Source organism: Microcaecilia unicolor, chromosome 3, assembly GCF_901765095.1.
Source record: "Microcaecilia unicolor chromosome 3, aMicUni1.1, whole genome shotgun sequence".
NCBI classification, from domain to species: domain Eukaryota; kingdom Metazoa; phylum Chordata; class Amphibia; order Gymnophiona; family Siphonopidae; genus Microcaecilia; species Microcaecilia unicolor.
In genome coordinates this window covers 250,079,341-250,151,429 of record NC_044033.1, presented here as the reverse complement: position 1 = coordinate 250,151,429, position 72,089 = coordinate 250,079,341, and the positions used below count along the sequence as shown (strand labels likewise).

Below are 72,089 nucleotides of genomic sequence, written 5' to 3'. Positions count from 1 at the left end.
CCTCTTTCCATTCCTCTTCACCTTCCTCCTCTCCCACACCTCTTTCCATCCCCCTTCACCTTCCTCCTCTCATACCTCTTTCCATCCCCATTCACCTTCCTCCTCACACTCATCCTTCCTCACCCTCCTCCTTTTCTCGTCCCCTCTCCTGTTGGCATTACCTCTCTGGCGATGTGTCACCAGTGTCACCTTTCCATATTTGCCTTTGCCAAGCTCCTTGATGACTCGGTAATGGTCCGTCACCTCCATGCGGGTCAAGTTCTGGGCTGTCAGCACCATCATATCCTGCAGCACCTCCACCACCTCAGGGCTAGAGTTCTGGTTCATCATCCAGCTGTTCCCTAGTGGGAGAGGGGATAGAGGTTGAGCAAACCATTATGTATGGGCTGGGGGGGTATCAGGTCTCTACAGCTAAGAACTCAATGGGCTTGTGAAATGGCCTTAGAATTATACCCCAGTGCGTTTGGGACTCAACCAGGTACTTGTGACCTGGACTTGCCACTGCTGGAAACAAGATACTGGGCTAGATGGAACCTTGGTCTGACCCAGTAGGACAAGTCCCATGTTCTTACAGAACTGTCTTCATGAGCCACTACCCCTCAACTTTGTAGAAGGTGTTGGTTGCGCAGAGCTAGAAATATGATGATCTAAAGGACCTACAATAGTATCAACATTGTACATGGTCATTGCTCTGTACAATGTTCATACTATGGTGTCCCTGCTCCTCACAGAGCATCATATATATTATGGTGTGGGCCAACAGGTCACTCAAGGTCACACAATGATTGGTGTTAGAAGTGGGATATATCTAATTTCTGACTTGGGTTTCTATCCTATATGGGCTCAGCCTGGGGGTGCTCTGTCCAGCTGGAGGAGGAAGTAGGTCCTCATTGAGCATTTTCCTACGATGACCTCCACTGCTTGTCTTATGGTGAGGGGAAGAATATACTAATAAGGTTATGATTAGAAGAAGAGGGATTAAAATGGAAGAGTAACCTCAGAAAGGAGAGTTTATAGGCTGTTTCTGAATAAGGCCAGAGAGAGAGATGCACCAGCCCATTCCGAGCATACGATGCAGCAAAGTGGAAAGCGCAGAGTCCAGAATTGGAGATGGACGGGAAGGCCAGACATTAAGAGCGACTTAGGCATGGAGAGATGCGAGAGGAGAGGTAAGGTGGAGTGGCACAATGATTGCAGGTTGTAGCAGAGTAAAGAGTATCCTGTGAATGGAGGGGAGTCAGAGGTGGGAATGACTCTGGGGGAAGGTAAGTCCTAACTGAATCTGGAATACGTTATAATGGAGAGCGAGGGGTTCAGTGGGAAGATCAGGATGAGTTTCAGTGTACCCTACAGGGAATATCTGTAGATGTGTGTGTGGTGTAGCTAGGTGGGGTCATGGAGGCTTGCCCCCCCCCCCCCCCCCACCAATTTGCTCTGGGCCTCTGGTTGGCTGGCGGGGGTCCACAACCCCTGCCAGATTACTTTGGCCAGTGCTGGTCTCCAGCGCTGTTGCATTGCCTGCCCAGCTCTCTCTTCCCCTCACGCCAGGCACACTCCATTTAGTGAAATTGAGCATGCTCGTTTTCACTAAAAGGACCATGCCAGATATGAGGGGACGAGAGAGCTGGGCAGGCAATGCGGCTGCGCCAGAGACCAGTGCTGGAGGAAGTCTTCAGCTGGCAGGGATTGGGGACCCCTGCCAGCCAAGGTATTTGAGGCAGCGGAAGGGAGCGGTGGCGGGGTGGCGACCAAAATGTGACCCCCCCCCCACCTTAGGCTCTGGCCCCCTCCCACCTTGAGGTCTGGCTACGCCCCTGGTATCTATCTCTCTGTCTGTCCTGACCTCTCTCTCCCCCTCCTGAATCAGTGATCCTCATGGGGGATATCTATGTCCATCTGTCTGTCTGTCCCTACCTTCCCATCTTGAGTTACTGATCCCTATGGGGGTGTGTGTGTCTGTGTGCCCCGACTGTCCCCTTCTCCCCATCCTGAATGAAACCTGCTCCTCTTCACTGGTTAAAGTTATCTGTCGAATGATGGGGTTGCCCCAGGGATCCTTTCTTTCTCTTTAGTTTGTATCTGCAGCCATTGGATCAGCTGCTGCATCATTTAGGCTTTACGGGGTTAATTTCTGTTGTCAAAGTCTAGATCTGCTTTTGGTTTATCAAAGGCACTAAAAAGTCTGTTGTAATTTTCAAGACTGTTTTAATCCTAGTTCCTCTTTAGTTTGTTATCCGCGATGAGCTGAATACATGTACACAAGATAAGATTTCCGCAGATGATGCATAATTTTTGTTTTCTTTAGCAGAGGTTCCGTTCTCTTGATTCTAATAGACTCCATCACCAAAAATCGCACGATATGAAACTACTCGTCATTCTGCTTGTTTTTTTCTTGGCCCCTTCTCTTTGGAATAATTTATCTCTTCATCACTGTATGGAAATCTCTTTTGTTAAATTTAAAGCACTCCCGAAAGTTTTATAAAATGATGAGGGAAGAAGTGGTGCCACCTTTGACAGAAATGTTTAATGTTCTAGCACGGGAGCAACAAATGCGGCATCACTACGCCTGGCGCAGATCATAGTACTACCAAAGCCGGGAAGAGATGTAATGAAACCAGAATCATATAGACCGATTTCGTTGCTCAATTATGAAGCTAAGCTATATGCCAAGGTTTTAGCGAATCGACTCTCTAGGATACTGCCAGATATAATAGAGGAATCTCAGGTAGGATTTGAACAGGGTAGAAATATTACGAAAAATGTACGAAGGATACTTACAACATTAGAGGCAGTGTCAAATCAAGACATCCCATCGGTGCTAGTCAGTTTTGATGCCGAGAAGGCTTTTGATAGAGTGGTCTGGGACTTTTTGTTTGGGACACTAGAAGCCTATGGGATAAGTGGGTTCTTTCAAGAGGCGATTCGGGCGCTTTACTATCAACCACTAGCACAGATATGGGCCAATGGTATACTATCTCCCTCCCCCCTTATCTATATTTCGTGGCATCAGGCAAGGATGCCCACTTTCGCCTTTATTATTCATTTTAACATTAGACCCCCTGATTAGAGATATTCAGCGGACACCAGACATACAGGGGGTAAAAATAGGCGATAATATTTTCAAAATTGCAGCTTTTGCCGATGACTTGCTAGTTCATGTGACCCAACCCAACACCTCACTGCCTGCTCTTTTGGAATGTATGGAAGAGTATGGAGATTTTTCTGGCTTCAAATTAAATTTAGAAAAGTCTGAAGCATTACAAAGACAGGAGTGGCAAGAGGGGAATTGGCTAGAAAGGGTGCCTTTAAAATGGGCAGGTGAGTCTTTTCGTTATTTAGGAGTGAGACTGTCCATGGATGTAGATAAATTATACCAACTAAATATAGAGAACTTGTTACGGGATACAGGATCCTCCTTGGAGCAATGGAACCATCTGCCTTTGTCATTGATGGGCAGAATCAACTTATTTAAAATGATATTATTCCCAAGATGGCTTTACATTTTACAAGTTATGCCAATACACTTATTACGAAGAGATGTCCGGAAATTGAATAGCATATGTAGGAAATTCTTATGGGGGGGGGGGGGGGGGGGGGGGGGGGGAAATCAAAGATGCGATTAGAATATTTATATGATAACTGGGAGCAGGGAGGATTGGGTCTCCCAAATCTTCGACGGTACAATCAAGCATGTCTACTGAGGCACCTTCGGGATTGGATACTTAATACAGAGCAATTTACTCCAGTCAGTTGGGAACAGGCACAATATCGCCCTTGGCATGTAAACTTTCTAATACAGGCCCAATCACAAAGTTTACCGCCAACATGCAAGAAAAGTATTCTGTTACTACCTTTAAGACAGGTCTGGCGCTTTCTTATGACAGTTTGGAATCAAAACCCAAATATTAGCGATCAGCATCCGCTCCGGGGGAATGGAGATTTTCCACCTGGACTGGAGGCTAGGTTAATTAAGACATGGGCAGACATGGGAATCAGCCTAATGGAACACATAGTAAATGAGGAAGGAGGTTTGTATACATTTCAAGACCTAAGGCAGAGACTTTCTCTAACTAACAAAGATCACTTTACATACAGACAATTACATCACTATTGGTACAGCTTAGATCAAGAGGCATTGGGCACAAAATTAGGACAAAAACTCAGAGAATTCTTAAAAGGGGATGCACATGGTCACGTATCCATATCTAGTTTGCACCGGGCCCTGCTGTCGCTCTGTCCGCCCCGAAACTATGGAGCACTCATAGAGGCTTGGAGCAAAGACCTGGGATATGAATTGAAGGGAGTAAATTTTGCAAAATTGATAAAAGATATCCCCAGGCAAGTTAGCGGGGCAGAGCTACAGGACAGCCAGTATAGGATATTACATAGGGGATACATGGCACAAACACAGGCAGCAAGAGCTGGCTGTGCACTGGATGCTCAGTGTGTAAAATGTAGACGAGGGAGAAATACACTTCTGCATGCATTTTGGAGTTGTATCAAAGTGAAAATATTCTGGAAAAGGATCCATAATTACCTTGAGACTCTCATAGGCCACAGACTAATTCCCTCGTGGAGAGGGGTGTTATTAAACAAAAGGGGGGCCTATGAGCTATCAGACAAGAACATGGATCTATTACTGGGTAAGGCATACGCAGTTGGGGAAAAAAGTATACTGAGGCATTGGATGCAAGTGAAACCACCCACCATCTGGTTTTGGAGGAATAAATTTCATGAGTTGATGTTATGGGAGGCTAGAGTGGCACGCGGCACCCCAAAGAAAAGAAAAGCCTTTATTTCAATTTGGAACAGATATTTACACAGTATCTCACATAAAAACATAAAGCGACAAGCGCAGTGCTCAATAATCTGCCCCTATTATAAGAGGAGCACAGTGCCAAAAGAAGCAAGACCAATATTTTACACTCTGGTAGTAATAGCATGTGCAGAGGTAGAGGTAACTAACCATGATGTGTAGAGAACATTTTATGTGAGTAGAGGGGGAGGGAGGTTGGGGGGAGGGGGGTATAGGAGTGGGAAGGGTAATGTTCAATGCATAATAGAGGGACATGTGTATTATTAGATAGGAGAACAATCCTTTGAAGGAGCACATCAAGAGTACCCACCAGTAAATACTGTTGGGATAATACACTGAGTAAAACACGAGTTATAAATATTGGAGTTTCATATAAAAGTTTATTGTTAATAGTTATGCAACTGCACAGTAATTATACATGTACACATTATAGATATAGGAGTAGACAAGAAGGAAGGGATAGGGGAGAAAAGTTTGGAAAACATTGATGATGGACATTTCAGGTTTAGTAATATGTACTAGACTTTGCTGTTATACGATTTATATTGACTGAGATGGAATTGTATACCATGTGACCTCATCAATAAAAAATTGTTGAAACATAAAGGCCTGTCCTGGGGGGCTGTCAGCCAATCAGGTTTTCAGGATATCCCTAATGAATATGCACCCCTGCTGCCTTCCTTGTATGCAAATTAGGTTTTCAGGATATTTGCATGCGGTGGAGGTAGCGGGGATGCTGATCTCTCTCATGGCTGGTGGCTCCCCGGGACAGGTTTGAAAGCCAATGCTCTACAGTACCCAAAAAAAAAAAAAGCACCCCCGAAAGCTCATTTTTTTTGAGCTGGCATTTGGCTCTAATATACTTGAATCCAGTTGAGCTGCCAACCACCCGCTATGTGGAATGAGTTTAAACCTTTATTGTTTCTAATCTTGATTTTATTTTATACTTTTTATTTATGTATTTATTTATTGCATTTGTATCCCACATTTTCCCACCTATTGGTAGGTTCGATCTGGCTTACATGGTTCCGGAGAGAAGGTTCCAGATTCCGGAGTAATTGAATACAGAGCGCACAGTATAATTGATTAGAGATTACGCAGTCCGCATTTACAGTTTGCATGGGGCGGATTGGACGGTAAAAGGTTTGCATTGTTGTTGGCCGTTTTTAGAAACATGACGGCAGACAAAGGTCATATGACCCATCCAGTCTGCCCATCCTCTGTAACCCCCAATTCTACCTGTTCCTAAGCGATCCCACATGCTTATCCCATGCCTTTTAAAATTCTGGAACAGTTTTAGACTCCACCACCTCCACCGGGAGGCCATTCCACGCCTCCACCACCCTTTCTGTGAAACAATACTTTCTTAGGTTACTCCCTATTAACTTTGTCATATGCCCCCTCATTCCAGAGCTCTCCTTCATTTGAAAAAGTCTCTCTTCCTGTACATAAATGCCCCTGAGATATTTAAACATTTCTATCATGTCTCCTCTCTCCCTCCTCTCTTCCAGCGTATACATGTTGAGGTTCATAAGTCTGTCCCTATAATTTTTGCATTCAAGACCGTTTACTAGTTTCGTAGCCGCCCTCTGGACCGACTCCATCCTGTTTATATCTTTCCGTAGGTGCGGTCTCCAGAACTGCACGCAGTACTCCAAATGGGGCCTCACCAGAGACTTATACAATGGCACTATCACCTCCTTTTTCCTGCTGGTCATGCCTCTCTTTATGCACCCAAGCATCCTTCTGGCTTTGGCCGTCGCTTTTTCTACCTGTTTGAAAGCTTTAAGGTCATCAGACACAATCACCCCCAAGTCCCGCTCTTCCTTCGCATACTGAAGCACTTCACCCTCTATACTGTACCATTCCCTCAGATTTTTGCGACCCAAGTGCATGACCCTGCATTTTTTGGGATTAAACATTAGTTGTGTATCAGTAGTCTGGACGTTTACGTTGGTTTTGTGGGAGCAGGGCCGTGCCTAGGGTCTCCGGCGCCCCCCTGCAGTTGGCCCGGCCCGGCCCCCCTCCCCCCGAAAACGATCGCTACATTACCCGCCCTCTTCTCCCCAGATCCTTTTCCTTTTTTTTTTTGTTTAAATTTACCTCTGCCGGCGGCAGCGTAGCATTAGTGAGAAGGAGGCGGCGCTCCCCCACCCCAACGTGTCAGTCTTCCCTTCGCTCAGTGGCCCGCCTTCTTCTGACGTCATTTCTGATGTCAGAAGAAGGTGGAACTGAACAAAGGGAAGACTGACACGTCGGGGCGGGGAGCGCCGCCTCCTCACTAATGCTACGCTGCCGCCGGACAGAGGTAAATTTAAACAAAAAAAAAAGGAAAAGGATCTGGGGAGAAGAGGGCGAGGTAAGCATGGTGCGGCGGGGCGCCCCCCAGAGGATGGCACCCTCCTGCCATGCTTACCTCGCTTACCGTGTTGGCACGGCCCTGTGTGGGAGGACGTGAAGGTTAGGTACAATCTTGCCGATTTATTTGTATTTCTAAGTACATAAGTATTGCCATACTGGGACAGACCAAAGGTCCATTAAGTACAGCATCCTGTTTCCAACAGTGGCCAATCCAGGTCACAAATACCTGGCAAGATCCAAAAAAAGTACAAAACATTTTATGCTGCTTATCCCAGAAATAGTGGATTTTCCCCAAGTCCAATTTAATAATGGTCTGTGGACTTTTCCTTTAGGAAGCTGTCCAAACCTTTTTTAAACCCTGCTAAGCTAACCGCCTTTACCACATTTTCTGGCAACGAATTCCAGAGTTGAATTACACATTGAATGAAGAAAGATTTTCTCTGATTCGTATTAAATTTACTACTTTGCAGCTTCATCATATGCTCCCTAGTCCTAGTATTTTTGGAAAGCGTAAACAGATGCTTCACGTCTACCCATTCCACTACACTCATTATTTTATAGCCCTCTATCATATCTCCCCTCAGCCATCTCTTCTCCAAGCTGAAGAGCCCTAGATGCTTCAGGCCTTACATAAGTACATGAGTATTGCCATACTGGGACAGACCAAAGGACCATCAAGCCCAGCATCCTGTTTCCAACAGCAGCCAATCCAGGTCACAAATACCTGGCAAGATCCTAACAAAGTACAAAACATTTTATGCTGGTTATCCCAGAAATAGTGGATTTTCCCCAAGTCCAATTTAATAATAGTCTATGGACTTTTCCTTTAGGAAGCCATCCAAACCTTTTTTAGTTTGATTGATTTGCAATTGCCTTGATAGTGGCGTACTTTTCATGTACTGTATTTTGATTTGGGGAGTTTAAATCATCAAGACTCAATCTCTTTGGAATTTGGTTATCGAATATTCAATAAACATAAATATTTTTGGTCCTGTCTATAAGCTGTGCTGTAAGCACGCAAACCTTTTAGCGCACGCTAAAAATTACAGCACACTGATAGGGACACCCATAGGGATATAACGGGTGTTTATCATTAGCACGTGCTAAAAAGTTTGCGCACCTACAGTGTAGCTTTAGTAAACTGGGTCCTTTATTTTTCAACAGGCTGGCACTCCAGCGCATTGATGGGCAGATGATCGAAAGGCCCATGCTGTTCGAAACAGTGTTCTAAAAAGAGCGCTGGAACAGCGTGAGGCTTTACCGCCCCTATGATTGGAGATAATAGCATGCAGATTTAAGCATGCAATTCTCTCTGATCATAGGGTAAAGTGCGGGAGGATTCCTCCCGCACTTGTTTGACAGGTCTGGGCTGTCAAGAGCCCAGACCTGTCAAACACAGGGGCCGGAGGTCCATGGAACCACCAGACCCCAAACAGCATGACCCTGGTGGCCTAGTACCCCCGACCCAAGTTCATGAGGGGCTGAAGATCCGGTGGGTCTCCAGCCCCCTAATCCCCCTTAGCATCCCCCAAATAGAGCCCTGGTGAGCCTGTGTCTGGGGGTGGGGTCGATTGGGGTTACTGCTCCTGTAGGGGGGGGGCTGCTGCATTGGGAGGAATGGGGGGCCTACTAGCATGGAAATGCATGCTGGACAGGGCTCATCATTCCTCCCCAATGGTCTGCAAACCTTAATGCCAGCTCCGAGCTGGCGTAGGCTTTGCCACGGACAGCACACCAGTGTTTGGCCCGATGCTCGCTGATTATTGGGTTTGAATACATTTAGCATGCATTTGCATGCTACCTATGCTAAGAGCCCTGTTTTGCATGCATTTGCATGCCAGTTGTGTTCAGAGCCTGCAAGTGTGTTGTTTCACGCGCTCGGGGGCTCTGATCATGGGGCGGTAGCAAACACAGGCGCTAGTATGGTGCTAACAGCCTCTAGCGCCTGCGTTTGCTTCTGATCATCGGCCCATGAGCTCGTAAAACTGTTGAGCTCTTAATGAATGAAACCCCAGAATTAAATTCTTTCTGGGAAGTGGGAGCACGGCGGTGTCCAGTGATGAGATCACAGTCTGTGTATGAATGTGTATATATTTTGTTTACTCCTTTGGTTGATTTTCTCTTTCCTACCGTATTATGGAGTTCTGCTTTTAATTTCTGTTCATTTTAATGTAAACCGCTTTCATTTGACTCCCCAAAAAGGCAGTATATTAAATCTATTAAATGATAATGAACGAATGTTGATAAGCTCAAGTGGCGTCCAAGACTTCGTGAATATGTCACGGTTGAAGGAGGACACTTTGAACACAAATTATAAATTAACTAAGAAAAAAACCTATTATACTATTGTGTTTTCAAAGATCATACGAAATGTGTAAACAATTGCAAAGTATTTTGAAGCTATGCAAATGTTGTAAAACATTGCCGAAAGTCTCTTTTGCTGTGAATTCAGGTCCCTGATGCAGCTATTTGCCAAAATATGGCTGCTTTGGCCAATTTTCATATCCAGTGACCGTTTTCATCGTCAGTAAAGGGATTATCACCAAACTGCTGCTTCTTGTGATTTTCTGTTCTCTCATGCGTTATTGTCAAACTCCAATTTAATAATGGTCTATGGGCTTTTCCTTTAGGAAGCCGTCTAAACCTTTTTTAGACTCTGCTAAGCTAACTGCCTTTACAGAAGAGCTGTGTGAGTTTGTTTTCCTGTGTTTGCTATATTTGCATAGCTTTTATGGTACTTTCAGATAACCAAAAGGCTGGCCTGTGTGCTCTCTCTCATGCTATGAGTTACCAGAGGAACATAGCCTGAGCTTCTGATGCCATTTTCTTTCTGCAGTAACCTGGAAAATAAGCAATTTGGACCATCTAACCTGGCAGGTAAAACAGCCAGGCCAGTACTCCCAGGATACTGTGATCACAAAGCCATGATATGTGGCTCTCCTCCCTCCTCCTCTGGGTCTAAAAATGAGAGAGAGATAAAAAGTTCACTCCGCTCAAAACTGGAGGGAGTGACTTTCCTATTTATGAAAATGGCAGTTTGGAACCTGCCACAGACCCTTTCACTTTGGAAATTACTGCTGGGACAGAGTAGCCACAGCCACTGGCGCCTGCAAGGGAAAACACCACAGGTAGATCTGAAAATGCAATCTAAATGTGTCATAGCTCTCTCTGACCTAAAAACATCCTCCTTCTAATGGCACTAAAAGTCGGTGTGCTGCGAAACAATGAGTCCAAGTCAGGTCATGGGTCCATAACACTCAGACTTCTTTTACCAGGGTAAATGGCTTTTGAATACTAGTTTCTACTTCTTAGAATATTGCTCTTGCTCGGGTAAAGTGTGAGAAGAGCACAGAGGATCCTCAGTGGTGAGGGAGTGAGGGGTAAAGTCTGGGAGGGGCACAGAGGATCCTCAGTGGTGGGGGAGTGAGGGGTAAAGCCTGGGAGGGGCACAGAGGATCCTCAGTGGTGGGGGAGTGAGGGGTAAAGCCTGGGAGGGGCACAGAGGATCCTCTGTGGTGGGGGAGTGAGGGGTAAAGCCTGGGAGGGGCACAGAGGATCCTCAGTGGTGGGGGAGTGAGGGATAAAGCCTGGGAGGGGCACAGAGGATCCTCAGTGGTGGGGGAGTGAGGGGTAAAGCCTGGGAGGGGCACAGAGGATCCTCAGTGGTGGGGGAGTGAGAGAGTAAAGCCTGGGAGAGGCACAGATGATCCTCAGTGGTGGGCATTGATGGGTAAAGCTTGGGACAGAAACATCCTCCTCTCATTGTATTGGGTCCGATTTGCAGGACAAACTGATATTTAAAAAAAGCATATCCAATTTTTTTGCAAAAACGAGATGCTTGATTTAACTTCACCTTGGTTCCTCTGGGGATCTGCTGGGTTGGGGGAGGGGGTTCCTTTCGCGCCGAACGAAGCCGAGAGGCTGCAGAGCTTTCTGCCAGAGTGCGACTGGCTTGTAATTAGATGTTCCACTTGATACCAGCCTCCCTGGCATCTGCATTGGGGGGGGGGGGGGCATTTTACCTTTGCCCATTATAAGCTCCCAGCACTTACCACTTCAGAGGGTGAGAATTTGTAGAGAGAGCTTGTTAACCTGCAAGCAGACAGCTGGGTCAGATGGACCTCTGGTGTTCTTTTCCCTGGCCGATACAGCGCTGAAATGGGTCGTCTCTTTCACTGTCAGGGCTCTTGCACCTCTCTGGCTTGCTCGTGTCTCGGTCTGGCTTTGAGTTATAATGCCACATGTGTGTGTATATATGTGGGTATCTGTAGCTTGGCCCATTGCCAGCTGAGCCCTGGGACCAGTCCAAAAATCAGCTCCTCCCTCACCCAAACCCTTACATACAAGGATCATAATCTACCAGCACTCCCCACCTCAGGAACTGTCACCGGAGGTCATCCCCTGATCCCCTAATTAAATTCTCTTCATCTCATTCGCAGTCAGGGATTAGAACTCACTCTTTCCCCATTCACTCCGATGAAAAAAGATTCCTTTTCTAAAACTAGACCGGACTAACATTTGTGACCAAATTTCAAGGGTTAGTCTGATCTTAAAATTATCAGTCATAGATAGGGTCGGCGTAGCCCAGTTCTGGGTTTAACCCACTGCATGCTGAAACGTTACTCAGAACTACAACTCCCACCATGCATCAGTGTGTCAGCTTGAGACAGTGACCCTAGCTGTGTGCCCAGATGGCAGGAGACCAGCCAAGCGGGGTGGCTTAGTCCCGTAAAGCCGCTGTTGTATACATCAGAGCTTAACCTCATCGAAGAGGTCTTGCCCAGGGCACATTTGTTGACGTTTATTTTTCTATTTAAGTGGATAAGCAGGGAGACTTCATTCAAGAACTCTGCTTTGCCAGGGTTTAAGTTACAACAGATGCCCAGACCTGTCCCCAGATCTGTTCAGAAGCAATGACAGCGGTGACACAGCTGGGTGTGTGCAAAAGTCCATTCAGTTGCCAAGACCTTGGTTCCCTCTTTTCCTAAGAGATGACCAAGGACGGGCCAGTGAGATCTGTTGGCGTCCATTCATTTCCTTAATTGGCCAGAAAGTGTGGCTAATTCTTTCTCTGCAGGGACAGCCCTGTGGCATCTAGCTAAACTGCTGAGGACAGCCATCTGCCGTGCCCTGACTCTTCCTTTTCTCAGTCTCTCAAGAGCGGAATGCAGAGGCCGTGAAACCCAGTACTCTGGGGATGATCCGGGCCCAGGATGCTTGAAAATTCAGGAGAGCTGAGGTTATCAGCTGCCATGGAAATCCTCTCTTGTAGACATGGCAAGCGTGGTGTGGAGCCAAAGCGACACCTGGTGTCCGGCAAGGGGAGGTGGAAAGAAGACCCTGGTCTGGCACTACATAAGTGAAAAAGTGTGAGGACAGGAAGGAGGAGTGAGAAGGATCCGGACACCCCCCCTTGCCACCATAACTTCATGCCAGTTGCGTCACCATTTCTTTGAATATCTCCCATTCAAGGTCCTACATAAGTACATAACTATTGCCATACTGGGACAGACCAAAGGTCCCTCAAGCCCAGCCTCCTGTTTCCAAGAGTGGCCAATCCAGGTCACAAATACCTGGCAAGATCCCAAAAAAGTTCAATACATTTTATGCTGCTTATCCCAGAAATAAGCAGTGGATTTTCCCCAAGTCAATTTAATAATGGTCTATGGACTTTTCCTTTACGAAGCCTTCCAGACCTTTTTAAAACCCCACTAAGCTAACCGCCTTTACCACATTCTCTGGCAACGAATTCCAGAGTTTAACTACACGTTGAGTGAAGAAAACTTTTCTCTGATTCATATTTAAATTTACTACTTTGTAGCTTCATTGCATATCCCCTAGTCCTATTATTTTTTAAAACAAACTCACTCTTGGTAAGAAAAGCCTGTTAATATAATCATGTTGATTTGACAGTATTAACCACCGACAGTTATTTATTATTTGAATCCTTTGACCCCACTATTTCTTTGGGCAACACCTGACGTTTGTGTTCCCACATCACTCCCAGTCAACCTGAACAGGATGGTGTGGTCCTGGCTACCCCCACTCCACTCCTCCTGACAATAACAATACTAATGTTGCAAACCTTGGGGTTCATTTTGCCATAATAATGATACCCCCAGAGTTCGGTGTGCCCATTTCTGGCTTCGTTACTTGGTCAGGGAAAGCCAAGAGACTAGTAGGGTTGAATTTCTGTTTCCTTTCATGAAGTCATATATTATAACCCTCGTGCATTCCATGCCCCGCTGAAAGACTAATTGGTTCCTATCTGGATAAAAATATCTTATGTCGCTCTGGTCCATGGAAAGAAGGGGTCACGTCTTTCATTAGACCACTGAAACAAAAGCAGACCTGGCTGCTTTCCACGGACTATTCTCTAATTCTTTCAATTTTCCTCAAGACAACAGAGGAATCAGTTTTTTAACCTTCACAGCTCTTACCTTCTTTTGTCCCCTCTGTCCAATGTAAGGTTGCTAACTTTTTCAAAGAGAAAAATCCACCACAAGCCCCTCACTCACCCCACTCTCTGCTCGTTCCCTCTAGAACAAAACATGCCAATGTTTTCTTGGTTCCATGTGATATCTGTTAAACCAAATTGGAGTAACCTAATCCACAGACAAATTTGTTCCATCCTGTCACGAGATGGCTCCTGTAATAATCATGGTCTCCGGGCATACGGGGCTCTCAGAAATGCCTGGCGTATAACTTTCTAAGGGTACCCACCTGTTCTTTAATTGTTGTTTTAACTCTTGAGCATGATGAAAAAATTAGTCTTCTGTTGAACGAACCCTGCAAATTCTCAAAAACTGAACAACCGGTAACGCTTCACGCAAACACCTAGGACGACATCTAATGAAAACGATGTAAAGTGTTTGCAATATGGAACCTGGTTTCATAACTAAAGTGTCGAGAAAAGCTTCTCATTTGTTGTCTATTGTATCTGAAAAATACAAATTAATATTCATAGAGTTCAACCATAAGTACATAAGTATTGCCACACTGGGACAGACCAAAGGTCCATCAAGCCCAGCATCCTGTTTCTAACGGTGGCCAATCCAGGTCACAAGATCCCAAAAAAGTACAAAACATTTTATGCTGCTTATCCCAGAAATAAGCAGTGGATTTTCCTCAAGTCATTATAATAACGGTCTATGGACTTTTCCTTTAGGAAGCAGTCCAGACCTTTCTTAAACCCTGCTAAGCTAACCACCTTAGCGACTACGGTGTCTCGTCCTCTCCTACAGCAATCCTAGAAATAGTAGTAATTTTACCTCAAAGGAAAGATTTTAGGTCTTCTGGCCCTCAATACTTATCAAACATGCAAGGAAATCATAGGAGGAACTGAGCTCCCAGACAACAGGATCAATTTCAAGACCAAGATTAATGTCCCTCTAAGTTGAAAAAAAGATCAAACTCTGTCCATTTCCAAAGCAAATGGAACCAGTGGCACTGTGGAAATATTTTCAGGGGTTCTTAATCAGTGGTGTCCATGTCCCCATGGGGTTCGGGAAGAGGACAGACGGCGTGGTGCAGAGAAGGGTCTTAAAATCCGAGGCAATTTATTGAAACTTTCTAGACCAGTGTTCTTCAATGCATAGCCCGTGGGCCAATGACTTGATTTATTTATTTGAATACTGCATTTACGCCAAAGGGTTTTATAATACTAGAACTGGAATGCAATATACAAAATAATAATAATAATAATAATAATTAAATAATACTCAATCAAAATGCCAAAAAGGCAACAAATGGTTTACAATTCCGTAAATTACTAAAGGCTTCTCTCTTAAGTACATATCTTATCAAAAGACAATAAATTAACCCTTTAGTGTCCAATGTTCCCATCAATCTGTTCCCATATGGCTTAGTACGGGAACATTGGACACTAAAGGGTTTTTAGTGTTTCCGTCTGTCTTATATGTTTCAACATAACCAATTCTCTAGCCTAGCTTCATGGCAAACACACAATTATTCCTAACATGTTAAAGTGTTATAATTAATTATCTGACGGTATCATATTTTTCTTGAATGTAAACAAAAGCTAAATAAGTTTGATTGTAATACATTTGTGATCCCTAACAAATCTAAGCTATCATGAGATCATCACTGGATGAGGGAGGACCATTAACTCACAACCTCCATTGTGATTCAGAGATTTATCGGTTTATTATTCCCTGGTGTTGACCAAGAGTCTCTGCTAAAAGGTGCCTCCAGTCTCTCTCTTCTTCACCCTCACCTCTGGGATTTTTCTTCAGTCAACGTGGAATTAAACTCTGGAATTCGTTTCTAGAGAATGTGGTAATGGCAGTTAGCTTAGCGGGGTTTAAAAAAGGTCTGGCCAGCTTCCTAAAGGAAAAGTCCATAGTCCATTATTAAATTGTCTTGGGGAAAATCCACTGCTTATTTCTGGGATAAGCAGCATAAAATGTTTTGTACTTTTTCGGGATCTTGCCAGGTATTTGTGACCTGGATTGGCCAGTGTTGGAAACAGGATGCTGGGCTTGATGGACCTTTGGTCTGTCCAAGTGTGGCAATACTTATGTACTTAATGTTTCTTGCAGGCTGTCATCTGAACCAACTTGCCTTTGATCCCACCAGTCCACAGCTGGAAACTGAATGAGCCATTCAGCCCTCCTGTCATCTCAGAACATGTGGAAAAGTGGAATCTCTTACCTCATTCCCGCTGGTGCATCCCAACAGTCTCCGAGAGACAGAGAGATGGATGGGTTTCTAAAAAGATCTGCTATCCGACAGAGATCCAAGATGGCTGTGCTCTGATAGGACGCTGAGTATCACGCTCCTCCTGTTACTATGCCTAAATGTCGAGGGAAAACTGTGGCCAGAGCCTCCTCGCTATCTTCCCCGTTACCTGGTCCTATGGATCGGTATGTGCGAGCTCCAGGACTCGACCAAAGTGGCGGAATGCCTCCGGTACGGAACGCTGGCAATTGGGAGACTACAGCTTCCCCCAGACTCGATACTACGCTGAGCCCGTCATGCACACTCCTCCTCCTCAACCGATTGGTGCTAGCTCTTTCCTGCTGGAACCGACAGGGTCGCCCCAACGGGGAGTGAAGGACTCAGAGGAGCGTTGGCAGGAGAGTCTAATCACAACAGTGGAAGGAATGGAGGGCAGTTTGCCCAAAGAAGCGCCACAGATCGAGAGGAGAGAAGCTGAGGAGCAAGCTGAGATAATTGGACAGCCTTCTGCAAGGTACGAACTTCCCAAAGAACTGGTAGTAAAACCAAAGGAGGTACCACTTGAAGTACTGTGGGACTTAATGTCTACTTTGGGACAAACATTTATTAAGCAGATTAATGATATTGCACCTAGAGTAAATTCCCTGGAAAATGCTTTGAAAAAGAAAGAGGAAGAAGTAAAAGCCTTAGATGATAAAGTAGATAAGATGGATCAAAGGATTGTAAAATTGGAGACATTACAACCAGCAATGGTAAAAGACTTGACGACTCTTAGGCAAAGAATGGAAGTATTTGAGAATCATATGAAAAGTTACAATTTGAGATTCGTCAATTTTCCTCGATTACCAAATATACTTCCTCTAGAGATGTTGAAACGTTATCTACATGAAGTTTTGAATATACCGGATCAGAATCTGCCACCATTTTCTCAAGTCTACTATATTCCAGAGAAAGACTCGAATCCTGTAAATGAACAACCTATAGATGTTTCTCTTTTGCTTGAATCTTCCAATACGGAATTGGCAACAGCCGCCACATTAGTGGCCACAATTGCATTATTGCCGGACAAGAACTGGATCTTCCGTCTATTTTTCCGTAATAAAGATAAACCTTTTTTAGGTTTTAATACATTACTTTTTCCTGATGTCTCTAAGGAGACTAGACGGCGGAGGAAACAGTTTTTGCTCCTTAAGCCGGAAGTTTTGCACTTGGGGGTACCTATTTTTTAAGATACCCCTGCAAGTGCATAGTAAGACTTGAGGGGAAAGAATATGTATTTACAGAACCTGCCCAACTCTCAGCACTTGTAAACTCAGTGAAAAAGGAAAAGCGTTAAAGAATATGTCAAGTTCTCCTAACAGAGACTGCATTATCCTTAGTTTTTTTTTTCTCTTTTTGCTATTCTCCCTGTATTTCCGAATTCTTAGATCGCAATTTATGGACTTGAGTGTCTTTTTTCCTATAGTTTGTTACTGTTATTATTATATATTATTTTTTAGATCAATGGACGCTTTTCAACACAAGAGGATTCTTGTATAATTATGTGAAATGAATAAATAATAAATAAAAATAAAAAAAAGATCTGCTATCCATCTCTTGCACCAAAGGAGAACTTAACCTTCCCAGCTCACGCTAATCTTCCCAGAGGTCCCAGCGAATCCCAGGCTTTGCCCCCAAATCTTAGGGAGATCAGAAGTGTGCGGAGTTAGGGCAGGGTTAAAACCAGGCAGGATCGGTCTCACTGGGAAACTGGAAACCCTGGCACCAACGGACAAAACACACACAGCGATTGACCCATGTATTTCGGATACCATAGGGATTATCTACAAAATGCTTCTGGAAATTTCTCCGTCCATGAAGAAGAAATGAGAGGGAGAATTATTTGCATGACTGTAGGAAACGGGGTCTTCTCCCCAGACAGGTTACCAGCTGGGTTTTGGGCTTGGAGAGAAGTATTTTTTTTGGTGGTGGTAGAATTGGAACCCAGATCTCAAGATGGCAGGGGTAGGGCAAGGTCACACAGGGAGAGAGGGGAAGTAAAGTCTTCTCAATAAAGTATTTAGGGTTATAAGGGGTGGGATTGGGACCCGGGTTTGGGACTCACTGCTTACTAGTCTGACAATTTACAGCTTCATTGTCACCCTAAAAACCTAAAGACACTCTAGATTGGCGTGAAGTCTCTTTAATCCCCATGCTAAGAGGACCTTTGAAAAGCCCCAGAGCAGATTTGTATTTGATTCCTAAGATGCGCTGAAAGAAAAGTTCAGTTGGCATCATTTGCGAATAACTTGCCAGAGCTTGGGTTACCCCTGGCTAAGGGATCAGATCCCACCCTGCCTGTGTGACCCTTGAAGGAAGGCCTTTGCAAATCTGCTCAGGGGGCTTTTCAAAGGTCCTCTTAGCATGGGGATTAAAGAGACTTCACAGGGCCTATCTAGAGTGTCTTTAGGTTTTTAGGGTGACAATGAGGCTGTAAATTGTCAGTGAATCCCAAACCTGGGTTCCAATCCCACCCCTAAATACTTTATTGCAAAGACAGGAGCAATCTTTTTGATTTTACTTCCCCTCTCTCCCTGTGTGACCTTGCCCTACCCCTGCCATCTTGAGATCTGGGTTCCAATTCTACCACCACCAAGAAAAACCCGTCTCTCCAAGCCCATACCCAGCTGGTAACCTGTCTGGGGAAAAGACCCATTTCCCACAGTCATGCAAATAATTTTCCCTCTCATTTCTTCTTCATGGACCAGGGTACAGTAAATTCATCTGTTCCAGACCACTCCCAAATCCCCAGTCTCCATGTTCTCTTCCCTGTGTTCCCAGTTTCGTTGCCTTCTTGTTGCCTCAGGATGGTGTTTGTAAGGTAACAAAGCCCCCTAGACTAAGCAGAAAAGGCAAATTATAAAACCCAGGCCTGCCTTATCCTGTTTCCAGCAAATGCTCTGCTGAAATTATAAAACATTGCTCTACATTTTTTTTTTTTTGGGGGGGGGGGGGGGGGGGAATCTTAAAAATAAAAATGTCCCCTGCAAGGCCACAAGCTACCATTACCCAGCAGACAGACACGGATCCTGATTGTTTTGTGAATAGCACAGGGGACTATATTTCCCAGCAGGATATTGGGGGGGGGGGGGGGGGGGGGGATATAAAACCAGGACAGGCTCAACCTGTGACCTGGCTTCTCTCCAAATCATTACACCCACTATCTCCATAGTGGGGTTTAATGATCCAGCCTTCAGCCCATGTATCATTGAAACAGAACCGAAGATCAGGGGTGACCCAGTGCTGCTAGGCTAGACACCTTACCACAGCTCTGCCAAACAGGCTACTTCAGTCCTGGTTTTGCCCCAGAGCATGCAGGGAATTGTAGTTCTGTTTTCAGTATGCCATGGGGTAAAACCAGGGACTGAATTAAGCTGTTCAGTTGACCAGGGGTAAGGCAGTTACTCCAGACCAGTGGTTTTCAATCCAATCATCAGGGACCACCTGGCCAGTTGGGTTTTCAGGATATCCACAATGAATATGCATGAGATAGATTTGCATTCATTGCCCTTTTAGTATAAAAACCATTGCTCTAGACTCTGCTGAATGACCTGGATCCTGAATAGAGAAAGAGAGAGACAGAGCTGCCAAGTTACCCAGGTCCAGGAGGGAAACCTTGTAGACCGGTCCTGGTTTTAAACCTACAACCCAAAGCAGCATGGGATTTGTAGTCCTTAATTCTACCCATTGAAATCAGTGCTGCAGGTCCCATAATGCATCAGGCTGAGGTGGTCAGAAATCCAGGACTGGCCTAAGCTCTCCTCCTGCAACTGGGCAACCTGGAAGCCCCAGAGAGAGGGGAAGAGACTCTTCTCCAGTCTTGAGCCTTCCAACTTTCATCCACGTGCATTCTGGTTTATGCAGCTCTTGCGCCTCTCAATTAAGGCTGCCGACTGGATCCAGATTTGCAGGACAGCAGTCTTGATTTTCTTAGGGCCTGCAATGGAGAAATCAGAACAAGTCCCTGCATGCAATCGGGTTAACCCAGGACTAGATCAACCCTGTCGAGCGAATCTGGATCCAGTTGGGAACCCTAATGGATCAATGCAGAGAGCATCCAAGTACATAAGTAAATAAGCATCGCCATGCTGGGACAGACCAAGGGTCCATCGAGCCCAGCACCCTGTCACTGACAGCGACCAAAAGAACAAGCAATTTGTCCCACCCATCCTAGAAATACTGTATTATTCCCTTGCACCATGGAGCGATACAACGGCATTATAACATCCTCATTTTTGTTTTCCATTCCTTTCCTAATGATACCCAGCATTCTATTTGCTTTCCTAGCCGTAGCAGCACATTGAGCAGAAGTTTTCAACGTATCATCTACGACAACACCTAGATCCCTTTCTCGGTCCATGACTCCCAACGCTGAACCTTGCATGACGTAGTTATAGTTTGGGTTCCTCTTTCCCACATGCATCATTTTGCACTTGTTCACATTAAACGTTATATGCCATTTAGATGCCCAGTCTCGTAAGGTCCTCTTGTAGTTTTTCACAATCTTCCCGCGATTTGACTACTTTGAATAACTCTGTGTCAAAGGCAAATTTGATTACCTCACTAGTTACCCCCATCCCCCATTTCTAGGTCATTTATGAATATGTTAAAAAGCAGAGGTCCCAGCACCGATCCCTGAGGGACCCCGCTAACTACCCTTCTCCATTGCGAATATTGACCTTTTAATCCTACTCTCTGTTTCCTATCTTTCAACCGGTTTTTAATCCACAGTAAGACACTACCTCCGATCCCATGTCCCTCTAATTTCCTCTGTAGTCTTTCATGAGGGACCTTATCAAACACCTTCTGAAAATCTAGATACACAATATCAACTGGCTCACCTTTGTCCACATGCTTGTTTACCCCTTCAAAGAAATGCAGCAGATTGGTGAGGCAAGACTTCCCTTCACTAAATCCATGTTGACTTTGTCCCATTAGTCCATGCTTTTGAACGTGTTCTGTAATTTTGTTCTTGATTATAGTCTCTACTATTTTGCCCGGCACTGACGTCAGACTCACCGGTCTATAATTTCCCGGGTCTCCTCTGGAACCTTTTTAAAATATCGGCATTACATTGGCCACCCTCCAATCTTCCGGTACCACGCTGAATTTTAAGGATAAATTACAAATCAATAACAGTAGCTCTGCCAGCTCATTTTTTAGTTCTATCAGTACCCTAGGGTGAATACCATCTGGTCCAGGAGATTTGCTACTCTTCAGTTTGCAGAACTGCTCCATTATGTCTTCCAGATTTACAGATATTTCAATAAGATTTTCCGACTCTTCAGCTTCGAATACCCTGTCCGGCACCGGTATCCCATCCAAATCTTCCTCGGTGAAGACCGAAGCAAAGAACTCATTTAGTTTTTCTGCTATTCCTTTGTCTTCCTTGATTGCCCCTTTTGCACCTCGGTCATCCAGCGGGCCAACCAATTCTTTTGCCGGTTTCCTGCTTTTAACATATCTAAAAAAAATTTTACTATCAGTTTTCGCCTCTATCACTATCTTTCAAAATCCCTCTTTGCCTTTCTTATCAGCGCTTTGCATCTGACTTGACATTCCTTATGCCGCTTTTTATTTTCCTCATTCGGTTCCTTCTTCCATTTTCTGAAGGATTCCTTTTTAGCTCCAATAGCCTCCTTTACCTCACTTTTTAACCATGCTGGCTGTTGTTTGGTTTTCCATCCTCCTTTTCTGATACGTGGAATATGTTTGGCCTGGGCCTCCAGGACGGTGTTTTTGAACAGCATCCATGCCTGTTGTAGGTTTCTTACCCTCTCAGTCACTCCTCTAAGTTTTTTTTTACCATTCTTCTCATTTTATCATAGCTTCCTTTTTTAAAGTTAAACATAGTAACATAGTAGATGACGGCAGAAAAAGACCTGCACAGTCCATCCAGTCTGCCCAAGAAGATAAATTCATATGTGCTACTTTTTTATTTGTACTGTCCTCTTCAGTGCACAGACCGTATAAGTCTGGCCAGCCCTATCCCCGCCTCCCAACCACCAACCCCGCCTCCCAACCACCAGCTCTGGCACAGACCGTATAAGTCTGCCCAGCACTATCCCTGCCTCCCACCACCGGCTCTGGCACAGACCGTATAAGTCTGCCCAGCACTATCCCTGCCGCCCAACCACCAGCCCCGGCACAGACCGTATATGTCTGCCCAGCACTAGCCCCGCCTCCCAACCACCAGCTCTGCCACCCATTCTAGGCTAAGCTCCTGAGGATCCCTTCTGCACAGGATTCCTTTATGTTTATCCCACGCATGTTTGAATTCCGTTATAGTTTTCATCTCCACCACCTCCCGCGGGAGGGCATTCCAAGCATCCACCACCCTCTCCGTGAAAAAATACTTCCTGACATTCTTCTTGAGTCTGCCCCCCTACAATCTCATTTCATGCCCTCTCGTTCTACCACCTTCCCATCTCCGGAAAAGGTTCGTTTGCGGATTAATACCTTTCAAATATTTGAACGTCTGTATCATATCACCCCTGTTCCTCCTTTCCTCCAGGGTATACATGTTCAGGTCTGCAAGTCTCTCCTCATACGTCTTGTAACGCAAATCCCATACCATCCTCGTAGCTTTTTTTGCACCGCTTCAATTCTTTTTACATCCTTAGCAAGATACGGCCTCCAAAACTGAACACAATACTCCAGGTGGGGCCTCACCAACGACTTGTACAGGGGCATCAACACCTCTTTTCTTCTGCTGGTCACAACTCTCTCTATACAGCCTAGTAACCTTCTAGCTACGGCCACCGCCTTGTCACATTGTTTCATCGCCTTCAGATCCTCGGATACTATCACCCCAAGATCCCTCTCCCCATCCTTACCTAGCAGACTCTCACCGCCTAACACATACGCCTTTCTTGGATTTCTACTCCCTAAGTGCAACACTTTGCATTTCTTCGCATTGAATTTTAATTGCCAAACCTTAGACCATTGTTCTAGCTTTTTCAGATCCTTTTTCATGTTTTCCACTCCCTCCGGGGTGTCCACTGTGTTACAAATCTTAGTATCATCTGCAAATAGGCAAACTTTACCTTCTAACCCTTCGGCAATGTCACTCACAAATATATTAAACAGAATCGGCCCCAGCACCGATCCCTGAGGCACTCCACTACTCACCTTTCCCTCCGAGCGAACTCCATTCACCACCACCCTCTGGCGCCTGTCCGTCAACCAGTTCCTAATCCAGTTCACCACTTTGGGTCCTATCTTCAGCCCATCCAGTTTATTTAAGAGCCTCCTGTGGGGAACCGTGTCAAAAGCCTTGCTGAAATCTAAGTAGATTACGTCTTTAGCACGTCCACGGTTCAATTCTCCGGTCACCCAATCAAAGAATTCAATGAGATTCGTTTGGCACGATTTCCCTTTGGTAAAACCATGTTGTCTCGGATCTTGTAACTCATTTTCTTCCAGGAAATTCACTATCCTTTCCTTCAGCATCGCTTCCATTACTTTTCCAATAAACGAAGTGAGGCTTACCGGCCTGTAGTTTCCAGCTTCTTTCCTATCACCACTTTTGTGAAGAGGGACCACCTCTGCCGTTCTCCAATCCCTCGGAACCTCTCCCATTTCTAAGGATTTATTAAACAAATCTTTAAGAGGACCCGCCAGAACCTCTCTGAGCTCCCTCAATATCCTGGGGTGGCTTTGTCCACCTTTAGTTTTTCTAGTTGTTGATACACACTCTTTTCCGTGAACGGTGCTCTATCCACTCCATTCTCAAATTAACTTTTGCCAGTCCATCGTGGTCCTCCCGGATTTTCTTCAGTAAAAACAGAACAAAAGTATCTATTTAGCAAATTTGTCTTTTCTTCATCATTATCTACATAGCGGTTTGCAGTATCTTTTAGTCTCACAATTCCCTTTTTAGTTATTCTCCTTTCACTAATATACCTGAAGAAATTTTTGTCACCCCTCCTTACCTTTCTAGCCATTTGTTCTTCCGCTTGTGCTTTCGCCAGACGTACCTCTCTCTTGGCTTCTTTCAGTTTCCTCCGGTATTCCTCCCCGTGTTCCTCGTCTTGAGTTTTTTTGTATTTCTGGAATGCGAACTCTTTAGCCTTTATTTTCTCAGCCACTTGCTTGGAGAACCATAGCGGTTTCCTTTTTCTCTTGCTTTTATTTACTTTCCTTACATAAAGGAAACGCTAACATATTTGACTTCCTATGCTTACGTTTTTGAAAGCAAATTTCAAAGGCGGTCATGTTATGATCACTGTTGTCAAGCGGTCCCTGAACCGCTACCAGATCATGTGCTCCACAAATGACTAAGTCTAGAATTTTTCCTTCTCTCGTTGGCTCCTGTACCAGCTGCTCCATAAAGCTGTCCTTTATTTCATCGAGGAAGTTTACCTCCGTAGCATGCCCTGATGTTACATTAAGCCAGTCTATATGGGGATAATTAAAATCAGTAATACTGTAATCCAACGGAATAGGTAGAATATATTATCAAACAAAAACACACCTTCCTACCTTGTGTACAACATGTTTGAAAGCAACAATGGCGTCCCCAAGGTGAAAAAATAATAATAACAAAAAATGTGGTGAAAAAAAGACATCAGATCCCACGGAAACACCTCTTTGTCAAAGGACACGCCTTTTGTATAATGAGGGAACCGTATCAGTCATGTGTCTTCAAAAAAAACTCCACAAAACAATTTTACCACTGGCTTAACCATGTACTCTACAAACACTTGTAAAGGAGCCATAAATAACACACTTCCCAAAGCTTGGCAAGAGTACTTATCTCGGCTGAAGAATTGTCCAACTTTATATTATGAATCCAGCCTCATGTATTATGTACTCCTCACTTTCATAAAGTCCCGACAGGGTCACCCTGTTTCGCTACAGTATAGCTGCTTCAGGAGAATATTTCCATAATTAAAGACAGTCCAAGCTCTTCACGTCTCGCCATCTCCAATTCACTCTGGTTCAAAAATGTCGGACAAGTGTTTGTAGAGTACATGGTTAAGCCAGTGGTAAAATTGTTTTGTGGAGTTTTTTTGAAGACACATGACTGATACGGTTCCCTCATTATACAAAAGGCATGTCCTTTGACAAAGAGGTGTTTCCGTGGGATCTGATGTCTTTTTTTCTCCACATTTTTTGTTATTATTATTTTTTCACCTTGGGGACGCCATTGTTGCTTTCAAACACGTTGTACACAAGGTAGGAAGGTGTGTTTTTGTTTGGTAATTAAAATCACCCATTATTATTGCGTTGCCTAATTTATTTGCCTCACTAATTTCCTTTAACATGACTTCGTCCGTCTGCTCATCCTGGTTGGGCGGACGGTAGTACACCCCTATCACCGTCCTTTCCCCCTTTACACATGGAATTTCGATCCACAATGATTCCAAGAGGTCTTTTGTTTCCTGCAGAATTTTCTATCTATTTGATTCAAGCATCTCGTTAACATACAATGCTACTACTCCCCCAATCCGGTCACTACGATATAATTCGTATCCCGGTATGCCAGTGTCCCACTGGTTATCCTCCTTCCACCAGGTCTCAGAGATGCCTATTATGTCTATTTCTTCATTCAGTGCAATATATTCCAATTCTCCCATCTTATGTTTTAGGTTCGTAGCATTTGCATAAAGACACTTCAAGCTAGACTTGTTATCCCTTATCACAACATGTTGAACTATTTTACTATCTTTTGTCTGGTTTTTATTATTTTTATTTAAGGACATTGAATCCACTACAGTATCTTTTGCAACCTCACTATCAAGAAACCCTGTCTTCCCTGTTTGTGCGATATCTTTGCAAGATACCTTATTCCGAATCATACGCTTTTGTGCGACTGTCGGCCTTCCCCCCATTCCTAGTTTAAAAGCTGCTTTATCTCTTTTTTAAATGATCATGCCAGCAGCCCGGTCCCATCCCAGTTAAGGTGGAGCCCATCCTTTCGGAATAGGTTCCCCCTTCCCCAGAATGTTGCCCAGTTCCTGACAAAACTAAAACCCTCCTCCTTGCACCATTGTCTCATCCACATATTAAGACTCCGGAGCTCTGCCTGTCTCTTGGGCCTTGTGCGTGGAATGGGTAGTATTTCAGAAAACGCTACCCTAGAGGATCTGGATTTGAGCTTTCTTCCTAAGAGCCTAAATTTGGCTTCCAGAACCTCTCTCCCACATTTTCCTATGTCATTGGTACCCACATGTACCAAGACAGGCAGCTCCTCCCCAGCACTATCTAAAATCCCATCTAGGTGACGCGTGAGGTCCGCCACCTTCGCACCAGGCAGGCAAGTCACCAGGCGATCTTCCCCGTCCACCAGCCACCCAGCTATCTATATGTCTAATGATGGACTCACCAACTACAACAGCTGTCCTAACCTTTCCCTTCTGGGCAGTAACTGGAGACATATTCTGGGTGTGAGAGGATAGTAAAACCTCTGGTGTGCAGGTCCTGGCTGAAGGAGTACTTCCTACTTCACCTTCTGGGAGACCTCCCTCCTCCAAGGCAGAGGAAGGAGGTTGTATAAAGTAGCACACATGAATTTATCTTGTTGGGCAGACTGGATGGACCGTGCAGGTCTTTTTCTGCCGTCATCTACTATGTTACTATGTATGTCAATAAAACCAGGACTGGCTCAGGAGCTCCATTTGAAAACTGGGCTTACCTAGTAGATTCCCCCCCAACCCCTTCTGCTGCTCCCTAACTTTCAATTTACCCAGTTCCAGGAGCGAGACTTTTTGGCTGACCCCAATTTTAAACTTACATCTCAGAGCAGTGTGGAATTCACAGTCTCCGATTCAACCCATTGAAATCAGTGCTACAGGTCCCATAATGCATCAGGCTGAGGTTGGCAGAAATCCAGGACTGGCCAAAAAGCCTCCCTCCTGGAATGGGTAACTTGGCAGCTCTGCCCTTATCAGTGGGTGAAATACCAGCCATGTGCCTCCACCCCCACAGTTAGAATATAAGAATAGCCATACTGGGTCAGACCAATGGTCCATCTAGCCCAGTCTCCTGCTTCCAGCAGCGGCCAATCCAGGTCACACGCACCTGGCAGAATCCCAAACAGCTTCAAGATTCCGTGCTATTTAACCTCAGCGATAAGTAGTGACTTTTTCCATGTCCAGGAACTTGCCCAAACATCTATTAAACTCAGCTACACTAACCACATCCTCTTATTCGTTTTAAGAGTATTTCCACGTAACTTCATCGAGTGTCTGCTGGTCTTTGTATTTTCTTAAAGAATAAACAATCGATTCGCATTTACCTGTTCTACACCATTCAGGATTTTGTAGACCTCAATTATATCCCCCTTCATCCGTCTCTTTTCCAAACTGAGGAGCCTTAACCTCTTTAGCCTTTCCTCATATGAGAGGAGTTCCATCCCCTTTATCATTTCAGTCACTCGTCTTTGAACCTTTTCTAATTCTGCTGTATCTATTTTGAGATACGGCGACCAGAGCTGAACGCAATACTCAAGGTGCGATTGCACCATGGAACGATACAGAGGCATTATAGTATTTTTGGTCTTATTCACCATCCCTTTCTTAATAATTCCTAGCATCCTGTTTATTTTTTTTGGTTGCTGCACACTAAGCAGAAAATGTCAAGATATTATCCGCGATGACCCCTAAAGACTTTTCCTCGGTGGCGATTCCCAAAGTGGAACTAGCACCATGCAGCTGTAATTTGGGTTATTATTCCCAATGTGCATCACTTTGCACTTGTCCACATTAAATTTCAGCTGACATTTCAATGCCCACCATCTGTGCGGCTTTCAGCAGCATGTCACTAGCACAATCTCTGCTTTCCAGCGCCTGGACAGTTGGGGTGGGGGGGGGGATCTGCTCACACCTCCCAGTTTACCTAGATACCGGACTCAGCTGGGTATCAACAAACCACTAATTATCACTGCATCAGGCATGTGCCAGAGTGCCAGCTGATCTGTCCTGCCCTCCTGCAGGTCATCCCCTGGGACCAGAGGAGGACCAGCTGTCCAGAGGCTTACTGAGAGGGGATGTGACACCTTTGTCCTCTAAAAGCTTGAAGCTGGTTTACTGCTAAATGATTGGTGCAGCAAGGCATGGCAGAACTGGGATTAGTACCCCAAACAGCCCATCATTCATACCTTGCACATCAGCTGAAAACATGAAAGAGACTTTGCTAAAAATACCTCCAGAATGGCCAGCGCACTGGCTTCTTTCTAGTGTTTTCTCTCTAATTTCTTAGCCCAAATATATTTTTAAGTCTGATGGTTTTATCCTTTATACGTATGTAAGATGAAGATCTGCTCTTCAGCTGTTTGTGTTGTATTCATGCTGTAGGGTATCATTGTGATACCTCCAGTGGGCTCTGGTGAAGGTTTGCTCTTCAGCTGTCTGTGCTGTATTCATGCTTTTTGTATATCAGTGAGAAATCTGTTTGGGGCTCTGATGAGCTGTTCTTCAGCTGTCTATAATGAATGCACGCCTTTTACGTATCTGTGTGATTCCTGCTTCTGATTCTAATGAAGATCTGCTCTTCAGCTGTCTGTGCTGTATTCATACTTTAGGATATACATAAGTACTTAAGTATTGTCACACCAGGACAGACCATCAAGCCCAGCATCCTGTTTCCAACAGTGACCAGTCCAGGTCACAGATACCTGGCAAGAACCCGAAAAAGTTCAATACATTTTATGCTGCTTATCCCAGAAATAAGCAGTGGATTTTCCCCAAGTCAATTTAATAATGGTCTATGGACCTTTTTTAAACCCCGCTAAGCTAACTGCCTTTACCACATTCTCTGGCAATGAATTCCAGAGTTTAATTTCACGCTGAGTGAAGAAAAATGTTCTCCGATTCATATTAAATTTACTACTTTGTAGCTTCATCGCATCCCCCTAATCCTAGTATTTCTGGAAAGAGTAAATAAGTGATTCATGCTCACCTGTTCCAATTCACTCATTATTTTATGGGCATCTATCATATCTCCCCTCGGCCATCTTTTCTCCAAGCTGAAGAGCCTCAGACGCTTCAGTCTTTCCTCATAGGGAAGTCGTCCCATCCCCTTTATCATTTTCTTTGCCCTTCTCTGTACCTTTTCTAATTCCACTATATCTGATACCTGCATGGGGCTGTGGTGAAGGTCTGCCCTTCAGCTGTCTGTGCTGTGTTCATGCTTTATGTGTGTCAATGTGAAGCCTACTTGAGACTCTGAGGAAGATGGATAGATAATTCCTCCCCTCCCCCCTTCCCATCAGATTTATTTATAAATACCATAGTGGAAGCAGCCATTTCACAGGCAATTTCAAAAGCTTTAAATATTAATATCAGTTCAGGAACACAACCACCCTTAGAACTAAACAGTGGAGGAATGTTAGCTATGTGGTTTCAACCACCCATTATGTGTAGTAGAAAAGCGATTTTCTGCCTTACCTTGAAGTGGACACTAGGGGGCAGCACAGTTCACTGGATAAGTTATTGGGATGAAAGGTCACCTTTTCCCATCCATCTCTCCAGAGAAAATTGGACCCTGCTGCTAATTAGTCAGTTCACGTTACAGATCTGATATTTCTTGTGCCCTTCTCTTGTGTATTCGTTCATGCTGAATCTGTCTTTCTCTCTCTGGCGTTCTTAGCGTTGGCTTTCATGTTGTGGGTTCCGAGTTCCAAACATCCCAACTATTGCTATTGATATAGGATCCTCCTGGGAGAAAACCATGCTGTATTATGCCCAACATTCCTAAAAGCCAATGCCCTCAACACCCCCACCCCCCTGGCTCCCAATGTAGGGGTCGGAAGAAACATGGTTTGTTCCTTAATTGCAAATCCCAAATCAGTAGACGTGATGAACGTGGGCTATAACAGCGGTGTGGGATCGTTTAGAAACTAGTTATATGCAGTTTTTGTCAAGAAATGCACAGTTTTTTGGAAAACTTTCATATCCTGTCTGTGAATTTAACAAAGGGTGAGATTGACCGTCATTTTCTGAGCTGTACGACTCCTTTGGAAACAATGGAGCTCATTTTCAAAAAGAGAAAAAAAATGTCCAAAACATGTCATTAAGCCCAATTTGGACATTTTTATTCTTAAAATATCCAAATCAGTATTTTCAAAACCTTCTATGCAATTTATGGGTGTGTTGGGCTGTTTCGAAGGCGGGATTAGGGTGTGCCTAACACTTAGACATTGTATAGCCATAATGGAACAAAACCAAAACGTCCAGGACTAAGACGTTTTGGTCTAGACCTGTTTTCAGAACGAATAAGGAACAAAAAAAGGTGCCCTGAATGACCAGATGACCACCGGAGAGAATCAGGGGTGACCTCCCAATACCCCCCAGTGGTCACTGACCCCCTCCCACCCCTCAAAAATGTGAATAAAAATATGACTTAACAGCCTCAGATGTTAACATCAGGTCTATTAGAGCAGCATGCAGGTCCCTGGAGTAGTCTAGTGGTCAGTGCAGTGCACAGTGTGGGACCCAGGTCCCTATCTTCCTATACCTGTCACACTTGTGGTGGAAACTGACCCCCTTCCAAAGTCACCAAAACTCTACTGTACCCACATATAGGTGCCCCTTCACCCATAAGGGCTATTGTAGTGGTGTACAGTGGGGGACAGTATGTTTTGGGTGGGTTTTGGAGGGCTCAGGGGACAAAATAAGGGAGCAAAGGTGAGATGTGCATCTGGGAGCATTTTCATGAAGTGCACAGAAGTGCCCTCTAGGGTGCCCTATTGCTCTCCTGGGATGTCTGGACCAGTCTACTTAAAATGCTGGCTCTTCCGACATCCCACTTGCAGGAATCTCTACGTCATATCGAAAATGTCCCTCCATGTGTCTGAAATATGCTCTTTCATCTTGAAGTTTCCCTTGTAGTTTGTAAAAGGTTCACATCTCATCTGCAGGCGTGAATAGAAAACCTTTCTTATTTCTTTGGGGAATGGGTTTGTATAATATTTTCTTGCAACAAAGCAAGTTTCTGAACTTTTTACTTCTTCATGAAACCATCAGGGCCCGGTTCCTGCACGCTCCTTATTTGGCCAATGGATGAGTTTAGACTCCGGAAATACATTCTGGTGACACAATCTGTTGCTTTACAAATTCCAGTTCAGACCGCTTTGATGTGTAGGTGATTTCTCTCAAATAACGGTTACCACACAGAGAAGACAGAATAGAAATCAAGGGACATGGTCTTTTCTGTGGCTCACACCAATCCCATAACAGGGAAACCAATTAACAGCGATGGATAAAGCACATGTTGAGTTGGAAGCTCTCTTCTCCGTGCAGTGATCGAATGTGCAAACGTGGTGATTTTGAGAGCATGCAGACTTTGTTAAGGACACCGAAGGGAAGTGATGTGAATTGGCTGGCTACGGAAACCAGATGTGTACATTGATGCTGACAAGAAACACTACCAGCATGATTGTACGCTTGGTGGCGTTTACGGGGAGGGAAGAGGGGCTCAGTTGTTTGAGCTCAAAGCCTGCAGAACTGCAATTCCCTTATCCCAAACTTAGTTTGATCTTTAGCTTAAACTCACTGTGAGGGGCATAATCGAACAGGGCGCCTAAGTTTTCCTGAGGGCGTCCTCGCAGGACGTCCCCACGAAGGGACGGGGAAACCCGTATTATCGAAACAAGATGGGCGTCCATCTTTTATTTCGATAATATGGTCGGGGACGCCCAAATCTCAACATTTAGGTCGACCTTAGAGATGGTCATCCCCGGTTTTTGACCATAATGGAAACCGAGGACGCCCATCTCAGAAACCACCAAATACAAGCCCTTTGGTCGTGGGAGGAGCCAACATTCGTAGTGCACTGGTCCCCCTCACATGCCAGGACACCATGCTCACATTTACCACCACAAGTGTAACAGGTAGGGAGGGGATGGGCCTGGGTCCGCCTGCCTGAAGTGCATTGCACCCACTAAAACTGCTCCAGGGACCTGCATACTGCTGTCATGGAGCTGGGTATGACATTTGAGGCTGGCAAAAAATATTTTTAAACTTTTTTTTTTGGGTGGGAGGGGGTTAGTGACCACTGGGGGAGTAAGGGGAGGTCATCCCCAATTCCCTCCGGTGGTCATCTGGTCAGTTCAGGCACCTTTTTGAGGCTTGGTCGCAAGAAAAAATGGACCAAGTAGAGTCAGCCAAGTGTTTGTCAGGGACGCCCTTCTTTTTTCCATTATCGGCTAAGGACACCCATGTGTTAAGCACGCCCCAGTCCCGCCTTCACTATGCTTCCGACATGCCCCCGTGAACTTTGGTCGTCCCCGCGATGGAAAGCAGTTGAGGATGCCCAAAATCGGCATTCGATTATGCCGATTTGGGCGACCCTGAGAGAAGGACGCCCATCTTGAGATTTGTGTCGAAAGATGGGTGCCCTTCTCTTTCGAAAATGAGCCCATGTGTGACCTCTAGTGTGCCATTTAACCTCCCCCGCCTGCTCACACATGGGTGGCTGGTGTATAACACCCCAGGAAGTGGCAGAGGGTTAATCAGTAACGGAAAGACTCAGGGAAGCAACAAAAATCATTTAATGGGAGGGGTAAAGCTTTGAGGCAAATTTTATGCTATCCAAAAGGAGGCCCTGGTGTTCCCTCCCCTGCCTATTGTGCTTGGGAACAGGGACACTGCAAATGATCTTGTCCTGCGATAGACACCCAGAGTTTAAGAGCAGATAAATCGTAAAATGCATTAGCTTCAAACATGAGGGTCTACCCCTGATAGACACAGGAGGGCGTCACCTAACTGCCAAACCCCAGGAAAAGCTGATGCCAAGGATCTCCATTTTCTAACATGAGCATCTGGTGTTTCATGTTTTCATCGGGTTTTGCCTTCCATCCCAGGTGGAGACTTACTAAGGGTGAAGCCCATTTTCTGTTCTAGGGACGGGTACTCAGCAGTGGTGAATCCTCATGAGAGGCGGGTAACGTTCAATTCCCTCCTCCTGTCTCTCTCACCCCCCTCCCCAACCCCGCACACACATAATTCCTTGCTTACTTCAGCACCTTCCACCATGTTGACATTTGTTTCCATTGGAAAGTTATTTTTGACCCATCTGGTACAATCTGTTGAGCCCAAAGAGCCATGACTCTGGCTATGGGGTCACCCATGGCTAGCAATGTCTAGGCCGCTTGCCTAGGGTTACCATATGGCTCCAGATAAAGGAGGACAGATTGAGCCAGTTTGGGTTTTACTTCCATTACTTTCAATGGAAGCGAAACCCTAATTGGATCAATGTGCCCTCCTTTTTCTGGAGCCATATGGTAACCCTACCCTACGCTTGCCCCTGAGTGCTCTTTTCTAGAGAAATCTTGAGGAAGAGAAATAGTTAACAGTATTTTGGCCATATGAGATAACTGCTTAGGCCTAGCGTGGGAGTTTGTTTCTTCCCACCGGGCCAGTGTGTTGATGGGAACCTTCTTGCTGAGTGTCCTGCCATCGGCTCCTGTACTCGGGACAGCTGCAGGGCCCGAGATCATTTCTGACTGCTGGAAAGAAAACAAGTTCTTTTGTTTCCAAGGTAATCTAAGTTGGCTGCATTACTGGAGATTAAGCGACAGTCTCTGGGGCCTAGTCATGGATGACTCAGTGGGCCAAGAAAAGGGAAGCCAGTGCAGATGATCCATCACACAAATTTGTGGCACTCATGAGATGGGGTTTTTAACCATTTAAGAACTGCCAACCCAACTGTGAGGCTTATTCCCCCGCTATTTGACATCATGGCATAGGTCGACAATGCCTATGGCCACCCCAGGCTTAGCAGGAGAAATTATAACTGGTATGTGCGTGGGAAGTCTTGGGCGATCTGAACCAGTACTGACCCTCACCCAAGGTCCCAACATGATGTTCAGTGACAGTCTCCCCTCTGAACCAGTACTGATCCAGTGTCCGAGCATGGTGTTAGCAGATGCTCTTTTGAAGTACAGGTAGTTTTGATATGTCACGTTATGTAGCCACTTTCACTATTAAGCCCAACGTATAGGTGATACACAGCTGCCAGCCACCCTCTCCGAGTGGAGGCTGAGCACTGCTCCATGCTGGGTATGTGCATAAGCTGTCTGTGTTGTATTCATGCTTTAGGATATACATAAGTACTTAAGTATTGTCACACTAGAACAGACCAAATGTCCATCAAGCCCAGCATCCTGTTTCCAACAGTGGCCAATCCAGGTCACAAATACCTGGCAAGATCCTGAAAAAGTTCAATACATTTTATGCTGCTTATCCCAGAAATAAGCAGTGGATTTTCCCCCAAGTCAATTTAATAATGGTCTATGGACTTTTCCTTTAGGAAGCCATCCAGACCTTTTTAAAACCCTGCTAAGCTAACTGCCTTTACCACATTCTTTGGCAACGAATTCCAGAGTTTAATTACACATTGAGTGAAGAAAAATTTTCTCCAATTCGTATTAAATTTACTACTTTGTAGCTTCATCATATGCCCCCTAGTCCTAGTATTTTTGGAAAGTGTAAACAGACAATTCACATCGCCCCTCAACCGTCTTTTCTCCAAGCTGAAGAGCCCTAGACGCTTCAGCCTTTCCTCATAGGGAAGTCGTCCCATCCCCTTTATCATTTTCATTGCCCTTCTTTGTACCTTTTCTAATTCCACACTATCTTTTTTGAGATGCAGCGACCAGAATTGTGACTTGGTTAATCAGATGCACTAGGGCTGGAGAGGTTCTGGGAGGAATTTGCCACTGTTTAGCTGATGTGACTGTTCTTGGGAGCACAGAGAGGCTGGAAACTCTGTGAAAAGGATCTTAGGGACATTGGCCGCACTGCATTTGAAATACTTCACAGGATACAAATGGTAGTAGGGAGAGGGGATAATCTCTTAGACAGAGTCAGTGGGATGGGAGGTGCTTTGGACAGGCTGGTGGAGTTTCAGAATGGGGGTATGCGGGTGACGTCTTTTTTTTTCAAGTAAGATCCTGTCATTTCTGTGGTATGCAGGGACCCAGGCCTTTTCTGGGGGATGGCAGCCTGAAAAAAGACATTACAATAACCTCACATGGAGTGGGTGGGCGAAGAGTGGGAGTGAGCAGTATAGGGGATACAGCCATCTTATGACTCCCAACCCATATGTCTATAAATGGAAAGAAAAACATGTCTCTTTCCCTGGGACTAGGGTGACCAGCTGGCTGACTCTTATGCCTGTCCATTCTACACCCATCGCCTGTGTGGACTTGGGAGTTCTGATTACCGTTCCCAAGAGAAGCAAAGGGGAACATCAAATCCAAGTAGGCAATGGGGATGAGGAGGGGCAGCAACTGGACTGGAGCATCTCGTGAAAATGGAGTTCACTGTAAGTGGGAGGGGGAAAAGAGGGTGGGAAGGGCAGGAATGAGTAAGGACACTTTACAGGCAACATTCATGGTATAATTCAAAAATATTCTCCAGCCTTCCACCTCCTTTCCCTCTCCTGGTGCTGGATAACTCAGGTCAACATCGGAACACTCTGATTTCTATATAAGTGGCCTCAGCCCGATCAGACACTAAGCTGGGTTCCTCTGGTACCATTATGTCAATCACTAGCATCCTTTATGCGAAAATATATATATTTATCCATGACAAGTATTGTGTGGTTGTATCAGTGTTTTATTCAAGGCAGTCTTGTTCCAGAGTGAAGTAAAAAAAAGCACACACACTACGGAAAAAGAACCATAAATTCAGTTTTCAGTCCATATTAAAGACCTAGAAGGAGAGAGAAAAGTGCACACCTTATCTCATTAAGGACCATAACATGTGAAAGGAATATCTCATCGAAAAAAAACTGAATTCTAACAACCAAGCTCTGTCTTTTGAGCAAAGAAACAATAAGTGCAGGGGAAATTCAAAGGCAAACAATAACCTAAAGTCAAAAATTGTGAACAAGAGTTTCCAAGGTGAGCGATCTTCAAAGAGCGATGACTGGATTAGACCCACTGATTCTTGGCAGCCATTTTGAATTCTTAGCAAGGAAGAACTCAGATCTTGCCTTTCTTTGGCTTTTCTGGAGTTTGGTTTGGTTTGGTTTGGTTAATCAATGATCAAAACAGGCAGATTTTAAATAGATTTCATTACTTTAATGCATGTGTTTTGACTTTCTCAGTCTTAGGTTTCCAGTGTGTTAAGGAGTTCTCTGCACGAATTCAAGATGGCTGCCCTGGTTGAGTTTGCCAACCAACATCAGAGTTTTCCTAGCTTTGTCTAAAAAAAAGTCCTGGTTTCTTTTCATCTGTTTTGTTTAACATTGTTTCCATTGCATTTTAGGCGTTTTAGAATAGATGTTTCATTGCAAAAAAATGTATTACAACAACTCAGAATATGCTGTGGAAAGATTAACAAAGCAACCTTAAGCCTGAATGGCCTACGTTAACGTAGTCTGTGGACTTTGTGATCTGAATTGACTTCAATGGAAGCTACAGTACAGAGACATTATAATTCATGATCTTATAAAGCATAAATAATATAATAACACCGCCCATACCCACAATTCCAAGCTTAATTCACATGACCATAATGTCTCTGCCCCAAGGGCTTACAATCTACCTATGAGGGCAGGGAGGTCACACAGGGAATAACGGAAAGCTTGGACTTCTATGCCTTCCCCACCATGTTAAAACTTCAAAATGCCAGTGTGGTGTGAAAGAATCAAATCAATTCTTGTATGCCGCTAATATCCCCTTTCCAGAGTTCAGTGTGGTTTATATTCTAGGTGAGACAAAAGCCGATAATGTTAGTGTGAGGTATGAGAACAATTAGAGACCACTGATGGACCAAGATGGTGACCTGAAGCTTGCACTCTGAGTGGCCCTGCTGTACTCTGAAGTTTTCTACTTACCTAAATTTCTTCTTTAATAGCGATGCCCCATACAAAGAGGAAGGGTATGGCTAAAGGCCAACCGCCGATGGCCAGAACTTCGTCCCCCATGCAGCAAACTTAGGACTGCTATGCGATGAGTCACCCACAAACCGCCGGGTTAGTGAGTCCCGCGTTCAGTGCCAAAGGAGCGTCGACGCTGTTGGGCTTGGAAACAACTCTATCGCCCCCGGAAATCAACCTGCCTCCATGTCCTGCGAAGTATAGGAGTGAGTCAGGAGTACATGCTGAAACGGAGGTCGTTAGCAGCAGAACTCAAATTGGCGGTGCTACTCCTAAACCCACAGGGGAAGCCAGCGTGGAGTTTTTGTCTCCCGTGGAGGTTACGTTGAGTTCTATCTGGAAGGCGCTTCAGGATCTAATGGTGGCAGTAACTAAGTCTGCTCAGGATATAACTTTACTTGTGAGTAAAATGGATGGTTTAACTGAATCCTTTGAGAATGTTAAAACTGAAACTTCACATAAAGTTCTAGAGGTACAGGAAGAGGTTAAGGTTATGAAATCAACAACGGACGCTCTGGTAAGGGACAAACTCTTAATCCACCGGAAAATTGAACAAATGGAGAATTATAATAGATGTTTAACTTTAAGATTGTTGAACTTTCCTAGAGCTTCAGGCATGACTCCTACAGATTTCGTCAAAAAATATTTAACGGAAAATTTGAAAGTTCCTCCTTCAGCTATTCCTCCATGTAATAAAATATATTATTTAACAACTCTTGCTCAAAAGGGAGTGGAACATGTGAATGGTGGGAATTTGCCTCAATCAATGGGAATTGGATCAGAGAATCAAGATCTGTCTGCGTTGCTGGAAGATTCATTGTCAGAAGTATCTATTCGAGGGACGCTTATTGCTTCGTTTGTATGTGAGCAGGACTTGAACTCAGTGATGAGATTATATTTCAAGTTTGCTTCATTACCTTTTTGTGGTCAAAGAATATGGATTTTTTCAGAAGTGACTAAGGCTACGCAAGATAGAAGGAAACAATTTCTGGCATTAAGAGAGGAAAAAGGAAACTAGGTGCATCCTTTTTGTTAGCATATCCTTGCAAGTCTTTGATACGTTTCCTGGGCAATAAATATGTTTTCTATGAACTGAATCAACTGCGCACCTTTTTAGATATGAAGAAACTATCCAGTGGACCGATGGGGACTAATGATTTAGATGAATAATTAGTAGGGATATTCAGGGTTAAGCCATTTTCTTTTGTAAAAGTTTTCAATAGATAATCGATCTCCTTGTCTTATCCCACTCCCCCTCAATTTGTGGTCTAAGAAAGAGTGAACTGAATTACCTGATTGTAATCATTGTCTTTGTATTGCTTTCTCTGTATTTCATGACAAGTGTATTTTACTACTTGTAACATTTAAATTGCTACAAATAAAAAAAAAAAAAAAGAGACCACTGGTGAAATGCATGAGACCAAAAACATTATAGGAAAGGATAATGGATGATACTAGCAGGTAGAAGTCATGATGGGTCGTTTTGAAGCAGTCTTTGGGAAGAGAAAGGGTTTTAGCCTCTTCCTGAAGCCAGTGGCATAGTCAGACCTGACTTTTTGGGTGGACCCAGAGCTAATATGGGTGGGCACCATGTATATAGGTATGGGATACTACAAAATAATGCCTTACAAATGCTGCCCAACAGCTGTCCTGCATCAATATAAACCACATACATACTAAAAAAAAACCTATATTTGTAATTATTTCTGCTGCATCAGATCGATTCCCTTTATCCAACCCAACCCAAGCCACCCAACATCACCAAATCCTCCCCACCCCTCCCCAATCTTTCTTCTAACTAGGAACATCCCCTAAAACATCCTCAGCTCCTACCACCTTCAAAGAAGCCAATAGGACAAAAATTACAATTGATGCGTGAGGGCCTGTTCGCTTTCACGCCCAGGCCGGCCATACCCGCTAAATCTGCAAGCCTATGATATACATAAAAACAATCAAACCAAAATCGCGGAAGTTTCAAGCAACTCAACCTATCAGTTTAAGGCCATATCTTGCTCTCACCCATGACGTTAATTACATGATGTTAACAAATTTATTTTTAAATGTATTTAAATTTTATTACCTGCTGGGCAGCTGCATCCTGTCTCAGACTGTGTGGTGAGGCCGCGGGGGGGGGGGGGGGGGGGAGGGGGGGGAGGGGAGGGTGGTGTTACTGCTGCTGATCCAAACGGTATTGAATCATCTAGATCCAGACTTGGCTGGCAGGGCACCAGGGAGGCAGCGATGGACAAGGAGCTGCGTCCATGACACAGCCAGGCCGGCAGCAGCCTTTCTCATGCAGCACTGCATGTGGCCCGGCATGGTGTCATCGTGCCATACGTATTGCAAGCCCGGGACAGGCTGGAGGAGCAGGCAGTGCCGTGTGGCTGCGGCGCGTGCAGCAGCTGAACTCATGCTGCTTAGTGCTTACTTTTTAGCATGAGAACGAGGCCGAGGAGGAGGAGCTGGAGGACCAGAAATCAAGAGCTGCTTGCAAGTGCCGAGTCCGACTGCTGAAGGCAGGTGGGTGGGACTGGGAGGTCAGCTGCTGAGCGGGCTGCGTCAGCAGAAACTAAGGCTGTGGCCCACGGCCACTGCTTTGCTGTGCATTTTTAACCGGCGGTGGCAATTAAAATTGGGTGGGCCTGAGCTGAGATTGGGTGGGCATGGGCCCACCCAGGCCCACCCGTAGCTACGCCCCTGCCTGAAGCTAAGGTAGCTGTTTTGTGCTCTGATGGCAATAGGTAGAGAATTCCATATTTTAAGTCCAAGCACAGGGAATAGAGAGCTGAAAATCTTCTGACTTCAAATTGTCTTTTGAAAGGGTGACGCTAGCATCGGTTGTTTTTTCAGTCTGTTAGACTGGACTAAATGTAAGTGGTCTTAGTCAGCAGTTCATACTTGAAAAACTAAACAAGCAGCTTTGAACCTGAGTCTTTCTGCTACGGGAAGCCAGTGCAGTTTGTTGAGATGAGTTGAAACACTGGTATATCTATTTAATCTATATATTAGTCTATCAGCTGTATTTTTTAAGGTTTGCAGTTTTTTTCTGATGTTGACACTTAATACCAAGAAATAGAATGTTACAGTAATCCAAGTGAGGTAGGACTAACATTTGGATTAGTAGTGCTAAGGCTTTTTGGTTGAAGAATGATCTGACTAGACGTAGCTGTCTTATTTTGAATAATGTTTTCTTCCATAGCTGGTTAAAATGGGAAGAGAAGGTGGTTTCAGATTTGACTACTTTATGTGTTTCAGATGTGATACGTTATGTGTATACCTGACCTTGATGCAAATCAAGGTCAGGTATACACATAAAGTGGCACATATGAGTTTATCTTGTTGGGCAGACTGGATGGACCGTACAGGTCTTTCTCTGCCATCATTTACTATGTTACTATATGACTGTAAAGATTTGACCAGTGGTCAAAGATATTGGTGATTGGACCTCAACTCTCTGATTTCAGAACCACAGGACCTTGGTTTTTTGCACATTCAATTTCAGTTTACTGGTCAGAGCCCAGGTGCTAACAGCAGTCATGCCATTCGCTACAGACCGAGTTGTATCTTTGTTTGATGTTGTCACTGATAAGAGAAGCAGGATGTCATCTGCGTAAGATAATAATAGTTCATTAAGACCCAGGTGTATTGAGGCAAGGGATGACATCAAGAGATTGAACAGGATAGATGAGAGGGGAGATCCCTGTGGGACCCTGCAGTTAGGTGACCAGTAGTTGGAAAGTTGGTTGTTTTGCTTGACAGAATAGCTTTGATTTGAAAGGAATTCACTGAACCATTTGATCACAGTCCCTGTTATTCCTGTCTTAGCCAGGCGTTCGAGTAGCAATGTGTGGTCAACTGCATCAAACGCCCGTCAATGTATCGAATTGGAGAATTACTTGGTTGCCTTTGCATAGGAATTGTTTGGTGAAGGCACCAATTCTTCCTATGGCAACCATGTTTTAGGCGTTAGGCTCAGGGAGATAACAGACTTCCTCAAAGTCGCCATCCGTGGCACAGTAAGGTTAGTGCCACAGGAATTTCTCAGTCACAGACCACTTTCCAACCTCCTGTTTAGTTTTCATGGAATCATAGAGTGGAGACTGAAATTATTTTCCAAGTTTCACCTTGATCAACAGTGTTGATCACGTTTGAAGAAACTAAAAAAAAACCCCCACTACAGTTGAAACCAGCCATAACAATCAGTAAAAGTAATTTCCCCCAGACACTAAAAAAAAGTCAGGGAAAAATGGTCAAAAATATTGAAAAGTAGAGCAAGTTATTATTTTAAATTAAGCGGGAAAAGTGGATAAACCACACACTAGAGAACAGAGCAAGAAATTGAAAAGAGTTCTGTGGAAAACCCCCCCCACTATAAAACAGAGTAAGACAGACCGAAAAAGAAAAAAAACCTAGAAAACAAACTCTGAGAACAAATCAAAAGAAAATTCTAAACAGTGACCCCCCCCCCCAAAAAAAAAACTTCTTAGTAAAAACCCCAAATGCCCTTCGAACTAGAGACCTGTACAATACACTAGTGACTGAAAAACAGTCACAGCGAAGGAAACCTTGTGTAAACACAAGGGGAACAATCATTGGCAAAGCTCGGATGTGTCATGACGTGGCGAGATTTGGTAAATTAGTATTAAAGCAACAGTACCTGGAACCTTTTTTTGTGTAATTAAGCTAACATCTAAAGGCTAAAAGAAAATAAAAATAGCATTACTTTTCTCTGTTTCTCCATGCAGGCATCACACTGATACACAGAAAGTATGAGTACAGCACAGACAGCTGAAGAGCAAATCTTCATCAGAGAAGAAGAGAGGAGGAAGCAAGGAGGTTAAATAACTGGAGAAGGCATGATGTCACAAGGCTGAAGCCGGTCTCCACCCGCTCCAACCAAGGAGGTTTTAATTCTGCCAATGCAGCCACCACCATCTTGGTACACCCAAAACAATGACACTGATAGGGCAAAAAGCTCCACCTACTGGCTTTAGCCCACATAATGGGCCAGATAGACTCATGCCGTCTCCTGTTATCAAACCTCCTTGGGAGGTGATGAGGGAGAGAAGTGTTGGAAAGAGAAGAGGTGGGGGAGAGTGGAGTGTTGGAGAGAGGAGAGGTAGAGAGGGGGAAATCATTGAGAGGAAGGATAGAGAGAGAGGTGGGAGGGGAAGGGAAGGATGGAAGTGGAGAAAAAAGGTTGGGGAGAAAAGAGGTAGACAGATGAAGGGAAGAAGATAGAGAGCACGGAAAGAAATAGGTGGGGAGATTCAAGAAGAGGAGGAAAAGGTACAGAAGGAAAAGGGTGGAAACAGAAGAGGTAGAGAGATACAGTGAGAAGAGGGCTGAAGACGGAGGGGTCAAGACAGAGATGAGAGGGTGAAGTGGAGCCAGGAGCAGAGAGAAGAAGAATGGAGAAGAGGGAAATGGAGGTAAAGGAAGGAGTAGAGAAACAAAAGGAGGGAGGGGAAGGAGACTCAGAGAGAGAAGGAGGAAGAGGGAGACAAGGGATGAGCAGAGAGCAAAAGGAGTAACCATGACAATAAAAGAGTTTATGAGACGATGGAATGGGAAGAAATAAGGAAAGAGAAGAAGCAAGAGGGGGAGAGAAAGGAAATAGGAGAAGGAGTGGCAAGAGAGCATAACACTGTGCAATCCACCCTATAATAAGAGGGGCAGCCAAGCACAATCTCAGTAATACTACTGCTTCCTCTACTGACGGCACTTCCCTACTCCCCCTTCTGGTTATTATATACCCTGAATATTGCCACCCCTCGCATTCTCTGCAACATCCCCCACCCAACCTTATTGAAGGCCAGAGCAGTGTACCTCCACCCAAAGCCTTGAATACAGCAAAATGTGAAGCACGACTAATATCATGGTTCGAGAGAAGGCAAGTAGGGAACATCCCTTCCAAGCCAGCAAAAGCCACCAGGCCTACAGTACGCTACAACTAAGTGAACATGTGGGAAGAAATCCTGGGAGTCCCCTTCACCAAGTGATACGCTGAAGAAAACTTGCTAAATACTGTCATGAAGATCGAGAAAGAGTCCCTTGATAATACCATTGCCCCAGTTTACAACCATGAAAGGGATAAGAAAGAGAAGGGAGTGGAAGACACCTGTCTCACATGTTTTCCACAAGGTAGACCTGTGGAGAGCACTAAAATGTCCAATGTCTCAATGTTCTTTTCTGTTGATTTATTCCTTAACAATTTTGATTTTGTCTTGTTTAACTCTTCACAATGTAATCCATAACCTGAATTGTAACAAATTGTATTTCCATTACTCATAATGTATTGTAAGCCACACTGAGCCCGCAAAAAGGTGGGAAAATGTGGGATACAAATGCAATAAATAATAATAATAATAATAATAATAATAATAATAATAATAATAAAACCTAAGGAATGGTGGCAAAAGGCCTTGCCTATGAGCCTTTTTCATCATAAGCACCACCAAGGAGGAAACTAGTCCATAAAATTCCACACATGAACCACTGACAAACCATAAGACCGTATAAATGCAATGTATGGATTCCCAATGCCCAATCATTTGTGAAACTCTACTTCCTCTCCATCCGAACAAGGATAGGCATGTGAACTGGCCCACGGGGCATCAATCTTCATACAGAAGGACATAACAGAGACTTCTTAATGTGTATAGTATACAAACGTCCCACTGAGAATGTTTATGTTTATTGTTTATTAAAATGCTTAATATACTGCTTAGCTACAAAAGACCAAAGCTGTTTACAAAAAACAATAAAATAATACAGAAGGAAAACAACTCCAGCTTAAAATAGAAAAGTCATACACTCATTCAAGGTATCATCCAATACAAATTAAGACACACTCCAACTGCAAACTCAATTCCCCTATTCATACAAATTAAATGCTACCATAAAAAAGTGCCTTCAGCTGACATTTAAAATTATTTAAGGATTCCTCTTTCCACAAGGAAATAGGTAACCTATTCCACTTAAATCGTGGACAATGAAATGATGTTTCCAAGTACTCAACTGATAATCCTTGTACATGTGAGCCAATGAATCGACTTTTAGTGTTCATAGATACCCTAAGAACTTGGGTGTTAAGCATGGCATTTATCAACTCTTGTGTATCGTCAAGAAGGTTTCCACTAGGGCTGCTATGACAACCTGGAGCGGTTGATCCAGGCTTAGTTGTGATACCGTTGTATCTATGGACTTACAGTTCTAATATTTCTAGGAAACTACCTGAATCAGCCTCTAAGGGGCGACTTGAGTCAAGTACAGTATCAATAACCTCCATGTGACGACAATTGAACTGGGGCAGATTGGTAACAATGCTTCGGAAGGAGTTTTTCTGGGTATTGACTATAGACATCTAAAGGATGTGTAGGTGCTAACTATGACTGTGGAGGCTGAAACATTCACTCTGTTGGGTATCCATGGACTTTCATTGAGTTTATTCTGAAAATAATGGCTCTGAAGGTCTGGAGATGGCTATCAAAGCAATATTGGGTGCTTAGTCAACCTGTTCTACTGGCCTCTAATGGCTAGATTTGATCCGGCCGATATTCAAAAGCATTTAACTGGCCAGGATCGGAACCAGCTATCCCCCGCTGAATATCGCTGATTAGTGGCTAGCAGCTAGCCGGTTATATCATGCAAATTAACCGGCTATCCGCCAATTTCAGCGTGGGTTTGGTGGCCATCTTTGGCCGCGTGTACAAGTAGTATATCTTTGGCCGGTTTGAACTTGAATATCGGCTTGGCCGGTTAAGTTCAAACCGGCCAAAAATAAACTGGATATTCAATGCTGGTCACCGGAAACAGAAACAGCCTGGCATTGAATATCCAGCCGATCGCAGAAGATATCTGGGCTACATCCCATGGTCTGAATATCGGCCCAATTGTTTCCATCCTACATGTGCAATGACTGTTCATGGACATTAAGATGGGTTGCTTCAGTTGGAGTCCCTGGTGCATCTGCAGGCTAGTTATGCATTTGCCTCTCACCGTCTACTTTTTCACTAGAACCACACATCTCATCAAGCAGTTTGTGAAACTCCAAGCAGAACATGACAGATAAACTTGGCAGATAAAGGAAACTTTGGCCACTACAACTTCTCAGCCAGAAATCCTAGATCATCTTCCTCTTCGTGAGGGAGGGAAATGTCATCTGTGTCATCAACCAGCTCCTCAAGGCTTAGCGTACTTCCTGCCCATCTCTCTTCAGGCACGAAGCTGCTGAAGGAACTGGGACATCTGGAAGAGTATTCACTGGATGGGACCCTTGAACAGGGTCTTTTGTCCTCTATCCACTTCTCCTCCGACACCATACTGGTGGGAGATCCAGGGCATGCTGAAGAGCATGTGTCGTATAATGCCATAGAAGAGGAACTCTTGTCTTCCGACCACTTTTCCTCTTCCACCAAGCCATTCAAGGAGCTGGAACATCTCGAGGAGCCTTTCTTGGATAGAATAGTTGAAGGAGAATTCTGATTTTCATCCCCTGAGTCGGCATATGAGCTATGGCACCCTGAGGAAGATTCACTGATTGGTGTTCTGGAGCAGACCTCTTTGAACACCCTACATTCAATACTGGCATTAACCTTAAGGAAACTCATGTTGTTCTCCGTCTCCAGGCAATGATAGTTGTCCAAGTCTTCTACCATCTTGTTCAGGGTGCTGATTCTCCATGGGGTCTCTAGGTACTTCAGAACTTCAACGGCTGGGCTCCTTTTGTCAGGATTAAGAGCCAGAAGTTTCTGGAACATTTCCAGGGCTTCATCAGTGAAGGCTTTCCACAGGGAAGGGGCAAATGAATCATCCTGATCGTTTTGCCAGCTGGCAAACTCTTGATACTGATTGTCTGAGTCCAGAGCTAAGTCCCAAGGAAAATAACCCGTGGATAGGCAGAAGAGAAGCACGCCAAATGCCCAGACATCCAGACTAGGATCAAGGTCAAGAATGTCACCCATCTCTAAGCTGCAGAGCTCAGGGCATGTGTAGGGAAGATTTCCTGACATGGGAGAGATGGGGAAACCCTGCAGGCGAGTGAGGCCAAAGTCTGCGAGCTTTATAAGACGGCAGTCCTTGTCAAAGAGAAGGATGTTGTCCAACTTGATATCTCGATGGACCAGTGCTTTGCTGTGCATGAAGTCCAGGGCATCAGCCAGCTGTCGGGTGCAACGCCTCACCACCAACTCAGGAAGTCCCACCTAAAGAAGAGAGACTTCACTCAGTTGATATTCATAGCAGGCATGCAGCCCATGGGCGTTAGCACGAAGCATAAGGAGGGTAAGTGGGGGAGAGCTCAATCACTACCACACAGTCCTCTTCCACACTTTATGTGGGGAACACTGTGTAGACCGTGAGATCCTAATGGGTAGATATGTGCGTACATGTGTAGGCCATGATTCCTGCTGAGATACCCCAAGAAAAATGAAATAAATGGCAAGCTGGAAGGTTACCTCTCTCTTCTTCAACTCTTGTTCCAACAATGCATGGGGGGAGGGGAATTGACATGACAGTGAGTATGGACTGTACAATACCAGGGTAATTCTATAGCAGGGCATCCACATTTATGAGCCACTGGTGTGCGTGAAATTACAGACTACTAGGACTTTCATGGGTAAAAGTACATTTACCTTCAGATCCTATAAAGGTTGCCCAAATATCGGCACACAGGGCAGATTCATGAGCAAAGTAATTAGTTAACAAGCCTCGTTAATTGGCACTAATTTGTATTTCTGCGCACATCTGCCTACAACACTATTCTACAATGCTCTGCACCCAAAGTGCCTTGTGCACAAGTTGAAAGGGGGGTTGGCCATGGGAGGAGCCTGGGTGAGTCAGGGGCACGTCAAAAATTTAATGTGTGTATGTGCTACAAGACGCCGCCTATGAGCTACTCTGTAAATGTGCACATATCTGGCATATGAAAGGGATGTACAGATGGGTGGGGCTCCCATTTATATATGCAACTTATGCTCACCCTCGCCTCATTTATGCGACTGCAGTTACGCCAGGTCTACGGCTGGTGTAACTGCGAGCCCAGGGCTTTTTTTGAGGGGGTATTTGGAGGTACTGAGTACCAGGGGCGTAGCTACGTGGGGCCACTGGGGCCCCCCTCTGCCAACCCCTTTCACCCCCCTTCCTGCCGTCAACCCTCCCCCGCTGCCATCGGGTACCTTTGCTGGCGGGGATAACCAACCCCCGGCCAGACGAAGTCCTCTTCTCCGGCGCAACCTCGTTGCTGATCTGCAAGTGCAGGCTTCTGTTTCTGTGAGTCTGACATCCTGTACGTACAAGACTCACAGAAACAGAAGCCTGCCCTTGCAGATCAGCAATGCAGCCACGCAGGCTTCTGTTTCTGTGAGTCTGACGTCCTGCACGTACGTGCAAGATGTCAGACTCACAGAAACAGAAGCCTGCCCTTGCAGATCAGCAACGCGGCCGTGCTGGAGAAGAGGACTTCGGCTGGCGGGGGTTGGGGACCCCTGCCAGCAAAGGTACCCGGCGGAGGGGGAGGGTTGGCGTTGACGGGAAGAGGGGGTCGAAAGGGTTTGCACTGGGGGGGGGTCAAAGGTGGTGGTGGCGGCGGGGAGGTAAAAAATGGGGGGGGGGGGGTTGGCGGTGCCAGGGGGGATTAACATGTGCCCCCTCACCTCGGGATCTGGACCCCCCTCCCGCTGAAGTCTGGCTACGCCCCTGCTGAGTACCGGCACCTTTTCCATTGTCTGCTAAAATTCACCCATGGTCCCCAAATGTTAGTGGAAGAGCTCAGGCTCTACACACCGATTCTGCCTTGTCATAGATTCTGTGACTGGTTGCAGGGGGCTATTGTGGGGTGGGTCCCTCAGTGATCACCCTACCCCTGAAGGGTGGCCTGGCATTTGAGTACCAGCACCTTTCTTGCTAGAAAAAAACATACTGAATGGGCCCGAAACTTTTAGGAGGGCCAATACACTAGAATTCGGGTGTCCAGATGCCGTTATAGTAGGATTGTCCAACCAGGGACCTCAAGGGCCACAATCCAGTTGGGTTTTCAGGATTTCCCCAATGAATATGCATGAGATCTATTTGCATGCACTTCCTCCATTGTATGCAAATGGATCTCATGCATATTCATTGGGGAAATCCTGACAATCTGGCTTGGCGAGGGCTGAGGTTGGGCACCCCTGCGTTATAGGGTTACATCGTGCGGTATCGTGGGGGCCTGAATGGAGGCACCATTTATACAGTTGTCTTCTGAGCCCTCCCGGACTCATTGCCCAAGAAAACAACTGGAGGGGGCCCCTCTACCTCCTAAGAATTCACAGACATCACGCTGCTCTGCTGAACCTACTGCCAAACCATATAATGTTACACAGCAACGCACGCCTCCCAGCATGGGCCCTGCTTAGAAACCCATTCACACAGCATCGCTCCAAGTACCTGATGTGAGAATTACGATCTAGCAAGGTGAGGGCCAGGGAAAGGTTAGTGTTGGCTGCTGAGCTACACAGAACAGAAATGGTAGCAAGCACTTAAGGCCTCGGTGGGCAAGGTGTTGGCCTGCAGACAGGGAATGGGAGAGAGAGAGAGGCCCCTGTGAATCACACCCTTAATATCAACAGCAGCTGTTCTAAATAATTTTAGTACAGGGCTGGAAGCTGAGTACTAAGCACCTCTGTTGATCCAGAGCATGGGGCGGCAACAGTGCAAGCTTTTCCCCCCTCCCTCCCCAACACACACACTGCCCCACCACAGCACGGGCCTGCTCTCCCTCCTCACACGTACCCCCGGTTCCAGAATAGAGAAGAGATCACCCGCCAGGGCCAACTGCTGCACGAAGACAAAGTGTTTCTTGGTCTCGAAGGCGATGCCGAAGGTGCCGATGATGTGGGGGTGAGAGGCCAAGCAGATCGAGATGCAGTACTCGAGCAGGAAGGACCCCCGTCGCGTCATCTTCTTCTGCATCAGCTTCAATGCCATAGATTTACCTGAGATGAGGCGGAAGGGGCTTTATGAGTAATAAACACTGGCCTCTGGAATTGTACATCAACCTCACATTTGCTCGGTAACTGTGGATAGTGTTTTATAAATATTAAAAGAGGAAGGCCAGCTCTCGTGCCCTGTAGTCATGGGAGTAGAGGAGCCATGAGTAGGACTTGGTGGTGGACCCTGGACCCCACCTGTTCCATGTCTTACACAGCTGGTTCTAAACAGGGGCATAGCCAGACCTCAACAGGAGGGGGGGCCAGAGCCCAAGGTGGGGGGGGCACATTTTGGCCCGCCTCCCCGCTGACGCCCTCTGCCCCCCCCTGCGACCACTACCACCTCCCTGCTGCCGCTCCCTCCTCCACCGCCACTGCAAAGGTACCTTGGGGCCGCCCGCTAAAGCATTTGTCCCGCGCTGATCTCACATTGCCTGGCGTCTGTCCTGTTTAAGTCACTGTGTACGCGAGCATGCACAGCGACTGAAAACAGGACAGGGCGTCAGGCAATGTGTGACCAGCACGGAACAAACGCTTTAGCGGGCAGGGGTTGGGGACCCCGCCAGCCAAAGCGGGGGCCCCTGGCCCCCTCCCCCCATAGCTTCACCACTGGTTCTAAAATACTGAAGAACAGGATGCAGCAGGAATCCGAAACAGCATTTTTCTTAGTCCATAGATCTTTTTGTTTCGTCACGGTTTGAGAGGGAAAGCAAGTAGCATCTCCTCTGTCAAAGACCAGTGAGATCAGGGACAACAGGACCTGAACACAAAGTAATGAACATAATACTTAACCTTAAAACAGAACAGTGCCCTTTGGTGGCCTTAAAATGTACTGCATCTTCAATGTAGTAGGTTTCAATGCATGGCTGTTGTACATATCAACAACACAAAGTGAATCAACTCGAAATGGTAATCTAGGCCACCAGGGTGTTGTGTTGGAGGACAGTTATTAGCTGCGATCCTGACAAAGTCCAGATCGTGCTTGACAGAAATCTGACACCCTAGGGAAGGTTAAGTAGGGACTGAGCTTTCCTTGAAGAAGCCCTCCATACTAGGGTGGCCAATGGCCAGCTTACCCCGCAACAACTTAACACAGGCTTATCCTTCTCCGGTTTTGCCCTCAAGCCCTGCAAGGATTTGTAGTTCTGAATTTCTTGAAGGAAATCAATGAGTAGAAATCAGAACTGGAAGTCCCAGCATGCTCTAGGGCAAAGCCAGAGATTAGATCCCTATCTGATTAACTTGGAATGAGGTGACAACCCTACAGGCCCATGCTGTAGAGCATGGAATCTACTGAGTTAAAAGAAGCTTAAATGTGCTACAGTCCCAGATCATCCATGGCATGCTGGGAGATGTAGTTCTGGGTTTCCAAGGGAGAATTAAAAACCCCAGCATGCATCAGGAGTAAGGCCCAGATTTGTCTGTTTATAATTACTTGAACCCCACTGGTAACTGCAGCAATAAGGAAGTAAGTCAGGGCATTTTCTGGGGATGATGGTGCTTTAGCCTGGTCAGTCATCTTGGTAACCCTTGGGGAGTTCCTGAAGGTGCCAGAGGGCCTCACCTCGCTTGCGATGCTCCGCCAGCAGCACTCGGCCATACGATCCACTGCCCAGTTCCTGGATGACACGGTAATGTTCCTTCAGCTCCAACCGAGGCATGGTCTGCGAAGTAAGTTCCATCATCTCCTGAAGAGCCGCCTCATTCTCAGCCAGATCGTACTGGTTCATGACTGCCTGAGCCTCAACTCTCCAGCACCTGTACAAAAGGGCAATCATATAAGTAGACATTATACAGGACTGTGGAAGTACTCAGGTGATGGGTACAAAGATACAGAGCCTGTCACCTCTAGGACTGGAGGGCTTAGGGGATGGACACAGGGATACAGAGCCTTTCACCTCTAAGACTGGAGGGTTCAGGGGATGGACACAGGGATACGGAGCCCGTCACCTCTAGGACTGGAGGGCTCAGGGGTTGGACACAGGGATACAGAGCCTTTGACCTCTAGGACTGGAGGGTTCAGGGGGTGGACACAGGGATACGGAGCCTTTGACCTCTAGGACTGGAGAGTTCAGGGGATGGACAGAGGTATACGGAGCCTGTCACCTCTAGGACTGGAGGGTTCAGGGGATGGACACAGGGATAGGGAGCCTGTCACCTCTAGGACTGGAAGGTTCAGGGGATGGATACAGGGATACAGGGCCTGTCACCTCTATGACTGGAGGGTTCAGGGATACAGAGTCCATCAAATCACAGTCACTGGATGAAGTGTAGCTTGAGTTACCCTATAAAAACATATTTTTCTGTCCCTAATGAGTGCCAGCTGTAGACGGATTTATCACTGTAGGGCACTGATATTTGTGTCCTTGGCAATATACCCTCTTATATAAGAGGATGAATTTTCTGACATTAGTTTTGTCCCCGTGTGCCTGACATGTTCCCCCCATAATCACAGACCTTCAATCTGAAGATTATTCCTATTCCCACCCCCCTTCCACACAGTATTTAATTTAACCAATTCCTAATGTTTAAAGGGGTGATTAGAGAGTGGGGAGGGGCTGAGTATTTGCTGACTCTGTTCCTCTATTATCTGTAACCAGAGAGCCCTGAAGTGGATTTGGGGAATGAGAAGACGCAGCCAGTTTGACAAGTGTTGATGACAGAAGAGTTTGCTGTGCTGTTCTGTTCTGTAGATATCCCTATGGAAAAAAGCAGACCCTGCCGTTCCCTTCTGCTCCTGTACGCTCTCTGCATTTTGCTGAAGTCTCCTCTCGTATTTTCAGTCCCTTTCCCCTCTGAATTTTGCTGAAATTTCCTCTGGTGTTTTCAGTGCTGTGCTCTCTGCATTTTGCTGGACTGTGTTCTGGTATTTTCAGCCCCTGTATTCTCTTATCTCTGGTATTTTCAGTCCCCAGGCTCTCTGCATTGTGCTGGAGTCTACCTGTGGTATTTTCAGCTCCTGAGCTCTCTGCATTTTGCTGCATTCTTCTCTGGTATGTTCAGTCCCTGCTTTGTCTGTAATTTCCTGGAGTCTCCTCTGGCATTTTCAGTCTCTGTACTCTCTGCATTTTCCTAGAGTTTCCCTCTGGTATTTTCAGTCCCTTCATTTTCTAGATTTTGCAGGAGTCTCTTCTGACATTTTCAGTCCCTGCTTGCTCTTTTTTTCTCCCTGGAGTATTCATTGCTATTTTCTGTCCTTGCACTCTATGGTTCTTGCTGGAGTCTCTACTGGTATATTTAGTCCTTGTGCTCTCTGAATTTTGCAGGAGCCTCCTCTGGTATTTTCAAGCTCCTTCTCTCCACATTCTGAGGAAACCTGTTTATGTTGACTTGTCTCAGGTTCTATGTGCCTGTTCTTGCTACAGTGAATAAACCTACTTGGTTCTCAAGTTAGAATCAGGGGAAGGGTCTGCGGTTTGACGTCTCCATCACCTTGGCATCCCCAGCCAGGATGTGTTAAATAAAACCAGTGTCAATTTCAGCTCTGAGGATGGCTAATTTGGGCTAAGATACAGCCAGTGGATTCAGAGTGCTGAGTTCTTGAGCCCTTCTGATCTTTGCAAGGGAGAACGAGCAGATGGGAATACCATCACTGGTCCACAAAATGTACCAAGAGTAACCCAGGAAACCACATATAGGATACCCAGGAATCCAGGCTGTAAGCAAGACGGTTATTTCTTTGTGGGATGCCGGGTTTTGGCAGAACAGAAAGAACTGCTCACATCTCAGTCTGGGCCAGAGTCTTATCTTCATGAAAGAAGGTTTTTATCCTAAAACTCCTGGTTCTATCCCATCACACATAGTAACATAGTAAATGACGGCAGATAAAGACCTTACGGCCTATCCAGTCTGCCCAACAAGATAAACTCATTTTACATGGTATGTGATACTTTATATGTATACCCCAGTTTGATTTGTCCCTGCCTTTCTCAGGGCACAGACCGTAGAAGTCTGCCCAGCACTGTTCTCGTACTAAAAGTTCTGAAGATTCTGGAATCCTACAGAGTTACAAGATTCCATATTAGAATCTCAAAGAGTAGCAACATTCCATGTAGAACCCCAAAGAATAGCAAGATTCTGGAACCCTAAAGAGTTACAAGATTCCGGAATCTCATTTACATAGTAACATAGTAACATAGTAGATGACGGCATAAAAAGTCCTGCACGGTCCATCCAGTCTGCCCAACAAGACAACTCATGTGTGCTACTTTTTGTGTATACCCTACTTTGATTTGTACCTATGCTCTTCAGGGCACAGACCATATAAGTCTGCCCAGCACTATCCCCGCCTCCCACCACCGGCTCTGGCACTGACCGTATAAGTCTGCCCAGCACTATCCTTGTCTCCCACCACCGGCTCTGGCACAGACTGTATAAGTCTGCCCAGCACTATCCCTGCCTCCCAACCTCCAGTCCCGCCTCCCACCACTGGCTCTGGCACAGACCGTATAAGTCTGGCCCGCACTATCCCCGCCTCCCATTACCGGCTCTGCTATCCAATCTCGGTTAAGCTCCTGAGGATCCATTCCTTCCTAACAGGATTCCTTTATGTTTATCCCACGCATGTTTGAATTCCGTTACCGTTTTCATCTCCACCACCTCCCGCGGGAGGGCATTCCAAGCATCCACCACTCTCTCCGTGAAGCAATACTTCCTGACATTTTTCTTGAGTCTGCCCCCCTTCAATCTCATTTCATGTCCTCTTGTTCTACCGCCTTCGTATCTCCGGAAAAGGTTCGTTTGCGGATTAATACCTTTCAAATATTTGAACGTCTGTATCATATCACCCCTGTTTCTCCTTTCCTCCAGGGTATACATGTTCAGGTCAGCAAGTCTCTCCTCATACGTCTTGTTAGGCAAATCCCATACCATTCTCGTAGCTTTTCTTTGCACCGCTTCAATTCTTTTTACATCCTTCGCAAGGTACGGCCTCTAAAACTGAACACAATACTCTAGGTGGGGCCTCACCAACGACTTGTACAGGGGCATCAACACCTCTTTTCTTCTGCTGGTCACACCTCTCTCTATACAGCCTAGTAACCTTCTAGCTACGGCCACCGCCTTGTCACACTGTTTCATCGCCTTCAGATCCTCGGATACTATCACCCCAAGATCCCTCTCCCCGTCCGTACCTATCAGACTCTCGCCACCTAACACATAAGTCTCCCGTGGATTTCTATTCCCTAAGTGCATCACTTTGCATTTCTTGGCATTGAATTTTAATTAACTAATTAACTATAGGGATTATTTTAGAACAACCAGAGTCAGTATTAATACATAGCTACTAAAGACTCCAGAACATATGAAAAAATCTTTTACTTTTATTCACAATAAATATCAATTATTCATACAAACCTACATACCCTGTAATGCCTCACTCAGACATTCACACGCTTATACCCTCCATCCACATACAGTGGGGGAAATAAGTATTTGATCCCTTGCTGATTTTGTAAGTTTGCCCACTGACAAAGACATGAGCAGCCCATAATTGAAGGGTAGGTTATTGGTAACAGTGAGAGATAGCACATCACAAATTAAATCCGGAAAATCACATTGTGGAAAGTATATGAATTTATTTGCATTCTGCAGAGGGAAATAAGTATTTGATCCCCCACCAACCAGTAAGAGATCGGGCCCCTACAGACCAGGTAGATGCTCCAAATCAACTCGTTACCTGCATGACAGACAGCTGTCGGCAATGGTCACCTGTATGAAAGACACCTGTCCACAGACTCAGTGAATCAGTCAGACTCTAACCTCTACAAAATGGCCAAGAGCAAGGAGCTGTCTAAGGATGTCAGGGACAAGATCATACACCTGCACAAGGCTGGAATGGGCTACAAAACCATCAGTAAGACGCTGGGCGAGAAGGAGACAACTGTTGGTGCCATAGTAAGAAAATGGAAGAAGTACAAAATGACTGTCAATCGACAAAGATCTGGGGCTCCACGCAAAATCTCACCTCGTGGGGTATCCTTGATCATGAGGAAGGTTAGAAATCAGCCTACAACTACAAGGGGGGAACTTGTCAATGATCTCAAGGCAGCTGGGACCACTGTCACCACGAAAACCATTGGTAACACATTACGACATAACGGATTGCAATCCTGCAGTGCCCGCAAGGTCCCCCTGCTCCGGAAGGCACATGTGACGGCCCGTCTGAAGTTTGCCAGTGAACACCTGGATGATGCCGAGAGTGATTGGGAGAAGGTGCTGTGGTCACATGAGACAAAAATTGAGCTCTTTGGCATGAACTCAACTCGCTGTGTTTGGAGGAAGAGAAATGCTGCCTATGACCCAAAGAACACCGTCCCCACTGTCAAGCATGGAGGTGGAAATGTTATGTTTTGGGGGTGTTTCTCTGCTAAGGGCACAGGACTACTTCACCGCATCAATGGGAGAATGGATGGGGCCATGTACCGTACAATTCTGAGTGACAACCTCCTTCCCTCCGCCAGGGCCTTAAAAATGGGTCGTGGCTGGGTCTTCCAGCACGACAATGACCCAAAACATACAGCCAAGGCAACAAAGGAGTGGCTCAGGAAGAAGCACATTAGGGTCATGGAGTGGCCTAGCCAGTCACCAGACCTTAATCCCATTGAAAACTTATGGAGGGAGCTGAAGATGCGAGTTGCCAAGCGACAGCCCAGAACTCTTAATGATTTAGAGATGATCTGCAAAGAGGAGTGGACCAAAATTCCTCCTGACATGTGTGCAAACCTCATCATCAACTACAGAAGACGTCTGACCGCTGTGCTTGCCAACAAGGGTTTTGCCACCAAGTATTAGGTCTTGTTTGCCAGAGGGATTAAATACTTATTTCCCTCTGCAGAATGCAAATAAATTCATATACTTTCCACAATGTGATTTTCCGGATTTAATTTGTGATGTGCTATCTCTCACTGTTACCAATAACCTACCCTTCAATTATGGGCTGCTCATGTCTTTGTCAGTGGGCAAACTTACAAAATCAGCAAGGGATCAAATACTTATTTCCCCCACTGTACATAACAATGGCGTACAACTATAGATGCCTCTTACAAAGATGATACAGCTCATCATAAATCAATACAATGTGCATATGTCAATTTGAAACTCATCGATTAACCAATGAGCTCATCATAAACGTTGGTTCTATAAATCTTTAGAAACCTGCATATAGTCTGTATCCATTATCCTTTGTATAGCTGAAACAGCTTTAAAACAGTTGCACCATATACATAAGTGAATTGGAATATTCCTGCAACCACAATGATGTTTCTTCTGGAAAACAAATGTCACTGGGAATATCCAAAACCCACAAATTGAGGAGGCTGGAAACGTGTGTCCAAGTTTGAAAACATCAAATCGCCGGTTCCCCGATGCTGATCGGCATTTCGTTTCCTTCCTCAGGAGGAACCAAAGCTGTAACAACATTAGTAATCATCACCTTCTACATACTTTTATATATTCAAATCTAATTGTACAAACAAGCATTTTAAATAGCACTTACTAATAATACTACATCAGGCTGCACACCGAGTGGTAATCGGCCGGACTTCCGCCCCGGAATCGCACCACCGGAAACTGTTGCACGTCACCCACAACGGCACATGAATTAAATACCCTTGGGCGCATTAAACAAACGTACACGTCAATAATTACATCACACCCACTCGACCTCCAAATTGAGGCCATGCGGTGTTACTGTCCCCCATGTGTAAATGTATCGCTGCTCCAATAGAAGTAAACGAGCACTAATGTCTCCGCTTCTATTGGTAGGTACAATCTGCGATAATACTGCACATTGAAGCTGTTCAATAGTGTGATTATGACGCTGCCAGTGAGACACCAGCGGATTCTCCTTTTTACCTAACCTTAAATTGCTGACATGTTCTGCCAGTCGATTCTTTAATTGTCTCTTTGTATGACCTATATAATATAGTGCACACGGGCACCAGATACAATACACCACACACTCGCTAGCACATGTGGTGTTTTGCCTTAAAAAGAATTGTTTATCACTATGTGGAATGTCAATCACGCTAGTGTCCACAGAATAGCGACAATACACACATTTACCACACGGGGAATGTCTACCTACACTATTCTGTCGTTTGGAACGTTTGAGCAATTCCCCTATGTTGGCCTGTCGTGCATACGCTACTTTGGGGCGTTCCCTGAACTCTGGATGAACAGACAGAACATGCCAGTATCTGTGGATGATGGAAGAGATGCTCACTGCTCTATGTGAAAATGGAATGACACATGCCATTGTGTTTCTGGAGGAGACCTGACCTGAATAAAACAACCAAGGACGATAGGCATATAGTGCCCTCTTATAAGCACTCCGTATAACCTGCTTTGGATATCCGCGCTCTATAAATCTACCGCTCATCTCCCGAGCTTGAACTCTAAATTCATTAACTGAAGAACATAGACGGCGTAACCTCAAAAATTGGCCCACAGGAACACCCCTCCTCAGAGCTTTATGGTGGAAGCTCTGATAATGTAGAAGGGTGTTCCTATCGGTCGGCTTGCGATAAATAGTCGTGGCAAATCCACCATCCAATGCTCTAATGATCTTAATATCCAAAAAATCAAGCTCATGGGTATCCCTTCTAGAGGTAAATTTAATATTGACATCGGCACCATTAAGACTTTCAATGAAGGCATTAAGAGCGCTAAGAGGGCCACGCCAAAACAAAATAACGTCGTCAATGTACCTTTTCCACATAACAACATGGCGGTACCAACTCGAAGTGTAAACATGAGTGCTTTCATATTGAGTCATGTATAGACAGGCCAGGGAAGGTGCGACTGTAGCTCCCATCGCAACTCCCCGGGTCTGTACATAAAACTGATCATTAAATTGAAAATAATTATGCCCAATCACCAAGGTTAACAGTGTTTTTAACACTTCAATTTTGGGCAAAGGCAATTGTAGATCAATCAAATGGTCAACTGCTAACTGTATAGCTTGTGCTTGCAGAATATTGGTGTATAAGGCGACGACATCCAACCCTACCATGTAAAACTCCTCGCCACAGCAAGGGTTCATCTGATCTAATATCTGAATAAAATGCATGGAATCACGAACATAAGATGTAGCTCTTTTAACCATAGGGTTAAGCAGTTTATCAATATACTTGGATATAGGTTCTAATACCGAGTCTCGTGTAGAGACTATTGGACGACCAGGTGGATCCACGAGAGATTTATGGACTTTAGGGACAAAATATATATATGGTACTTTTGGACTGGGGTGACATAAATATTTCTGATCAGTCTTAGTAAGAACCCCATTCAACACAGCCTCAGCAACACATGTTTCTATTTGGTCCTGCAACCATTTAGTAGGGTCATGATCAATAGGAATATAATATTGTGTCTGATTCAATTGATTCATCCCTTCTCGTATATATTTGTCCCTGTCCATGATCACCGTGGATCCACCTTTATCAGCCCGCTGAATAATAATTCTATCATCATTAGCCAAATCCTTTATACTTTGACACTGCATTCGAGACAAGTTGCTTGCTTGTTTATACCCTCGGGATTCCAGATCGTCTACCGCCGCCAAAACTAGTTTTTGATAGGCCACAATGGAAGGGTCCACCACCCCAGGGGGCACCCATCGAGATCTAACTCCTGGTTTAATAAGGGGTTTGTTATCATTATCTGGTTGGGCGGGACTACCGAAATGGAGACGTAGCCTTAAATCACGAAAGAACCTATGTAAACCTCTTCTAGTTTCAAAAGGGTCGTATCTATATGCAGGTTTCTAAAGATTTATAGAACCAACGTTTATGATGAGCTCATTGGTTAATCGATGAGTTTCAAATTGACATATGCACATTGTATTGATTTATGATGAGCTGTATCATCTTTGTAAGAGGCATCTATAGTTGTACGCCATTGTTATGTATGTGGATGGAGGGTATAAGCGTGTGAATGTCTGAGTGAGGCATTACAGGGTATGTAGGTTTGTATGAATAATTGATATTTATTGTGAATAAAAGTAAAAGATTTTTTCATATGTTCTGGAGTCTTTAGTAGCTATGTATTGAATTTTAATTGCCAGACCTTAGACCATTGTTCTAGCTTCTTCAGATCCTTTTTCATGTTTTCCACTCCCTCCGGGGTGTCCACTCTGTTACAAATCTTAGTATCATCCACAAATAGGCAAACTTTACCTTCTAACCCTTCGGCAAGGTCACTCACAAATATATTGAACAGAATCGGCCCCAGCACCGATCCTTGAGGCACTCCACTACTCACCTTTCCCTCCTCCGAGCTAACTCCATTCACCACCACCCTCTGGCGTCTGTCCGTCAACCAGTTCCTAATCCACTTTAGGTCCTATCTTCAGCCCATCCAGTTTATTTAAAAGCCTCCTGTGGGGAACCGTGTCAAAAGCTTTGCTGAAATCTAAGTAGATTACGTCCATAGCTCGTCCCTGATTCAATTCTCCTGTCACCCAATCAAAAAACTCAATGAGATTCGTTTGGCACAATTTCCCTTTGTTAAAACCATGTTGTCTGGGATCTTGCAACTTATTGGCTTCCAGGAATTAGTAACAATGTTCCATGTAGAACCCCAAAGAGTAACATAGTAAGTGACGGCAGATAAAGACCTGAACAGTCCATCCAGTCTGCCCAACAAGATAAACTCATTTTACATGGTATGCGATACTTTATAGGTATACCTGAGTTTGATTTGTCTCTGCCTTTCTCAGGGCACAGACCGTAGAAGTCTGCCCAGCACTGTTCTTTTGCTAAAAGTTCTGAAGTTAATGTGGTCGAAGCCCATTAAAATTTACACTCTAGCCCATCCCTATCTATTCAGTCACGATCAGGGCATAGACCGTAGAAGTCCGCCCAGCACCGGTTTTACTCTCCAATTACTCGTGTCGCCACCCAATCTGATATCATGTAATGACTATGCCATAACAAGCTATGTAAGCCGCATTGAGCCTGCAAATAGGTGGGAAAATGTGGGATACAAATGCAATGCAATAAAATAAATAAAATCTCCGCTAAGATTCCATAGATCCACCTTCTGTACAACCTACCGAAACCAGTGGCATCAGCTATTGCAGTGAGGTGATCAAATCTTACTACGAGTTTAACAAGAAAGCGGGGAGGAGGAGTGGTAAAGTGGTTTTGTTGTGACATTCCTTGAGGATTTGCCAAAGATTATAAATAAAAAAAAATGTGTGTGTTATAAAAAAGATGGCACATCCCTTTTGGTGGGTGGCCTCTGGATTTCATGCAACCCAATCCCCATATGTAAAAAAAATAAATTCCTTGGCAAGAAACCTGTGGTCAAGGAGCCAGGATCCACTTTGCACGTACCAGGGATTGCACTGGGCGTGCTAGATTGCATCCATGAGGAATTAAATCCAGCATTTCTTTGTTCTGTCTCTCATCATCCTGAACCGGGACCGGCCATGTGACCCATTTGGGACCACCCCATTTTTGCCCCCAAATACAGATCTTCCCGTTCCCCTTTGTCAGTTGTTGGAGTCTGAGGATTTCTGACGTGATATGAGTAAATCCTGGGATTTTGATTGGGTTGGGGTTTCATAGGTAAAACTTCCACGTAGAGTCCAATCAAATAAGAGTAGAGGGTGGATAATGGACACTCTGGTGCTTACAAGATGCTTTATTCAATGCTTGTATAGCAGGACCCGACATGGTCCTGCGTAATAGAATGCCTGCCTTGGGTCAGAATAATGTTCGAACGGATATTGAATAGATAAGACCAGGGGTGTAGCTAGGTAGGGCCATGGGGGCATGGGCCCCCATAGATTTAGCCCTGGCCCCCTCTATGTTTGACCCCCTCGCCGCCGACCCTCCCCTGCCACTTTCAACACCCCCCCTCCTGCTGCCGCCAGGTACCTTTGCTGGCGGGGTCCCCAACCCCCGCCAGCTGAAGTCCTCTTCAGCACCGGTCTCTGGTGCGTTCGCTGATCTGTTTCTGTGAGTCTTGACCCCCCTCCCCCCGCCAGCAAAGGTACCTGGTGTCGTCGGGGGAGGGGTGGCGGCAGTGGTGGCGGAGGTGGGGGAGTCGAAAGTGGTGGGGGAGAGGCGGAGGCACGGGGGGGGGGGGGCTAAAATGTGCCCCCTCACCTCGGGCTCTGGACCCCCCTCCCACCTCGGTCTGGCTACGCCCCTGGATAAGACTGTACAAGAAGCTCCATTCCAAACCAAGTAAAAACATACAGCAAAACCCGAAGGTGTCAGCAAAATAGTAAAACACCACCAGGTTGGAAAAACAACCCTGTTTCGCTGAGGGAGTCTACGGATGAGCTTGTGATTCCAGCCAAGGAAAGATCTGTCCATCTCTTATTAAGTACATAAGTAATGCCACACTGGGAAAAGACCAAGGGTCCATCAAGCCCAGCATCCTGTCCACGACAGCGGCCAATCCAAGCCAAGGGCACCTGGCAAGCTTCCCAAACGTACAAGCATTCTATACATGTTATTCCCGGAATTGTGGATTTTTCCCAAGTCCATTTAGTAGCGGTTTATGGACTTGTCCTTTAGGAAACCGTCTAACCCCTTTTTAAACTCTGCCAAGCTAACCGCCTTCACCATGTTCTCCGGCAACGAATTCCAGAGTTTAATTACGCGTTGGGTGAAGAAAAATTTCTCCGATTTGTTTTAAATTTACTACACTGTAGTTTCATCGCATTCCCCCTAGTCCTATGGTATCACTTCCCTGTAATGCTGTTAATTAAATCTTAGTTTTCTCCCGTCTGGTCAGCAAAAACAACTGGAGGGATAGTCGAATGGTTAGAACAGTGGCCCGGGAAACCTAGGTCAAATCCCATGGCTGATCCATGTACTCCTTGGTCACTTCACTTCACCCGCTGTTGACTCCGGTACAACTTAGGTTACAAACTCTCCAGGGACAGGGAAACACCTGAATGTAACTCACCTTAAGCTACTACTGATCGGAAAAAAGGACCAGGAGATCACCCCAGTGTGCATATCAACAGACACATACTATAATTCATATTACATTTACGTGGAAAGCTGGTATTTTGCAGATCCCTTTTCTGCGGAGGAAGGTGACAGTCAGGGGGCGAAAATATCAGTCACCATTTGAGGTTTTTATGCTGCTGAAGTTAGCACCACCCCTATAAACTCCAGCAAAATGCAGAGGGCACAAGAAACTAAAAATACCAAAGGGAGACCAGAGCAAAATGCAGAGCGAGCAGGGGATGGAAATACAAGAGGCAGTTCCAGCAAAATATAGGGAGGGCAGGGGACTGAAAATACCAGAGGGAGGCCCGAGGAAAATGCAGAGAGAGCAGAGGATGGAAATACCAGAGGAGGCTCCAACAAAAAAACAGGGAGTGTATCCTTCCCACTGGTTCCCACCCCACCCTCTAATAAATATATTATAAACCTGAACCAACTGTGCGTGTCTATGTACGCAGAGAAGATATAGATTATGGAGCCGATATTCAATGGGAGTTATCCAGGTAGAAATGGCTGCTTCCCAGATATGCCTCACACACCAGGTCCAGACCTGGATTTTCAGCAGCCTTAGCCACACAAAAACCACAAGTTTTTCCATGGGTGAATTTCTGCTGACCCATGGAAAAATGAAATCTAATTATTGAAACCCTCATCTCCTTTACAGTGGGTAAAAGTAGGCAGATTTTGGTCAGGGAAGGGGAGAAAACATACGAGCAGTGAGCGATTCAATGGAGTAGAATGGGTAGACGTGAATCACTTGTTTACTGTTTTCAAAAATACTAAGACTTAGGGGGCATGCAATGAAGCTACAAAGTAGTAAATTTAAAACGAATTGGAGAAAAGCTTTCTTCACTCAACGTGTAATTAAACTCTGGAACTTATTGCCAGAGAATCAAGTAAAAGCGGTTAGCGTAGCGGGGTTTTAAAAAAGTTTTGGACGGCTTCCTAAAGGAAAAGTCCATAGACCATTATTAACATGACTTGGAGAAAATCCACTGCTTATTTCTGGGATAAGCAGCATAAAATATATTGAGCTTTTTGGGGATCTTGCCAGGTATTTGTGACCTGGATGGGCCACTGTTGGAAACAGGATGCTGGGCTTGATGGACTTTTGGTCTGTCCCAGTGTGGCAATACTTATGTACTTAGTATTATTTAGAGAGATAAAATTATAATTACCAAAACAATATTAATAGACACAATATTACATACATACAGTGATATATTTTAATATGGGACAATATTATAAATGCACATACAGTGCTACATATACAGAGAAATCTGAACTCATTCTGGTGGGTAGATGGATAGATTGTGAGGTACCAAGGGAGGTTGGGGTTCTGGGTACACAACTTCCGGAGAAGAAATGTGTGAAGAGTTTGGGAGTTTTATTGGATGCAGGGATTATGTATGCGGGAACTGATAGGACAGGTGATACATTTGTCTTTTCACCAGCTCCATCTGCTGAGCAGATTGAAACCGATGCTGGTAGGTTATTTATTTATTGCATTTGTATCCCACATTTTCCCACCTCTTTGCAGGCTCAATGTGGCTTACAATACATCATGAATAGTGGAAATGTATAAGGAATAGACGTGGTATTACAGAAGGATCTTGGGTTACATGGTGGTATTAAAACAACATAGTAGTATAACAAGCAGAAATTATAAGACAATTCTGGGTAAATGTGGAAGAGTTCACATTTGTTGGTCTTTGTGGTATACCTTGTTAAAGAGATGGGTTTTCAGTAGTTTGTGGAAGTTACTTAGTTCATAGATCGTTTTTAAGTTGCGCAGCAGCGCGTTCCAGAATTGTGTACTTAACTTAGGTAGGAAAAGGTTGACGCATGGGTTAGTTTATATTTTAGACCTTTGCAATTGGGGTAGTGAAGATTAAGGAATGTGCAGGATGATTTTTTAGCATTCCTGGGTGGCAAGTCTATCAGGTCTGACACGACTTTAGGACTGTAGTTCCGAGTTTAGAGGCCATTTTACTAAGCCGCGTAAGCGTCTACGCGCGCCCAATGCACGCCAAAATGGAGTTACCACACGACTACCGCAAAGCTCCTGTGGTAATTTCATTTTTGGCAGGCGTCCGATACGCGCGTCGGAAAAATAATTTTTATTTTCGGATGCACGCCAAGTGCCACTTGATGCGCGTAGGTCATTACCGCCCAGTTACCGCATGAATCTTTACCGCTAAGTCAGTGGCTGGCGGTAAGGTCTCAGACACAAAATGGATGCGCGTCAATTTTGATTTTGCCCCGCGTCCATTTTCGTAAAAAAAATTTTTAAACAGGCCTTTTCTACAGGCGCCTACACTACCGCTAGCCATTTTTCAGCGCGCTTTTGTAAAAGGATCCCTTAGGGCTCAGTAAGTTAAATTATTGCAATGCATTGTACCTGGCACCTGGATTACTGCGATGCATTTTAGACAACCTGCAAGGCTTTGATTACTGGAACCTCTAGTACATGAACATAACTTCAACACTGAAGCAGCTTCATTGGCTGCCGGTGTTTAGCAGGATTTCATTCAAAGTGTTGACTCTCATAGATCAGGCTTATTAACGAGACAACTCCCTGGTATTTTTCACTGATTTTGAAGGTGTATCAAATGGTGCGTACTTTGCGTTCAGCGAATGTGAAATATTTGTAAACTGTAAATCTGTGGAAAGTGCATTAGGCAGAGACGAGGGCAGCTGCATTTCTTATTGTGGAGACCACATTTGAGGAATAGTTTGCCAGAGGTACTTACGTCTGCCCACGGATGTGACCCGATTTAGGAGGCTGTTGGAGATCTGTTTGTTAGCATATCCTCTGGCGTGAAGGAAGTACAGGTATAGTGTGGGGACAGCTTTTCGGTAGAACTTTTTGTTTTATGTAGAATTTTACTGCTGTGTACGTGTAAAGTTTTCACTGATGTTTTATTGTGATCTGCTTAATATTTAGGCAGATTATAAATTAATAAAATAAATAAATAATATTTTGTCCATTCGTGACTGAATAGATAGGGATGGGCTGGAGTGTAAATTTTAAGGAGCTTCGACGTCAGCTTCAGAACTTAGTAGAAGAACAGTACTGGGCAGACTTCTACAGTCTGTGCCCTGAGAAAGGCAAGGACAAATCAAACTATATAAAGTATCACATACCATGTAAAATGAGTTTATCTTGTTGGGCAGACTGGATGGACCGTACAGATTTATTTATTTTATTTATTTGTGACTTATATCCCACATTTTCCCACACATGCAGGCGCAATGTGGCTTACAGAGAATTAAATAAGAGTACAAACTTAACAGTTTAGGCAAGCATAAAGAAGTGAGTAGGAGGGAAGAAACTAACAAAGTGAACTAGATAGGGTAAGGAACAAGGGATGCTTTAATCAACATGGTAACTTGAGGGATAAGTCTTAGCAAAGAGGAATGTCTTTAACAACTTCTTAAAAAGGGCATGGTCCACTTGAGTTTTAAGGTGACGAGGTAACGTGTTCCAGTATTTGGGACTCCAATAACGGAAAGACGAGGCGAAGATTTTCTTATACTTAACTCCCTTACAATTCGGAAAATGGAGGTGGAGATAGGACCGAGCAGCAGGGTTGGCATTTCTAGGCGGAAGATCGATCAAGGGAAGCATGTATTCCGGAGCAGCCCCATAGACGATTTTATGTGTTAGGGAGCAGATCTTAAAAGCAATGCGCTCCTGTACAGGCAGCCAATGATCTTTATCTGCCGTCATTTACTATGTTACTATATATATATATATATATATATATATATATATACACACTCACCATGCAATATATACAAATAGTATACATACACATCTTATATAATAATTTGCATCTCCAATGTTCCATGACTGGCTGGCTGTCTGGGTTCGTAACATCTCCTGACGTCAGCCAGCCTCCAGCGTTCTATTCCCCCTCACTGTCCCACCCTCGCGTCAAGACGTAATAATGTAAAAGGGCAGAACAGTGAGAGGGAAGCGAACACTGGAGGCGATCTCAGTGGCGTACTAAGGGGGGGCGGTGGGGGCGGTCCGCCCTGGGTGCACGCCGCTGGGGGGGTGCCGCGCGTCTGTCGGCAATGCTCGTTCTCTGCTCCCTCTGGCCCCGGAATGGGTTATTTCTTGTAACGGGGCAGAGGGAGCAGGGAATGAGCGTTGCTGACAGACACGCGCCACCCCCCCCAGCAAGTAAAGATGCACCGGGGGGGGGGGGTGTCGTTTTGCTGGGGGGAGCCCCTTCCACGCCCTCACCTCCCCCCTGTCATCTCTCTCCTCCCCCCTCCCCTCCCTCTGCTATCCTTGGTGGTCTAGAGGTACCTCTTCAGGGCAGGAAAGAGCCCCCTCTTTCCTGCCCGGAGCTGCTAGCTGCCCTGCATCCTGTCCTGTGGTGAGTCTGGCTCTCGGCGTTTCAAAATGGCCACCGAGAATTGGACTCACCACAGGACAGGATGCAGGGCAGCTAGCAGCAGCGCTCCGGGCAGGAAAGAGGGGGCTCTTTCCTGCCCCAAAGATGAAGAGGTACCTCTAGACCACCAGGGATAGCAGAGTAAGGGGAGGGGGAATAGTTGCATTTTGCCGGGGGGGGTCGCGCTGCACCCGGGGGGGGGCGCATCAGCGATCCACCCCAGGTGTCAGCCCCCCCTAGGAATGCCACTGGGCGAGCTGACGTCAGGAGGGATGTTACAAACAGAACGGAAGCCAGCGCCAGCCAGCCAGAAAACGTTCAGGTACAAATCGAGGGGAGGATAGACTCGCAGGACATGGAGGGGAGGGGAAGGGGAGGGCAGGGCAGAGGAGAATCGATGGACATGGATGGGATCGGAGGACAGTAGAGGAGAGAATCGTGGGACATGGATGGGAGGGCAGGGAAAAGGAGAATCGCTGGACATGGAGGGGAGGGCAGGGGAGAGAGAGAAAAAAAAGCTTACATGACAGCTTTCCTAGGGCCCGTTTCATTGTTGAGGAAACAGGCATGGTTCCACTAGTTATTATATAGAGAGATGATATTATAAATACAAACACATTATTATCTATTTACATAAACACTCACCATGCTATATATACATGTTATAAACAATATTGTACATACAAACACATTATTATACTCTCACAGTATTATACATGGAAATGATATTATAAATACAAACACAATGGGGCCCTTTGATGAAAATGTGGCAAGCCAACCACAGCTGTACTGCCATGCTTCAAGGGGATCCCAGCTATAGTTACGACCCCCACCGCACGCCATTCCCAGAGCTAGAAAATATTTTTGGATTTTATATCGCTGGGCTCCCTCAGGAAATGGCCACATGGCAACATATTCCGCGAATTAGAAAAGAAAGACGGAACTCCAAAAGACAGCCGGCATGGTTGAAAAGTGAGGTGAAGGAAGCTATTAGGGCTAAAAGAAATGCCTTCAGAAAATGGAAGAAGGAACCGTCTGAAAATAACAAGAAGCAGCATAAGGAGTGTCAAAGCAAATGCAAGGCGCAGATAAAGAAGGCCAAGAGGGATTACGAAAAAAAGATAGCATTAGAGGCAACAAAACATAGCAAAAATGTTTTTTTGTTATATTAAAAGCAGGAAGCCGGCAAAAGAATCAGTTGGGCCGCTGGATGACCGAGGGGTAAAAGGGGCGATCAAGGAAGATAAAGACATAGCAGAGAGATTGAATGAATTCTTTGCTTCGGTCTTCACCAAGGAAGATTTGGGTGGTATACCGGTGTCGGAAATGGTATTTCAAGCGGACGAGTCGGAGAAACTTACTGGCTTCACGGTAAACCTGGAGGACGTAATGGGGCAGTTCAGCAAACTGAAGAGTAGCAAATCTCCTGGACCAGATGGTATTCATCCTAGAGTACTGATAGAACTGAAAAATGAGCTTCCGGAGCTACTGTTAGTGATATGCAATTTATCCTTAAAATCGAGCGTGGTACCGGAAAATTGGAGGGTGGCCAATGTAACGCCGATTTTTAAAAAAGGTTCCAGGGGAGATCCGGGAAATTATAGACCGGTGAGTCTGACGTCGGTGCCGGGCTAAATGGTAGAGGCTATTATCAAAAACAAAATTACAGAGCACATCCAAGGACATGGATTACTGAGACCGAGTCAGCACGGCTTTTGTGTGGGGAAATCTTGCCTGACCAATTTACTAAAATTCTTTGAAGGAGTAAACAAACATGTGGACAAAGGGGAGCCGGTTGATATTGTGTATCTGGATTTTCAAAAGGCGTTTGACAAGGTACCTCATGAAAGACTACAGAGGAAATTGGAGGGTCATGGGATAGGAGGAAATGTCCTATTGTGGATTAAAAACTGGTTGAAGGATAGGAAACAGAGAGTGGGGTTAAATGAGTAGTATTCACAATGGAGAAGGGTAGTTAGTGGGTTCCTCAGGGGTCTGTGCTAGGACCGCTGCTTTTTAATATATTTATAAATGATTTAGAGATGGGAGAAACTAGTGAGGTAATTAAATTTGCTGATGACACAAAGTTATTCAAAGTTGTTAACTCGCGACAGGATTGTGAAAAATTACAGAAGGACCTTACGAGACTGGAAGACTGGGTGGCTAAATGGCAGATGATGTTTAATGTGAGGAAGTGCAAGGTGATGCATGTGGGAAAAAAGAACCCGAATTATAGCTACGTCATGCAAGGTTCCACGTTAGGAGTTACGGACCAAGAAAGGGATCTAGGTGTCGTCGTAGATAATACACTGAAACCTTCTGCTCAGTGTGCTGCTGCGGCTAGGAAAGCGAATAGAATGTCGGGTATTATTAGGAAATGCATGGAAAACAGGTGTGAGGATGTTATAATGCCATTGTATTGCTCCATGGTGCGATCACACCTTGAGTATTGTGTTCAATTCTGGTGGCCGCATCTCAAGAAAGATATAGTAGAATTGGAAAAGGTGCAGCGAAGGGTGACTAAAATGATAGCGGGGATGGGATGACTTCCCTATGAAGAAAGACTAAGGAGGCTAGGGCTTTTCAGCTTGGAGAAGAGACAGCTGAGGGGAGACATGATAGAGGCATATAAAATAATGAGTGGAGTAGAACAGGTGGATGTGAAGTGTCTGTTCACGCTTTCCAAAAATACTAGGACTAGGGGGCATGCAATGAAACTACAGTGTAGTGAATTTAAAACAAATCGGAGAAAACTTTTCTTCACCCAACGCATAATTAAACTCTGGAATTCGTTGCCGGAGAACGTGGTGAAGGCGGTTAGCTTGGCAGAGTTTAAAAAGGGGTTTGACGGTTTCCTAAAGGACAAGTCCATAAACCACTACTAAATGGACTTTGGAAAAATCCACAATTCCAGGAATAACGTATAGAATGTTTGTACGTTTGGGAAGCTTGCCAGGTGCCCTTGGCCTGGATTGGCCGCTGTCGTGGACAGGATGCTGGGCTCGATGGACCCTTGGTCTTTTCCCAGTGTGGCATTACTTATGTACAAGTGTTTAACTTACCACATGGCCATTTCCTTCCTTTAAAAAAAAAAAAGCCTTTTACCAGCAGTGGTGACAGGAGGACTCAGCGCCCAACGCCATTGCAGGGTTCCTTTCAATACCACTTGGTATAAGGAGCACGATATTATCTATGTACAGTACAGACTCAATTATACGATGTAAATGGGCCCGAGCCGTTGTTGGATAATTGAAAAGTCCGAAAATACTTGTAAAAAAAAAATGCATAAACCCCTCAAACATTGTATAAACAGAGGCATAGGGTTCCTGATTTTCAAAAATTGTTCTAAAACAAAGATGTTTAATAGAAATACATGCAATGATGTCAGATAAGCCAGATGGTCTGATTAGTGAAGGTCGGATAATCACGACTGTACTGTACAAACACATTATTAAACATAGATATGATATTCTAAATACAAACACAATATCTACATAAACACTCACCATGCTATATATATATTTATTTATTTATCGCATTTGTACCCCACATTTTCCCACCTTTTTGCAGGCTCAATGTGGCTTACAGAGTGTTATTATAATGTAGTCATTACATGATCTTAAATACAGTCAATAGTTGACTGAAGGTAGATGAGGGTTTAGATGGGAAGGTGTTAGTTAAGGTCGTGTGAGAGGTGTTGTTTGATGAACCTGAGTGGTTTAAGGGATGATTTATTTCACGTTATATACATACAAACAAACACATTATTATACTCTCAAAATATTAAGTGTAGAGACAATGTTATAAATAGAAACACAATATTAATAGACACAATATTTCATACATACAGCAATATATGTTATATGGACAATATTATAAATGCACATACAATGCTATATATAGAAAAATAATATCTACGAACATATACACTCACCATGCTATATATATATATATATATATATATATATATATATATACACACACACACAATGTTATATATACATTAATATTATATAGGTAAGCACATACAATAATATATGTATATAACGTATACAGTGTTATATACATAAAATATTGTATTATACAGAATTAAATACAGATGGATGTTACACTCAAATATCTTTCTGCATGCACAGATTGGAATGAACATTACATGAAGGGAAGTGTTACGTATATACCATCCCCCGGCTGTCTGTGTGTCTGTCCCCGACTGGCTGCTCTTACCTTCCAGTTGGACCCACGCCTGTCTTGGCAGTGCCACCCAAAAGAGTGGGGCAGATCCTCCAGCCGGCCTCGGCAGAAGGGAGGTTTTCCCTTTGCACCTGTCTCACTCACAGGCGCTCATGCTGTCTCTCAGTGCCCACCCTGTCCCCATGCTGGATTTATCCACACCGTTTTACCCGCCCACTCACTCTATCTTCATCACTCATGCAGGACCCCTAATGCATATAATGCACCTCCTCCATCTTTCCCTTTCGCACTCGCTCATTCACCCAGTGAAGTCTCCTCTCGGATTTCCCCTTCCATGTGCTTCCCGAAGGAGGTACTGACGCTCGTTCCCTCTCCTTTACTTAAAAGTTGCACTCTCCATCTGTTCCAATGCACCTCACTCCTGCCCTGCAGCACCCCCTGCTGTTCCAGTACTGACCCTCACACACAGCCCTGCCAATGCACCTCACTCCTGAACTGCAGCACCCTCTGCTCTTCCAGTACTGAGACCCTCCTCACACACAGCTCTACTAATGCACCTCACTCCTTCCCTGCAGCACCCTCTGAAAGTGCAGTACTGAGACCTTCCTATACAGCTCTCTGCAAGGCACCTCACTCCTGTTCCATAGCACTCTTCTGAGGTTATGACAGCTCTGGCTGTCCCTCTTGGATGTAATCCCAACTATAAGAAGCCTCCGCTAATCACAGCGTCCTCACCTTATCTGTCCTCTGAGCTATTTTTCTGAGAAGTCTCTCCACTTCTAACCCTTTGTATCTCTCTTCACATGTCACATTCTGCTGTTTCTGCATGCCATTAACGTCATTAACCCAGGGATCATATGGAAAAGATTAACACGTGGAGCTGGGGCCACAAACCTAAACCCACCAGATTTCCATAATCCGATATGCCACCTTCCAAGCCTCCCGAAAACAGACAGCACCCCTGGCAAATAACGCTGACTGGACACCCTTTAAAAATGGTTTTTCAATTTTTCTCTCTCCTCTCCAGATGCATCTGCACTTTCTCTCCAGGAAGCTATGGTTTCTATGCTCGATGTCCCCTAACACCAAGCTGGGACACTGGGTCAGTATTGGTTCAAAGGAGAGAGGGTCCCCTAACACCATGCTGGGACACTGGGTCAGTACTGGTCCAGAGGGGAGAGTGTCCCTAACACCCTGTACTGACTGATGACTGCCATGTAGTGCACCCTTCACCATCACTGAGTGATGACAAAAGCTGCAGTGCACCCTGAAGATACACCGTCTGCACTAACACTGACTCATGAGTTCTCTCTTCCCCACAGTTACATCCAATAATAGCTGTCAGATTATTTCTGATTGCTGTTTGCTCTGGAAACTTTCCAGATGTTTCCTATTTGTCCACATTTTAATTTAGTCGTGAACAGAATCTGACCCCTGGGCTGGCACGTGGCTCCTCTAAATAGCCATTCCTGGGTCCAGGAGCTGTGCAGAGTCTCTCAGTTTAAACTGTTGCTCAGGGGTCAGGGGGTCTCAGAGTTCCTCGTGTACCAGGGGTGCACTGACCCCCCCCCCCCCCCCCTCCTGACAGCAGCAAAAGGTCGAGGTACAGCACAGTGGGAGGTGGAAGCGATTGCCAAGGAACAGATTAGGGACCGTGACCACGGTTTCACATCCCCGTGGGATTCCAGCCTGAGGGAAGCATGTAGAGGTTAAGTGACTGCCTGTTGGGGGATGTGGGGGTGTAGAGAAGCATGTGAGGGTGTGGTGGGAGTCTCTTTGGACACAGAGTAGTTTCAACATG

The 72,089-nt window shown here is 45.0% G+C and overlaps 2 protein-coding genes across 3 annotated transcripts in view; both read right to left on the bottom strand.

Annotated features, from left to right (window-relative positions):
• Nucleotides 1–11,388, bottom strand: part of LOC115466480 (serine/threonine-protein kinase SBK2-like) — a 13,243-nt gene extending 1,855 nt beyond the window's left edge. Inside the window, exons 1-2 of one of the 2 annotated variants that reach the window (XM_030197730.1) lie at nucleotides 11,230–11,388; nucleotides 162–341 (exon numbers count right to left, since the gene is read on the bottom strand). In XM_030197730.1, the coding sequence (XP_030053590.1) occupies nucleotides 162–330 (169 nt within the window). In that variant the 5' untranslated portion in view covers nucleotides 331–341; nucleotides 11,230–11,388. The remainder of the gene's footprint in view (nucleotides 1–161; nucleotides 342–11,229) is intronic. The other variant, XM_030197731.1, reaches the window with a different exon arrangement.
• A 32,140-nt stretch (nucleotides 11,389–43,528) lies between these two features.
• LOC115466471 (serine/threonine-protein kinase SBK1-like) lies at nucleotides 43,529–70,826 on the bottom strand. Its single transcript, XM_030197715.1, has 4 exons — nucleotides 70,322–70,826; nucleotides 50,279–50,472; nucleotides 48,518–48,720; nucleotides 43,529–45,954 (listed from the first exon to the last, which is right to left on the bottom strand). The coding sequence occupies exons 2-4, from the start codon at nucleotides 50,442–50,444 to the stop codon at nucleotides 44,851–44,853; spliced, it is 1,473 nt and encodes a 490-aa protein (XP_030053575.1). The 5' UTR covers nucleotides 50,445–50,472; nucleotides 70,322–70,826; the 3' UTR covers nucleotides 43,529–44,850.
• Nucleotides 70,827–72,089: the final 1,263 nt, after the last annotated feature.

What these genes read in the sequence shown, in the direction of transcription:
- LOC115466471 (XM_030197715.1), bottom strand. Translation starts at nt 50,444, where the DNA reads ATGAACCAGTACGATCTGGCTGAGAATGAGGCGGCTCTTCAGGAGATG. An exon ending in GGCGGAGCATCGCAAGCGAG is followed by an intron (nt 48,721 to 50,278) that starts GTGAGGCCCTCT and finishes GCCTCATCTCAG; the next exon opens with GTAAATCTATGGCATTGAAG. An exon ending in TCTCTATTCTGGAACCGGGG is followed by an intron (nt 45,955 to 48,517) that starts GTACGTGTGAGG and finishes TCTCTTCTTTAG; the next exon opens with GTGGGACTTCCTGAGTTGGT.